The sequence below is a fragment of the Arvicola amphibius genome, chromosome 8, assembly GCF_903992535.2.
Source record: "Arvicola amphibius chromosome 8, mArvAmp1.2, whole genome shotgun sequence".
In the NCBI taxonomy this organism is placed as follows: Eukaryota; Metazoa; Chordata; class Mammalia; order Rodentia; family Cricetidae; genus Arvicola; species Arvicola amphibius.
Window position 1 is genome coordinate 91,450,400 of NC_052054.1, and position 72,089 is coordinate 91,522,488.

The following is a 72,089-nucleotide window of genomic DNA, read 5'->3' on the forward strand; positions in this document are numbered from 1 at the left end:
GTTCCCTCAGGTTTTCCTGCAAATTTCGAGATATAATTTTAATGTCTAAATAATACTAAATTGGGTTAATGTACCATATTTTCATCATCCGCTCATCTATTGAGGGATATTTAGGATGTTTCTAATTTTTGGTTTTCATGAATAGAGTAGCAAAGAACTTGATTGAACGAGTTTTTCTTATGTGATGCAATGCCTTTTGGATTAGATGCCCAAGTGTCCTCCAGCAGGGTCTTGAGTTAGACTGAGTGCCATCTACCCGAGGAACTAGCACGCTTATTTCTAGAGTGGTTATAGAGTTTTGTCATTCCATCAGCAATGTATGAGCACTCCTCTTATGTCACATGTTTACCAGCATGATCTGTCACTTCTTTCCTCAAACTCAGCCATTCTGGTAGGAGGAGAAAGGAAATCTCAAGGCAGTTTTGGTTTGTAGATCTTAACCGGGTTATTTCTTTTCTCAATATATAGTTTCAGGAATTCTTTACATATTTTGGATATTAGGCTTCCATGAGATGTATACCTCGTAATTTTTTTCTCATTCTGTAGACTGCCGTTTTGTCTGAACGATGTGAAGGATGGTATCATCTGCTTACGCAGAGGACTCTGTTTCCTGAGGCTCCATGTATTAATTGCTGATCTTAGTGACTGTGCTAATGGTGTTCTGTTTGAAAGTCTTCTCTGCCAATGAGTTCAAGGTTATTCCCTATTTTCTCTTCAGTCGTGTTCATTATATCTGGTTTTATGTTGATGTCTTTGATCTATTTGGAATTGAGTTTCATATAGAGTGGTAAGTATAGACCTGTTAGGATTCTTCTGCAAGCAGGCTTTATCATTGACCATCACGATTTGTTGAAGATGTTGCCTTTTTTCCCAGTATGTCATTCCAGCCTCTGTTTCCAAAGATCAGCTGTCCAGAGTTCTGTGGCTTTGTTCTATAGCCTCAATCCTAAATCATCTGTTAGTGTATCTGTTTTGGTGCCAAAACCATACTGTTTATGTTACTACAGCTTTCTAGTACAACTTGAAATTGAGGATGATGATACCTCTAGCAGTTCTTTCATTATTCAAGATGGCTATAGCTATCCTGGGATTTTATACATTTCCATATAAAATTGAAAATTGCCCTTTCAAGATCTGTGAAGAATTGTCTTGAAATTATTTAGAATTATTGTGAAAACATGTCTTCATGATTTCTTTCTCAAACCATTTCCCTTTTGTATAGACTACTGAAATTTGTGAGTTCATTTTGGGGCCAGATGCTTTACTGAAAGTCTTTATCAACTGTAGGTGTTTTAAAGTGAAAGTTTTAGGTTATGTTATCACCTCACATGTAAATAAAGGTAATCTGACGTCTTCTTTTTCTATTCATTTACCCTGGATCCACATCAGGCATCTTGTTGTTCTAGCTAAGACTTCAAGTACAATGAAAATGGAAAGAGTTAACAAACATCTCTGGCTTCTGATGTTGCGGAATAACTTTTTTCTATCTATTTATGTTGATGTTGTTTATGGGCTTGCTGTAAACGGTCTTTATTATGTTGAGGTATATCTGATTTTTTAATTAAGTAATTATTTTTTAAAAATTGTCTTTTCTATTTTTACATACCAGCCCCAGATCCAGCACTCCCTCCATCTTCTCCCCTAACACATCCCCCATCCACGCTTCCCATGGAGAGTCCACAAAGACTAGCACATTTATTTGAAGAAAACCAAGACCCTCACCCTCTATATCGAAGTTGAGCAAGGTAACTCTCCAAAGAAAATGGGTTCCAAAAACCTGGTATAAGCAGTAGGGATAAATGCTGGTCTCATTGTCAGTGGCCCACAGCCTGCCCCAGCCATTCAACTGTCACCCACACTCCAAGTGCCTAGTTTGATCATATGCTGGTTCCCTTGCTGTCAGGCTGGAGTTGGTGGGTACCCATTAACTTAAGTAAGCTGTTTCATTGTGTCCTCATCATGCTCTTGACCTCTTTGCTCATATTTTTACTCCTTAAACTCTTAAACTTGACTTTGGATGTTCATCCCAGTGATTCACTGTGGATCACTATCTCTGCTTCAGTCACTTACTGGATGAAGTTTCTATGTTGACATTTAAGATAATTATTAATCTGACTACAGGGCAAGGCCAATTCAGGTACCCTCTCCACTACTGCTTGCGGTCTTAGCTAGGGTCATCCTTGTGGATACCTGGCAAATTCTCTAGTACCAGGTTTCTTGCTAGCCCCATTATGACTCTGCCAATCAACATATCTCTTTTCTTGTTCTCCATTTCTGTCCTTCACCCATCTCGACCATCCTATTCCCTCAGTTTCTCCTCCCCTATCCCCTTCTGTCCTTCTCCTCCCCTTCTGCCCTCCCTTCTCCCCACATGCCTGTGCTCCCAATTTTCTCAGATATTTTTCTATTTCTACTTCCCAAAGGCATCTATATATGCTTCTCTTAGGGTTCTTTTTGTTACTTATCTTCTCTGGGGTCATGGACTATAGGCTTATCATCCTTTGTTTTATAGCTAGTATCTACTTATGAGTAAGTACATACCATGCTCATCTTTCTAGATTACCTCACTCAGGATGTTTTTTCTTCTAGTTCTATCCATTTAGGGGCAAATTTCAAGATGCCATTATTTTTAATTGCTGAGTAGTACTCCATTGTGTATGTGTACCACATTTTCTTTATCCATTCTTCGGTTTTGTGGTATCTAGGGTTGTTTCAAGTTTCTGGCCATTACAAATAATGCACGTATGAACATAGATGAACAAATGTCCTTGTAGTATGATTGAGCATCCTTTGTTTGGATTTATACCCAAGAGTGGTTTTGCCTTGTCTTGAGGTCAGTTGATTTCCAATTTTCTGAGAAACTGCCATAATGATTTTTAAAGTGGTTGTACAAGTTTGCATTCACACCAGCAATGGGGGTATGTTCCCTCCATAAGGTATCCTTGGTGTTTTTTGATCTTTGCTTTTCTTACTGGTATAAAATGGTATCTCAAAGTCATTTTGATTTGTATTTCCCTGATGGCAAGGATATTGAGCATTTAAAGTGTATTTTTAGCCATTTGAAATTCTTCTGTTGAGAATTTTATTTAGATCCGTACTCCATTTTTGATTTGACTGCTTGTCATTTTGATGTTTAATTTCTTAAGTTCTTTATATATTTTGGTGATCAGTTCTCTGTCTGATGTGGGGTTGGTGAAGATCTTTTCCCATTCAGTAGACAGCCTTTTTGTCTTATTTATTTTGTGTGTCCTTTGTTTTAAAGAAACTTCTCAATTTCAGGGGCACCATTTATTTATTGTTCTCAGTGTCCATGCTAGTGGTATTATATTTATGAAGTGGTCTCCTGTGCCCATGAATTGAAGTCTACTTCCCACTTTCATTTCTATCAGGTTCAGTGTAGTTAGATTTATATTGAGGACTTGTGCTTGGGGATAGATATTCATCTATTTTCAATCTTCTACATGCTGGCATCCAGTTATGCCAGCATCATTTATTGAAGATGCTTTCTTTTTATTGTATAATTTTAATTTCTTTGTCAAAAATTGGGTGTTCATACATATGTGGACTTATATCTTGGTCTTCAGTTTGATTCCATTGGTCAACCTGTCTGTTTTTATACCAAATACCAAGATGTTTTTTCTGTTTCTCTAAGAATAGAGCTTGATGTCAGGGATGGTGATGCCTCCAGAAATTCCTTTATCGTACAGGATTGTTTTGGCTATCTTGGGTTTTTTTTGTTGTTGTTTTCCATATGAAGTTGATTATTGTTCTTTCGAGGTCTGTGAAGAATTGTGTTGGGAATTTGATGGTGATTGCATTAAGTATGTAGATTTAATTTAGTAGGATTGCCATTTCTTTTATGTTGATCCTACCTATCCAAGAGCATGGAGATCTTTTTTCTGATACCTTTTTTCAATTTTTTTCTCCAAATACTAAAAGTTCTTGTTGAGCAAGTCTTTTACTTCCTTGATATTTATATATCAAAGATATTTTATATCATTTACTGAAAGATATTTTAAATTATTTGTGGCTATTGTGAATGGTCATGTTTCTCTGATTTCAATCTCATATTCTTTATCACTTGTATATAGGAAGGCTACTGGGTTTTTTTTTTAGTTAGTCTTATATTTTGATATATTACTAAGGGTATTTATCAGCTGTAGGAGTTACCAGATAGAGTTTTTGGGGTCACTTATAAAAACAATCACATCATCTGCAAATAGCAAAAATTTTTCTTCCCTTCCAATTTGTATCTCCTTGGTCTCCTTTTGTCTTACTGCTTTAGCTAAAACTTCAAGAACTATGTTGAATAGATATGGAGAGACTGGACAGCCTTGCCTTGTTCCTGATTTTAATGGAAATACTTTAATGTCTCCATTTAATTTGACATTGGCTGCCAGCTTGCTGTATATTGGTTTTATTATGTTTAGATATGCTCCTTGTATTAAAGATCTCTCCAAGATCATTATCATGAAGAGGTATTGGATTTTGTTGAATGCTTATTCAGCATGTAATGAGATGATCATATGGTTTTTCTTTCAGTTTATTTATGTGATGAATTACATTGATAGATTTTTTTCTCATTTTTTTTATTAAAAATTTACATCTTCTCCCCTCCTCTTCCCTACCCTCCCCTCCCCTCCACCCATACCCCCACTCCCTCCCTCTCTAGGCCAAAGAGCCATCAGGGTTCCCTACACTATGTTAAGTCCAAGGTCCTCCCAACTCCCCCCAGGTCCAGGAAGGTGAGCATCCAAACTGACAAGGCTCACACAGAGCCCGTCCATGCCATAGAATCAAATCCCATCGCCATTGTCCTTGGCTTCTCAGTCAGCCTCCACCGTCACCCACATTCAGAGAGTCCGGTTTGATCGCATGTTCCATCAATCCCATTCCAACTGGTCTTGGTGATCTCCTGTTAGTTCTGTCCCACCGTCTCCATAGGTGAACACACTCCTCACGGTCCTGACATTCTTGCTCATGTTCACCCTCCTTCTGCTCCTCATCACGACCTTGGGAGCTCAGTCTGGTGCTCCAATGTGGGGCTCAGTCATTTTCTTCATCTATCGCCAGGTGGAGGTTCTATGGTGATATGCAAGATATTCATCAGTATGACTATAGGAACTGGCCTTTTCGGGCTCCCTCTCCTCAGGTGCCCAAGGAACTAGCTGGGGGCATCTCCCTGGATACCTGGGAACCCGTCTAGAGTCAAGTCTCTTGACAACCCTAAAATGGCTCCCTTAATTGAGATATGTGCTTCCCTGCTCCCATATCCACCCTTCCTATATCCTAACCATCCCATTTCCCCAAGCTCTCCCCATCCTCCCCTTCACACTTTTCTCTCCCCATCTCCCCTTACCCCCATCCCCCTCCGCCCTCAAGTTCCCAATTTTTGCCCGGCAATCTTGTCTACTTCCAATATCCAGGAGGATAACTATATGTTTTTCTTTGAGTTCACCTTCTTATCATCTTCTCTAGGATCACGAATTATAGGCTCAATGTCTTTTATTTATGGCTAGCCACCGATTATGAGTGAGTACATCAGATTTTCATATGTTGAACCAGCCCTGCATCTTTGGGATGAAGCTGGCTTGATCTGGGTGAACAATTTTTTTGATACGTTCTTGGATTCAGTTTGCTAGTATTTTGCCTCAATGTTCATGAGGGAGATTGGTCTATAATTTTCTTTCTTGGTTGAGTCTTTGTATGGTTTGGGTATGAGGGTAACTGTAGCCTCATGAAAACCATTTGGTAATGTTGCTTCTGTTTCTATTATGTGCAACAATTTGAGGAATATAGCTGTTAGCTCCTCTTTGAAGTTCTGGTAAAATTCTGCCCTGAAACCATTTGTCTCTGGGGCTTTTGGGTTGGGAGGCTTTTGATTATTGCTTCTATTTTCTTTCAGATTATGGGTATATTTAAATTGTTCACCTGCTCTTGATTTAACTTTGGTTTGTGGTACCTCACTAGAAAATTGTTCATTTCCTTTAGATTTCCCAATTTGTGGATTACAGATTTTTGTAGAAAGACCTAATGATTCTCTGGATTCCTCAATGTCTATTGTTATAGCCTCCTTTCAATTTAAGTTTGTTTTATAATTTGGGTGTTCTCTCTCTGCCTTTAGGTTACTTTGGAATAATGTTGTCTATTTTGTTGATATCTCAAAGAACCAGATATTTGTTTCACTGATTTGTTGTATTGTTTTCTTTGTTTTTATTTTGTTGACTTAAGCCCTTAATTTAATTATTTCCTGTTATCTACTCCTCCTTGGTGAGTCTTTCTTGTTTTGTTCTAGAGCTTTCAGTTATGCTGTTTAGTCACTATTGGGAGATTTTCCACTTTCTTTATAGGTACTTTGTGCTATGAACTTTCCGTTTAGCACTGCTTTCATAGTGACCCATAGGTTTGGGCATGTTGTGCCTTCCTTTTGTTGAATTCTAGGATGTCCTTAATTTCTTTCCTTATTTATTTCTTTACGTAGGTGTGATTCAATTGAGCACTGTTTGATTTCCATGAGTTTGTAGGCTTTCCGCAATTATTATTGTTGTTGAATTCTAACTTTAAACCATGGTGAGTATCTGTTGAGGTTTTGTTTGTTACCAACTACGTGGTCACTTTTAGAGAAGGTTGCATGAGGTGCTTAGAAGAAGGTATATTCATTGTCCACCATGTTCAGGGAGTCCGGTTTTATCCCGTGCTTTTTCTGCCCCAGTCCAGTTGGCCTTGGTGAGCTCCGATTAGATCAGCCCCACCATCTCGGTGGGTGGGTGCACCCCTCGTGGTCCTGTCTTCCTTGCTCATGATCTCCCTCCTTTTGCTCCTCATTTTGACCTTGGGAGCTCAGTCCTGAGAAGCCAAGGACAATGGCACTGGATTTGGACCCTGCTACATATACTGGCTTTAGGGGGGCCTAGCCTGTTTGGATGCTCACCTTCCTAGACCTGGATGGAGCGGGGAGGACCTTGTACTTCCCACAGGGCAAGGAACCCTTTCTGCATTTTGGACTGGAGAGGAAAGGGGAGTGGAGGGGGGAGGGGGAGGTAAATGGGAGGCGGGGAGGAGGCAGAAATTTTTAATAAAAAAAGAAGGTATATTCTCTATGTACTTGGGTGAAATGCTCTATAGATGTTTGTTATTTCAAGTCATGACATCTGTTGGCTCTTTTATTTCTCTGTTAAGTTTCTGTCTGGTTAACCTGTTCATTGAGGAGAGTGTGGTGTTGAAGTCTCCTACTATTAGTGAGTGGGGTTTGATGTGCAATTTAAGCTTTAGTAATACTACTTTTACACATGTGAGTGCTCTTACATTTGGGACATAGATGTTCAGGTTTGCAACTTCATCTTGATGGTTTTCGCTGGTGATGAATATAAAGTGTCCTTCTCCATCTCTTCTAATTGACTTTAGTATGAAGTCTATTTTGTTAGATATTAGGATAGCTACACCTGATTAGTTCTTAGATTCTTTTGATTGGAAAATATTTTCCCAACCCTTTACTTTGAAGTAATGTCTGTCTTTGAGGTTAATGTTTCTTGTATACAGCAGAAGTCTGGATCCTGTTTCTGTATTCATCCTCTTAGCCTGTGTTTTTCTATAGGTGAATTGAGTTCATTGATATTAAGTGATATTAATGACCAATGGTTGTTAGTTCCAGTTATTTTTTGGTAGTATAGTTTTTGTGTTTCCCTTCTTTGGGTTATGCTGTTGAGGGGTTATCAGATGCCTGTGTTTTTGTGGGTGTAGTTAGCTTCCTTCAATTGGGGTTTTCCTTCTAGTACTTTCTGTAGGGCTGGGTACATAATGTTTAAATTTGTTTTTGTCACCGAATATCATGTTTTATCCAACAATGGTAATCAAAAGCTTTGCTGGGTACAGTAGTCTGGGCTTGCATCCATGGTCTCTTAGTGTCTTCAGTATGTCCAACCAGGACCTTTTGGCTTTGAGGCTTTACATTGAGAAGTAGAGTGTAATTCTGATAGGTCTGCCTTTGTATAATACTTGGCCTTTTTCTTTTGCAGCTATTAATATTATTTTTCATTCTGTATGTTTTGTGTTTTGGTTATTATATGGCGAGGGGACTTTTGTAGTCCAGTCTATTTGTAGTTTTGTAAGCTTCTTGTACTTTCATAGGCATATCTTTCTTTAGGTTTGTAGAGTTTACGTTTATGATTTTAATGAGTATATTTTCTGTGGATTTGAGCTGGAGCTCTCCTTATTATATCCCTATTATTCTTATTTTTTTTCATGGTGTTCCAAATTTCCTGGATGTTTTGTGTTAAGAATTTTTTGGATTTAACATTTACTTTGGTCGATGAATCAATTTCCTCTATAGTGTCTTCCACACCTGAGATTCTCTCTTCCATCTCTTGTAATCTGTTGGTTATGTTTAAATCTGTAGTTCCTCAATATTTACCCAGATTTTCTATTTCCGAAGCTCCCTTGGCTTGTGTTTTCTTTATTGCCTTTATTAAGTTTTCAAGTCTTCAAATATTTCAACTGTTTGCTTCACCTTTTAATTCTTTTTTTCTTTGTTTTCTTAGAATTATTTTTTGTCTTTCTTTTCTTTCATTTCTTTAAGAGAATTTTTCATTTCCTCTTTAAGGTTCTCTATCATCCTCATGAAATTATATTTAATATCATTTTCTGATGGGGAACCTCCTTCATCCAATAGCCTTTGAGAGGTTGAACCAGGTTGAGTATGGTCTTCTGTACCAAAAAGCATATATGTCTGCCTATTCACTCTCTTGCTTCCCACTTGTCAAACCTGGATGTTGATGTTGGATTCTGTTCCTGATCCCCATTGTGATCTGTGAGTTCCTCTTTAATTAAAAACGAAAAAGTAACTTTTATTATACCCTATTCAGAGCTAGTGTAGGATTGCTTTATTTGTGTTCCCTCCACCTGACTCCTTCTCCTTCATCCCAACATGGGAATGAGTTCACACTTACTGGGATCCTTGCCCCTCTTGCACTCCTGGGTACATCTTTCTCACCCACCCATGGCCCACCAGCCACTGTCTAGAACCCAGACTTTCCTGACCACAGCTTGTCATTCTGCACATAGTGGCTTGTGACTGAGGCGAAGCTTTGGGTGTTTTTCTTATTCTGGTCACCAAAAAAGATCTCTCCATGTACAGAATCACTTTAATTGTTCTTAATAACTGCTCTTAATTTGCTAAACAAAGCATATTTTTCAGTATCTAAGTAGACAACAAGCATGTAACCAAAGCGGGACTGTTTGCAGGTCCTTGGTCTCTTTGCATGGATTCCGGCTGCCCAGAACTGAAATAATCACACAGAAACTGTATTAATTAAATTACTGCTTGGTCCATTAGCTCTATCTTCATATTGGCTAACTCTTATATTAATCCTTTTATACTTAATCCATTTCTATTAATCTGTGTATCTCCTTATGGCAGTGGCTTACTGGCAAAGTTTCAGCCTGTCTGACTCTGGCAGTGGCTCCATTCCATCCCTCTAACTCCACCTTCCTCCTCCCATGCTCTAGGCTGTGTCAGTTTTTTATTCATTAACCAATAAAAGCAACATAGAAAGAAGGACCTCCCACACCATGCATGCCTCTCAGCCAAATGGCTGCAACTGTGACACCTGTTGGCCAATAAAGATTATTACACCAATTCACTGAAATTGTCTAAGGAAGGTAAATGAAGTAATACATTTGAAAGTTATAAGGTTAATGACAACATTAGCATTCATGAATTCAATAAATATTTTGCTTGCACTATGGATGGTATTATACAAGGCTTATGTGATTTTCCTTACACATTCATTCATTTGATTTTGAGAATTAGCTTTGCTTTGCATATTATGTCATAATATGAAATGGTTTGATAACAGAGCCAAAACTGAGGCACTTTTATATGGATACAGTCTTTACAGACTATTGATGAACAGTTAGCTGAAAAAAATAATATAATTTAAAAGAATAACATTAATTTGACAGACAATATTCAATTCATGGCAAAGGTGCTATATATTATCTAAAAGAATTCATACTGTTAAATTTAACAATCAAAATCTGTTAAAAAGTTATGATAAGATTAACAGATATGGTATCTCTCCAGGAAGGCAACATGCATGCCATCCAAATAATGTCCAAGAATGAGATGCTATATTTACTGGACAAAATTCATACCTTGGAATCATATGTGCAGAATAAGAACCAAAAGCTAAATTGATTAGCAAGGTCACTAGAACTGTATACTGAACAGGAGATTCAGACTTTACAAAAGGCAGTGATAAAAATATTTCAAACAATTGAGGATATTATCTAAACTGATGAACTTGAGAGAAGGCACAAAAACAGGATTTAACCTCAATGGTATGTGCCAGAGTCTGGGATGACTTACGCAGAGTTTTAGCTGCTTATTCAGTAATCTGCTCTGAGAAGACATTTGAAACCAAATTACCTATGATATTCAAAGAATATAAATGGCAACCTATAGGTATGAGCAATCTAAGTGAAATAAGCAAACAATAGTATCTTGCACTCACCATTTGTTGAGGAAAGGGAAATGGTGAAAACATGGGCTTCAAGCAATAAGGATACCCCATATGATTGTATTCAATTACTTTCAGTAATCCTCAAAGACAGACCCCAGCTACTGCAGAAGTGTTGTTGCTGAAAAGAGGCAAAATTTTTAAAACAAGAAAAAGCAAAAGAATTTGAGGCTTCCTAAGATCAAATTTTGAAAAGGGCTATTACTCAGACTTGGCTCTATATGACAAACACACCTTATCACTATGCCACAAAGCAGCTTTAAATGTTTGGGACAGAATTCAGGAATTAGGAAAAAGGATTGAATCATATACCATGGTTAAACAGGACCAGAGAGAACACTTTAGTGACATTTTACAAAGATTAGCTAAGACTGAACAAGTAGAAATAATAGACTGAGAATCTAGATGAGTACTGATTGAATCTCTGGTTTTTGAAAATGCCAACTTAAAATGCAAAATTATACTTAGGCCTTTAAAGGTCATATCAGCATCAAGGGATGAATGGATCCTTCATACAATGAATGTTGAGACATTTAAATATAATATTGAGGCTTATGTAGGAGAAGCAATTTCCAGTGGTATGAGGAGACACAAAATGTTTTAATTGTTGTAGAAGAGTACCTCTGAGAATGGATTGCAGGCAAAGAATTCCTAGAAATAGTGTCTTCTCTAGGAATGGCAAAACAGACTGTCTCAATCTTCTGGAATATGTATGAGATGTGGCAAAGACCAACATTTGGCCAATGAATGTAGATCAACAAAAGACAGACAAGGCAACTTGATACCATTGGGAAAATCCTTGAGGTGGGGGGCTCTTGCAGGCCATCATGTCAAATGTGGCCCAGTAATTCCCAGTCACTGTGAAGAACATGTCTCATCATGAAAAATTAAAAATTTCAGTGCCTAGTGTGAAAAAAAACACTGTTCTGGAAGATAAAATAGACATGCAGGATGAATTAAAAACTCTAGTAGAAAATAGGAAACATATATTTTGGCAGACTTCTATAAGTGATCAAAAGCCAAAGCTAAGAGGACATATAAATAACACTGTAATTGAGGGATTACTGGATACAGGTGCAGATGTGACAATCATTACTCAAAAGTCTTGGCATCAGAATTGGCCTCTTCAAGAGGCAGATGTATACTTCTTAGGATTTGATACCTCAAGTAAAACAAAGCATGAGATGGGTTAAATGCATAGGAACAGAAGGACAGAAAGGAAGGCTGAGGTTATATGTAGCTAATATTGTAGTGAATTAATGGGATTATGACCCGTTACAGCAATGGAATACCAAGATTAATATTTCTGCAGTTCCAAAAACTCATGTTTCTGGGAAAGATATTAAAAGATATTATAAACAAAGATCACCAACCATTCATGTTGTACAAGAACACAAAGCACCTAGAAAATCTTCAAAGGTACTAGTGGCCCTACCTTTCAAATGGTTAACTAAGAAAACAATATGAGTTTAAAAATGGCCTTTAACAGAAAAAAAACCTACAGGCTTTTAGAACAGCTGGTACAGGAACAACTAGATGCTCACCATATTGAAGAATCAGCCATCCCTTGAAATTCTCCTTTATTTGTTGTTTAAAACAATCTGAAAAAAATGAAAAATGGTGACAGATCTAAAATATGTCAACAAGGTAATTCAATCTATGGGTCCTCTATCATCTAGAATTCCTTTGCCTTCTCTATTTCCTAAAGGATGGCCTCTTACACTTATTGATTTAAAAGATTGTTTTTTTCACTATACTTTTACCAAAATAGGACAAAGAAAAAATTGTCTTTACAGTACTTATAATAATTCTCAGCCTACTAGGAGATATCAGTGGACCATCCTCCCACAGGGAATGCTCAATAGCCTCACCCTGTCCCAATACTTTCTAAGTATACATTGCCTTGGTTTTGAAGCCATTATACCTAATTGTTTCACACTTGTTTAATAATTTTAATTTTTCTGATGTGAGGTCTTAGTCTTTAAGTTATACAGGTATTAAGTATTATAGATCTGTTGAAGAGAGGTTGCTTGTTGATTCCTAGCTGCCCAGCTATCTTAGACCCAGAATAATCACACAGAAACTATATTATTTAAATAACTGATTGACCCATTAGGTCTAGCTTCTTATTGACTATCTCTTACATATTAATTTCACCCATTTCTATTAATCTGTATATCACATGTGGCTGTGGCTTACCAGGTAAAATTCCCAACATCTGTCTCAGGTGGCTCCATGGCTTCTCTCTGACTCCACCCTACTTTCTCCCAGCATTCTGCCTAGCTTTCCCTGCTTACCTATGTTCTGCCTTGCTAAGGTCCAAAACAGTTTCTTTATTCATTAATGGTAATCACAGCACATAGAGAGATTCTACTTATTTATTTATTTCCTTGTCTCTTCATTTTTTATATATTTATTTTTATTGTTTGAGATGATAGCTTAATTACAACATTTCTCTCTTTCTTTTTTTAATCCAAACCCTCCCATATACTCCTTCCTATGCTCCTTCCAATTCTCAATCTTTCCCCCATTTTTATTTTCTATGTGTTCACATGTGTGTGTGTGTGTATATATATATATATATATATATATATATATATATATATATATGATTATATTATTAAATATTGTCTTTTCAATCCTGAAAATATTAATTTTGTGTGTTTTCAGGGATGACCATTTGGCACTGGCCAGCTAATCAGTACCTTATTCTCTGTGAAAAGTTACCTTCCTCTCTCCCAGATTTCCTCGGTGCTGATAGTCCACTTTGTAGTGTTGAGGCCTCATCAGCTTTCCCCTATCCAATTTGTCATAGTTATTGATGTTATCCTTGTTTAATTCACATTTATGCGATAATCTTGGTTAGAATTTATGGGCATAGTTACTGATATCACAAGGAGATAATCTCACAACACAATCCCTGATCCTGTGGCCATTATAACATTCCTACTCTTCTATAAGTTTCTCTAAGTGTTAGGTTAAGGAGTGCTTGTAGATGTATCCATTGGGACTGGGCTTTGAAACTCTGCATATTGATTGGTTGTTGTTAATTTATAGATCCTCTTGAAGACTCACCACAATAGACCTTGAGGGATATAAAACTAGCACCACATCCAGATCACCAACATTTTTTAAAATTATTTTTTTAGATTATAATTATTACAACATTCTTCCCTTCCTTTTTCCACCTTCCAAACCTACCTATATATCCTACAATATTCATGTCATGTACAATAATGACATTGAAATAATTCAAATGTCTAATACATGCTCTAAACATTGATATGACAGGTTAAATCATAGGTGTAATAGTAATACTTCACTCTCTAAGCATAGGCAGTGACTTTCTATACATAATGATCTGTAACTCAGAAGGAGCAAGAATTGATATGAGATTACATTAAACTTAAAATTTCTGAACACCAAAACAGTCAACAGAGTTTAGAGACAGCCTACAGAACTATAAACCACCTTAGATAGCTATTCATCCTAAAGGAAATTAATACCTGAAATTTTAAGCAAACAAACAAAAACCAATAGAGTATAAAATAACTCAAATAATAAATGGACCGTATAACTCCTATTACTACTTTGACATCGTTTTATTTATTTTTCAGATTTAATTTTTATATCTACTTATTTTGTATTATATGTGTTTTGCCTGTATGTGTTATGTCCATGATGGATGTACTTAGGGCCACAGGGTCAAACGAGGACATCAGTTCCCTTGAACTGGAGGCACAGATGACGTGAGTCAACACTTTGGAACTGGAACTGAACCTAGTTCCTTTGCAAGACTAGGAAGTGCTCTGAATAACTAGGCCATCTCTCCAGCCACACAGACACCTTTTTAATGATCTACTAAATACAAATTAAATATGTGAGGAAACATTCAACATATTTACCTGTTTGGGGAAACGAAAATTAAAACTAAATTGATAGCAATCATACTAGGCTAACTGGTTTTTACTTTGGAAACACTATGAACAAATAATCATGAGAATGTAGGCAGGAAACACTTTTACTCATTACTCTTCAGACTGTAATTCAGTCCATCCATTGTGGAATTGAATTTGGAGGTTACTCAAATTAAATAGTAGATATCTAACATAGACATACAAATTATGCTTGTATGCCTAAATGAACTGGAGAGTTTTCTTTAGGACTGACACTCCTATATATACTTGGGGGTTACTGATATGCCCTTCCCAATAGACAATGATAGAATATGAATAGGCACTCATAAATATATGAATGAACAGAGAATAAGAGACACAGACAAGCACACACACAATGGAATTTTACTCATCTGTAAAGAAGAATTAAGTTATGTATTTTTCTGAAAAGTGGATGGTACTAGAAAGGATTGCGTTATGTAAAATAAGACAGACTATTAATAAATATTAAGAATTTTTTTTCATTTGAAGAATTTAGGGAGAAATAAAAGAAGAACATGGTAGAAGAAGGTAGTGAGTAGGGTAAAAAAAACAAATTTTGATGTTATTGTGCTACAGTTCTAAAAATACTTCTATTATATCCTTCATTTTATTAATATTATATTTGAAATGAGAATATTGTGTTTGTGTATTTGTGATTTATTTTCAATCATTTGTGCAATATACATATTCCATGCACACTCATTTCTCAGCAAACTTTTGAGAAACGGAGAATGACTTCACTAGACGTTTCTTTTCTGTGCTTCCAAAGCAGTGTGAAAAGATCTATGGTTTCACTGAATTTTGCCACTATTTACTTATAGCCTTCATGGCTTTATTGAATTGTAAGCCCCACTAGAAGAGAAAACTTTATTTATCTATCAATGTGTCCCCAGTGAAGCACTGGTGCTCAATAAATATTTGTTGAACAAATCTGTAACTAAGAACAGTGGGGGAGACACATGTAAAATGTTTTCAGGTGAACTCCATCCATCTTCTCTTCTCTATAGCCCTGGGGAAATATCTATTGTATAATTCTTGTATAATTTTCTATTTGGGGGACAATTTATATTTTATTAAAAATGAGAGTGGTTCTGAAATAAATCTCCCCTGAAGTTCTAAGATTCATTTGTAAGTCTTAATTTTGTCTCTTATGTAGCACTATGTGAAGATATAAAAATAATAAGTAGCTCACTGGGTCTAGTGTAAAGTCAGCCCCAAGAATATGAAATGAATCAGAAGGTGTCCCATCTGTCCACAAGGACAATACAATGAATAAATGAGCTGCAATACAAATAATTCTCTGTGAATAAAAACAATGCAGGCATGCATATGCTATTACTTGCATGACTGGTTACACACCAGGACAGAATCAGTGCAGTGAATGGACCAAGAAGTCTTAATTTTACACCTTTTTATGAGTCATATCAAGTGGAAACTTTAGGCAAACTGACATGGTTTTGTAGATTTAATAAAGGTCTACATACTAAAAAGCACCCCGGAAACACACAAAATTGTGAAATAGGGTGAATTATTGGAGGTGTTCCTGTCTAATTCTTTGCTTTTCTTTTGGATTCACAACAAGCCATGAATTCTGTCTAGGAAAGACTTTCTATGCTGAGACAAAGTCATAAAAGTTCCCAATTTGTCAAGTAGTCTAGGCATAGCTTCATTTGTATATTTCATCTTCCCACTATGTTAGTATTGCAAATTGGTAGATTTCCACATCGTTCTGCTTCTGCCTTTTCTTTGATTATGAGCTTTCTGTGCACTCTGATTTATAATACCATTCTTTCGACTGTGCTCCATGAAGAGCAACCTGGCGAACTTATAGTGCTCACTGTTTATATATCTGTTCAATAAGTACTAGTTCACCTCACTTTAGCATCTCCTTTCAAATAATGATATGGATTCCAGTGCTCTGTCTCATGACATCAAGTATTAATGTTAAAAGAAATATTTTTAATAAGCATGGTATATATGTGTATACACATATATACATACAGTATTTTTACATGTGAAAGTAATAATATATGTTCATCATATAGTATAATATGCATTATATGTCATGGAATAATAATCAGAATGTTAATGGTGATTAATTTTAAGGTAGCAGCAATTTTGATAGATTTTCATATCCGAATGTTTCCCAAGAGGCCATTACAAACCACAATCCACATTAAAGCATTCCTAATTCCTTACTTCACTGAGACATTTCATTTACCAGGTTTTCTTGTAAAGCATTATTCTCTACTTGAAGGAATGGTAAACTGACATGTCATAACATTAATCATGTAACTTTATCTTAGTTGAAACCTGGAAACTGTGACTGAAGGTATTGATTATGTATATATCAGTCTATATGAAATAGTTTAAATGAAAGCTATAAGTACAGGCCAGATTAAGAAAGAAAAAAAAAAGAAAGGAAAACAGGGAGAAAGAAAGAAAGGAAAAAGATAGATGAAATGAAGGAATCAAAGAAAGAAAGAAGAGAAAATTCACATCCTGTGCATTCCCATGCCCTTCATTTACCCATAATCTGGATTTTATTCCTTCCTTTTTGTCAGGAGAGGATCAAATCTGGGATTCTTTCTCTGGGACTTTGTTTAACAGGAAGAGACATGTAACATGTGGGGCCTGCTATTGGGATTTCCGTCCTGCCCAGTTCCCAAAGCTGGTAAGCCCCAAAGAAAATCACACAGAGAGTCTGCATTAATTATAAACTGATTAGCCCATTAGTTGAGACTTTGTATTAGCTCTCATAACTTATATTAACCCATATTCTTATCTATGCTAGTCACATGGCTCGGTACCTTTTTCATCAGTGTAGGTCACATCTTGCTTCTTCCATGATCTGGGAAGACTTCAGAAAGAGCTTCCTTCTTCCCAGAATACTCCTGTTCTCATTGCCACACCTCTACTTCCATTCTGGTTTTCCCGCCTATCCTTCCTTCCTGGCTACCAGCCAAAAAGCATTTATTTAAAATATAATTGAGAGAATATAGAATTGTCCCACACCATAGACAGAATGAAGCAACATCCTCTCAGCATTTATTTCTCTCTGTGTCTCTCTCAGTTCTGAACTCCCTTTTGACTGTGAAATTCCAGTTACCACCTACAACTCATAAATAAGTTGTTGTGATAATTAATCATTTTTTGTTTTCTATGCTCAAGTACTACCATGATTTGAATATATTAGAACATGTGTGCAGATAGAATGAGAAAACCTTTCTTATCTTTTTTTTTAGTTGAGCTCCCTGCCCTTCTCCTCCCCTTCACCCCTCTTCCAGGGTCCCCATGCTTACAAAAGCAACATTTAACTATGGAACTCTAAAGCAAGGAGCCACATGCCAATTGTAAAGGCTCTTTCACTCCTTGGATTACTGATTAGAAAAAAAAGGTTGAACAGTATGAGAATAAGTAATTTGAAGGCTAAATGGCTGTTTTAAATAGATTCAGTATTTTGGTCATCAGATTTTAAGAATCAAGTGCTCTGAGAAAGCTGTCTTTCCCATCTTAGCTTCATAAACACATAAACAAAGGGACTGAAATGAGTTACACCTTCCTTGTGACCCTTAACCACCAGTTTGGTGGTGACTCAAAGGCTCTCTAAACTCCCTCAAATGACACAATCATTTAGTGCTAGATATTCAAACACTTGATGTTTAAAGTATGATCAAGGATACTCTGTATTATTGAATCTTTTATGTAAACTGTAGTGTCAGTTTTTGATATTCACACATAATTCTGTGGAATCTCCAGACTATTTGAATTCATGGGTTGACTTCTTGAATTGATACTATGGCCAACACTGAGGCTTCTAAGATGCCAGAACACAAAATATTTCTGTGTTTATTTATTTTTTCTTTACTTTTTTGACTGAGTGTCTATTTTTCCTCGTAGATTTTACAGATATTTTCGAGAAACACAGATAAATAAGTTCTACTACTTTAAGTGCCTTATAAACAATGTGATGTATTTTTACTGTGAATTGTCTTTTAAAATTACTGGTATTTGGGAATGTGGGCTGGGAAGAGAAATCAGTGATAAGGTGCTTGTTTCATAAATATAAGGGATATGAGTTTGCATCCCCAGTCCACACAAAAACTGGAAATTTAAGTATGTATCTATGAACCCTGCCTTAGGTGGAAAACATGGAAGCTCACTGTCCCGAGATCTTAGCCAAATATTGAGCTCCAAGTTCCATGAGACATCCTGTCTCAAAGAATACAGTGGAGGGGTGACTGAAGAAAATGTTCCAACTTCAGTCTCTGGTCACTGCAGGATCTCAGGTGAGCAAGCACACTTATATACATCTAAATAGATTTCCACAGCTCTCTGTCAGTCTGTCTGTCTTTGTGTATGTATGTGTGTATGTATATATGGGATATATTTCTTTTTTCTTTAATTTAAAATAGTTTTTTTTTTCTCACATAATGTATTCTGATTATGGTTTCCCCTCCTTCGGCTCCTCCCAGCTCTTGAATCCTCCTTCTCACACCCAGAAAGAGATTGATTTAAAAAATTTAAATAACTCTTGAACAGTGACTTTGTTCCTCCCCATTTTGCTTCAGAGGTGTTTAGCATGTGTCCCTTATCTCCTAGTTGTACTTTATTCCATAAAGAAGTAATTTGATGTGTTTGTATCCTGATGTTTGAAACAGACATTTTCTTTATCTAACTTTTAAATGACAATTACTGAATAATAGTTCCAGGTGCATCGTATGTTTGCTAACAGTTAAAAACACATGAATCTTCCAGATTCACATTATTCATTTGAAAATTTATGTGTAGTTCTGTAATTTCTCATTTAAAAAGGAAAGTCATCAGTCTAACTAAGCTGGTTTAATCACTTCCCATTTCTGTCCGGGGCCTCTTTTTAGGATTTATGAGCAGATAGAATATGAAACACAATCAGCAGGGTGGAAAAACTGAGAAGGAAAATGTCACAGAAATAATAATTGAATATATTACTGAAGTTATGTTTTATAACCAGAGGTTATATGGATTACATGGAGATAGGAGGGCTAATCCAACTAGTGAGTATATAAATTTAATGCTAGGATTAAGCTCATGATCACTTTACAAATATTACATAAATTAGCAGGAATAATTTTCATTATAACTTCAAATAACTGACAATCAAGTAAATTTTTGATCTTTTCAGATTAGTTTTTGGTTTAGTTATTTATATTCCTCTGTTTGAACATTTGCAACTCCTGTCATATCTACAGAGATTTATGATTTATGACAACACTATCTTAATATTGCTCAGTACCTGTATTTCATGCTCACTGTATTAGCATATGCATTATTTCAAGCCTTTTTTTTTTTAATTCGGTCATGGTCCAAATCACTGACTCACTGACTTCTTCCGGCTCTGATTGTATAATACTTATCTTCATTTTACTTTTATTTGTTTTTAGGATTTGGATATTGTTATAACATCCCTCAATTCTGAAAATATTTGGGCTTGTTGGTATAGGGCTACTGTGAAAGATCTGGACATACGACATAGCAGAACAAACAGAGAAAGAAAGCTACTATTGTTTGGAGTCTGAGATATTTATGTCTTTTTCAGATATTTACTCACTCTTCCAGGAAGTACATACATTAGCATACATCTAAAGACACAAAACCAAAATAAAATCCACACACACAAAAAGATTCAAACTTGACTCCTATCCTCAAGGTCTGGTGGTTTCTTTTGCTTTGAAACAGAGGAGAGATTCAGTAGAGCACAAATTCTTGGAATGGCCTACTATCTCATTTTTCCTAACTTGGATGTATTTAGAGACTCATATCTCTTTAAAAATAATCAGTATCTGATATCTGGAATGTCACATCCCTGTTTGAAACTCTCTATCTTGCGTTATTGTCACGTGACAATCCTCATTTCATTCAATACAACCATGCACACTCGTCTTCCCTACTCCTCTGCCCAGGTATGCCTGGTTACAGTTTTTGACATTTACAGAACGAATAAACAATGCCCCTTTCCCTTTGCTTAGATAATCTACAAACAGTCCACACATGTCCTTATCATGTTTGTGACATTGCCCTCAGTCTTCACTGTGCCATGAAAAGAGGACAGATAGGCAGGCTCACAGCAGTTACTAAGTGACAAGAGGAATGTTATTATTGTTTACCTTTCATTCCTTTTCCCTTGAAAGTATCACAGGCAAAGGACTTATCAATGTGACAGTATAAGGACCCATTCATTATTGTATAAGATTATTTTGGCTATCCTGGGTTTCTTGTTTTTCCGTATAAAGTTTATTATTGTCCTCTCAAGATATGTGAATAATTTTGATGGGACCTTAAAGGGTATTGCATTGAATCTATAGATTGCCTTTGGTAGAACTGCCATTTTTACTATGTTGATCCTCCCAATCCAGGAGCAAGGGAGATCCTTGCATTTTCTGTGAAGCTTATTTGAGAATTCTAGAGTTCCCATTGATTTTATTTTTTTGCTTTAGGAACAAATTTGAGAAATAACATCTACTAGGGTTGAAATCTCTGTTCTTTCTTCATGTATTTGGTGATGTCTCTGATATTCTCCTAATATCCCAAATTTAATTATGTTTATACCCTTTAAATTTTCAAGTTTTATAAGATCAATTCTTTATAACATAAAATCAATGATTTTATCCTTGTGATTTCTGCTCATGCAGATATTTAAAGAGTTTTTGTTGGAATAAATGATTTTCTTGTCTTTTGTAAGCAGTATATTCTTATTTCCTTCAACAGTTAATGATTAATAGAAATAATATTAAGTAAAATATTCCTTTTGTACACTTATATTTCTCCAAAGGAAAAAAATGCATATTTTTCGAATAACTTTATTATTTTATTTTAAAGTAATATCTATGAATTTGTTAGTAGGATTTTTTTGTCACTTTATACTTTAACATGACTTCTGCAGAGGAAAGATTCCCAATGGATCCTATCAAAATACTAAAGTTTCAGTTTAATTAGATAAATTTATTAGAAAAAAATAGGAAAATTCCATAGCTAGACACAAATTAATGTTTAAGAGATTTTTTATTTCTTAATAAAAAACTTAATTGAAATATCTAGACCATAATAACATGAGGAAAATTCATACAAAACACAATTTTACTTCCTAAAAAGGAATACTACATATTGCATTTCATATACAATGTGGTCATTAGAGTTTTACTGGAGTGGTGTGGACAATTCGATTCTAAAGTTGTTTTACTGAGTATCAATGAGTATTCTATTTCTAATTCTTTCTCTCACTGATTATTGTAAAATTTTGGTTTTTCCCTAATAATTATACTTTCCACTTGCTAGAACTTTAACCAATAGATTTTCTTTTCACATGGTTTTAAAAATTAATCTTGAATCCAATAAAAGTCTTGTATAACCAAAAATTCCTAAGGCATGCTTATGTTAAATACAGGGCAACTTTACAATTGATCCTGACTCATGTGATGATTAGAAATTATTTAGACTATCTTAACGATAAACAGACTGTATTTAAATGATGCCATTTTAATAAAAAAGTGTTCTTATATCTTTTGTTTTAAAGTAAATCAGCTAAATTCAGTGTTAATTTAGTCATCATAACAGAGAAGGGTGAGTACAAACAGAAAAATCTTATAAAGGTATTTTTTTTATTAAAGATTTCCATCTCCTCCCCCTTCCCTCCCCTCCCTTCCACCCATACCTCCACCACTCCACCCCTCTCCAAGACAAAGAGCCATCAGGGTTCCCTTCACTATGTTAAGTCCAAGGTCCTCCCAGCTCCCCCTAAGTCCAGGAAGGTGAGCAACCAAACTGACAAGGCTCACAGTGAGCCCGTCCATGCTGTAGAGGTCATGTTCATTGCCGTTGTCCTTGGTTTCTCAGTCCTCCTCTGCCGTCAGCCACATTCAGAGAATCCGGTTTGGTCCCCTGTTCCATCAGTCCCATTCCAAGTTATTATTATTTTGGGAATTGAGTGCAATCTAACTAAGTATGAAAATTTGAAGTATGTGAAAAATCTTATTGCTATGTTATTTTAACTGTCTATATACAACAAAATGTTTCCTTTTATTCTCACTATGAAAGAACCTTAGTAATACAGGTAAGTGAAAATAGTAAATTATGAATTATTGTGAACCTTGTAGCCTTAGATGGAATTGTAATTACCATGAAACACACATTTTGTATCTTGTATCATTCCCAACCCTCTAGAAAACAGCAGACCACTTGTTTCTGATTCTTCCCAACATAATATATTCACTTCTAATGCCCCCTAAGTGGATACGGGAGAATTGTCATAACTATTCAACAAATCAAGTATGTGATTACAAAACACTCACAGGTTCAGCAAAAAATAATCTAATCGAAACTCTGCTATGTCTTAGTTTTATCCTTTTGCAATGAAGTCAATATTAATGTATTGAAAAATACAACTCAGATTAGAAACCCTCATTTACTTATTAAAATAAATAAATTAAATAAAACCCTCATTCATTTAAATGGTGTATAAATAATAGTATCGCAAGACAAACACATGTAGTCGCCAATGTGGAATCTGAATGGAATGTGATACAGGAAGGACTTTATTCATCTACCTTATTATCTACTGATAGAGAAACTAAGGGAAACAATGCTATCTTCATTCTTTACATTCTTCACTCATTTTTAGTTTTCTTTTCTTATAGCTTAAACTATTCACCCCAGGAACACAAAAAATTGTTTTGCTTTTTTTTTTTTTTTTAAAAAAAAATCTTTCCTGCTTAAAATTCCTTTATGATTAAAACATCAACTACTTATACAGACGTTTTGAAAGATCTCTGGACAAGTAACAAACATTTGCTTCTCACTTAATCTTAATGTCTTATTTTTTTTCATGGTTTATTTTTTTATATTTAAAAATTTCCATCTCCTCCCCTCCTCCTCCCCCTTCCCTCCCTTCCCCTCCACCCATATCCCCCTCCTACCCTCTCCAGGCCAAGGAGCCATCGGGGTTCCCTACTCTATGTTAAGACCAAGGTCCTCCCAACTGCCCCCAGGTCCAGGAAGGTGATCAGCCAAGCTGAGAAGGCTCCCACAGAGCCCGTCCATGCAGAAGAATCATAGCCCAGCGCCATTGTCCTTGGCTTCTCAGTCAGCCTCCACCATCGGCCACATTCAGAGAGTTCGGTTTGGTCGCATGTTCCATCAGTCCCATTCCAACTGGAGTTGGTGATCTCCTGTTAGTTCTGTCCCACCATCTCCATGGGTGAACGCACCCCTTCACGGTCCTGACTTTCTTTCTCATGTTCTCCCTCCTTCTGCTCCTCATTAGGACCTTGGGAGCTCAGTCCAGTGCTCCATTGTGGGGCTCAGTCATTTTCTTCATCTATCGCCAGGTGAAGGTTCTATGGTGATATGTATGAAATTCATCAGTATGGCTATAGGAACTGGCCTTTTCGGGCTCCCTCTCCTCAACTGCCCAAGGAACTAGCTGGGGGCATCTCCCTAGAAGTCCGGGAACCCCTCTAGAGTCTATATAGCATAATGAGAACGTGTCGATTTTCTCTTCCATTGCAAGATACAAGAACTCTGCAGTTTTTACAAAACAAGACAAAATAAGAAATATAATTCTGCTCTCGCTACCTGTTTTCTTTCTCCAACTCTAGTAGCTCGAAATGTTATCATCTTACAAATAGAATATAAGAAAAAATAACGCTCCTTGTGACAATGATAAAATAATCAGTTAGTTATAACCATTAAAGAGAATTTTATTTTACCTTAGATTCTTGTTAAAAAGGAGTGAGTTAACATTTTAGCATAGGTAGAATGTATTCTGATGCTCTGTACTTACTTATTCTGATCTGTATTACTTTCTACAGTGACCTTTTGTGTTGTCTAATAAGAAGGTATCGTGTGCTATATTCAGCCTCTTGTCCATAGCTAACACCCAAGAAAGCAGAGACCTAGGGTTGTGAGCTCAGTAACTTTTCGTTTGTTTGTCTGTTTAGTTTAGCTTTTGTGGAGATTTTGCTTTCTTCCTCTACTCCTAAAGTTCAGGAGGGACAGGAAGGATGAAAAAAGCAATGCTCGAGCAATACTCCACCATCTCAAAATTCGGGCAAATACAAACTCAGTCTTAGAGTTTTCAGAACGTATTGAACTGAATTATGATATGGTCCAGATTTTATTCTGTTTTCATCATCCAATACTTGCTCTGCATAGAGAATTAATTATGCATTTGTTGAATGAATAAATAAAAGAACTTATAAAAATTAGTAAAATTCTCCAAGTCACACATTTTTATTTGGAAACTAAAAAAAATATTATCTGACATATGAAGAAAATACCAAACTATGTGGTTTTGTTGTGTTATTTATCAAATGTATAAAGAGAGTGGAGAGATTCCTATGTGTTTATGAGCACATGTTCTAACAGAGGAAACAGTCAGTTTCCACACCCATGCCTAAGGCAGCCTGTAACAAAAATGCCTGTAACTCTAGCCCAAGGGGATCCATATCTCTCCTCTCACTCTACTCTTGTGCACATATTCTGGAGATGCACAAACACTAACTGAAAAATAAATGAGAAACATAATGGAAAATTGAAATTTGAATTATTCTTAATATTAGAAAATTCATGGTGTTGAAGGATCTCACAGACTAAGCATTGGTGACTTGGACATTTATTGTTCCTCTGCAGAGAGTTTGGAAACAAAACACAGAAAATAAAAATATGCTTTTTGTTAGCACTTCAAGAGAGGAATAAGTTTTCTCCTAGAAATTAAACCTATTTTTCTAAGTACTAAATAATTACAGTGATTCTTAAGAGTAAATAATATTTATGTAAGGTTCAATTTAGCCTATGTTAGTAAAGATTGCACGCCTCGTGGAATTGAGTTTAACCTCTTATACAGATGGACCATGACACGTGCCTTTGTTGCCAAATAAGTTGAAACAGACTGGACACAACAATACCAGAGCAGTGGCAACATCAATGAACATAATTATGATGAAAGGGGAGGTTTCCAGGTTCCCAGTCCCAGAGGAATTAGCCCAAAAAATAACAGTTACTGATTGAAAGATCACAGCATTTTTCCCAATGTGATACCCATGATTAGTTGTTCAATACAGAGTGGTCATCCCTGAAACCATATACAGATAATAACAGAAACAGACTTGATAATTTTTATATTCATATCATGTATGTTTGTGCATTCACAAACATGAATATTAATATATGTAACAATAATAAAAGGAAAAGTCGCTGCTAACTTGAGAATGGAGTAGTCAAAAGCGGGAAGAAAGAGAGGATAGCTGGGAGGGGTGAAGCAAGGAAAAGGAAAGTGATGTGAATCGGTTTAAATTAAAAGCAGGAAAAAAATACAAAATATAACACTGGGTTTATATAAAATTCTTCCAGCCAGTGTTAATAATAGATCCCTGCAAATACCCAGATAGAAATCAAGAGTAGTATTTTTTTAATTATAAAATGAAGAAACCAATTTGACTGGTCTAATTAAATCATTATATGTGATCACTTAGAAGGTTTTCTGAGCTTGTGTTTAAAATATTTATGTCATGTGATCTTGAAATAAAGACATGAATTAATATTATACTTCTGTATTTTATCAGACCACAACTTTATTTACAGTTTTCTCAAGACTTCTGATGTTTTGTTTGTTTGTTTGTTGAATTTTCAAGGCAGGGTTTCTCTGTATCTTTGCAGACTGTCCTGAAACTTGCTCTTGTAGACCAGGCTGTCCTTGAACTCACAGAGATCTGCCTGTCTCTGTTTCCTGAGTGCTGGGATTAAAGAAGTGTGCCATCCTGCCCAGCTAACTTCTGAGATTTTATAAACCATGCATATAACACTTAAAGAAAATGTTTTTATTTATGTTTGAAATTATAGTATAAACATTCCTTTCTTCCCTCTTATCCCTCCAAACCCTTCCATATTTTTTCAAATTCTGGCCTTTTTTCACTATTTTTCACTTTTTTTCACTATTATTTTTACTATTCACTAATATTTTTTCACTATTTTCACTATGTATTGTTATTACATATAAATTTGGATGTTTGTATATTGTCAGAAATACAACTGACACAGTCTGTGCATGAGATATAGTTTTAAAGTAGAATTACTGAAGTATGTCAATAAACTATTGAGCAACAAAAGATTCACACTGGATTATAGGATCTGAGTATTAATAAGGGTAATTCTGACAAGTTATCTTATGAGTTTTCAGATTAAATGTTAAAACATAAAGTTAAAGGTCTTCTAATTCATTACAGCCACAGACAAACATGGATAAAATTTCCTGTTTTTTAAAATGATATGATAATATAATTTAAACTAAAAATCTTGATCCTTGATGTGTAGCTCCTTGGGTAGAGTCGTTCTTTTACCTGCACTAGGCACTGAGCTTCATCTCACTACCACACAAATCCAAGCATCGTGGTGTACTACTATAATCTAAGCAATGTAGAAGAGACAAAAATAAGACATTCAATGAAGCCCTGCACTCCAAAACAGTAACAATCTGCAGGCATAAAGAATCCAAGTTTATAATCCATAATTGCTTGGCAATTGTAAACTGAAATTTCAGTAAAATAAAGCTGCTACTTTTCATATTCCTCTTTCTGGCCATTATTACTGTGTTTTTCATTTCATGGCACCATTGATAAGACATTTAGCATTAAAGTAAATGCTGTCAATTTATTTCTTCATTTTTGCTGTATGGGGAGTTGCATCTCAGGATTCATGTGTGTTATGCCAGTAATCTATCTCTACATTCCAGCACTAGTTTTTTTAAAATTTATTTATTATGTATACAATATTCTGTCTATGTGTATTCCTGCCCAGCACTAGTTCTATAATTAACAGTGTGATCTGATTATAAATTGTCATAAGAAATTGAGAATGATAAAATTGAATTTGTCTTTTTAGTTTATGTGTGAGCAAAAAAAAAACTTTAAGCAGAATGACCGAGAGCACAGGTAGCATCAGATGGCATAAAGATATGTAAACAAACTCTGGCACTATTTAAAAAAATTCAACAGTTCAGATGAGTAATATGTTTGCATTTTATATAAACAAAAAGGACTGACTTTTGTTGTTGTTACTGTTGAGAATTAAATATAAATCTAAAATATAGATAAGTCTATGGACATCACAAGAAGTGCAATAAAATATGTGAAGGAAAACTTTGGACAGGATATTCATGTGGCTTTCAATATATAAAAAATATTAAATTTAAATAAAGAAGTACAGGTGAAAGCCATGCATGATTCTATTTCACACTCAAGAGCAGGTTAAAAGAAAATAAAAGATACTGAATACTTGACATTTTGAAACTTCAGCAAAACTATGATATTTATATAATTTGGGAATATATATCTGTGAGTTTGTATGAAACTTTTTAAAATAGGTTTTCATTTTTTATAAAAGTTGATAATGTGCTGTGCTGTTTATCTTTTTTTGACACAAGCTAGACACAACCTCCAGTCATCTAGAAAGAGGAACCCTCAAAAAATGAAAAAAAATTAGATGGGAATATATGCAAGTCTATGGGGAATTTTATTGCCTAATTATTGATATAGAGTGCCCAGCCCACTATGGGTTGTGTCACCCCTGGACAAATGGCCCTCTGATATATAAAGGATATGTAAAAGGGAAGAGAAAACGAATCACGTAGAGAAAGTTGCAAGTAGTGTGCTCCATGGTCTTTGCTCCATGTATTCCTCCAGATTTCCTGCTTGAGTTCCTGCCTTGACTTCCACCACTGAATAAAACCTTGCCTCTCTAAGTTGCTTTTGGGCAAGATGTTTTTTTTTATTAATTTTTATTAAAAATTTCCGCCTCCTCCACGCCTCCCATATACCCCCCTCCCCCCTCCACTCCCCTTCCCTAGGAGCAGAAGGAGGGAGAACATGAGCAAGGAAGTCTGAAAAAGCATGGGATAAAACTGGGCAAGATGTTTATCAAAGCAACAGAAAGCACATGAGTAGAAAGACTAGTATACGTGTCTACGTTGTGAACAGAAATTCCTGATTAAGCTAAAATGACACGTTAGCTTACTATCAATCAGACCGTCAGCATTCCAGTAACTTCACATAATAATAAATATATTGACTTTTCAATATAAACAAGTAGAAACGAATATACTACTTCATGCATTAGGACCCATGTCTTCCACAAGTCAGTGCAATGTATGAAGAATGCAAGATAAATAATTCTTAGGTAATTTTCATTAGACTGAAAATAGCTCAAATTAATATAAATTAATAGAAATCAGAACCGTGTTTAGTTGGGGGAATACGCTGCTGATTGAAAGAGGTTTCAAGGCAGATAAAAATAATGTTTGAGTATAACATTCATTAAGAATAGTTTAGTAGGAACTGTCTTTAAGATTAAGAAAAAATTGCAATCCATATTTATTTCTTGAATGATAATTTAAATGTTATTCATAGCATAACCATTATCTGACACAGATTTACTAGAGTACCTAATGGAAATACCCGTGAATAAGGTTAGCGTACAAGTGTTACATTACTGTTAGCAATGACTTGAAATGTGTAAGAGAGAGAGAGATAACTTTGCCAGCCATGTACTAATGTTTTAAAGCAACGATCCGTTTAAAGCTCATTCTGCACCATTATGCAGCTACTTGTCCTTTTCTGATTAGATATACTTGTTGGCGGGAGCCATCATATACTGTTACTTAGCCTTTTTGAAGTCTAGTTTGATTCCAGGAATACACAACTTGGCAAAATCCCAGGACTCAATATCTGACTCTTTTGAAGGACTGAAGGCAATGAGTGATGATGACAGTATAAGGCAGAAGTAGCAACATCTTTACTTTTGAATCACTCGGTTTCACACAACATTTAAACATAAAGCAAAGAAAGCCAGCCTACAAGCCACAATCCCAGAGAACTTAGACAACAATGTGGACACTATGAGAGCCTTACATAGATCTAATCTACATGGGAAGTAGAAAGTAGAAAAAGACAAGATCTCCTGAGTAAATTGGGGGCATGGGGACCTTGGGGGAGGATTGAAGAAGGAGAGGAGATGCAGGGAGGGGAGCAGAGAAAAATGTCAAGCTAAAAAATATTATTAAAAAATGCATAAAATCATAAAATTCCTAGACGTTAAGATTATTTTATCTCTTAAAATGACTGAAATTGCACCAAATTTTAAATTGTTGTAAATTATTTATTATTTAAGCATAAAATTCCATGCTGGTGCTTGAATGTATTTACTCACATTTAGGTAAAAGTTAAACATGGAAACTTAAATTTACTATTCAGATGAATTGACAGTTTTAATGATTCAAAAGACTATTTAGTCATGAGATTTATAATATATCCTCTTAGAAAAGGGAATTCTCAAAACTATATTTGTAGTATATCAGTAATTTTTAAATTCTTCTCTAACAATAGTTCTATATACATACACATATATATTGTAGAGCCAAATATACGAATATTTATATGATATAAACATATAACTCTCATATATATGAAATTTTTAAAGTCAGATAATGGTCATTATTGATCTAACTGAAATTTATGGAATTTTGTATATTTCTCAAATCTAAAAATAAATCTAAAAGCAAAACCATGAGTTTTAGAAATAGAAACAAAAGTGTAAAATTTTCACAGTCTTAGTGAGTTAATACATTATGTTTTCCTTTATGAAATAGCTAGCATTTGTTTATTCATTAAAAATAGAGGAATAACTGAGAGGTTATTATTTTAGGGTTTCTATTGCTGTGAAGAGACAACATGTCCACAGCAACTCTTACAAAGAAAATGTTTGGTTGAGTTGTTTGCTTAAAGTTTCAGAGGCTCAGTCCATTGTCATGTTTGTTCTTGTTTTGCTCTGCTTTCAGTGCATGCTGAAGACATCATTTTCTTTTGGAAGTTCATGGCGTGTTTACATGAGTGTGTCTATAACTCAAATCCATCTGTTGGATCTTATGAAACCAATAAAGGCAGAGCAGTGTAGGATTTATGTCTTTACTCCATGATACAGTATACATTTCCGGCACTGTGATAAATGAACACGAAACGAAATGAATTTCTGGCTTCCTAGAAAGGTGTTTTTGAGCAGCACTATGCCAACCTATCCCCCCAAAAGAGTAGAACTTCCCCTGAGCAAATAATCTTTTCTCTTTTAGTGCTCCATAGTCAATGGTGAGCTGCACATGACACCAGACATTGGAGTTTTGTTTTCTTATAAGAACAGTTAAAGAAAAACGAGAACAAAAGGAAGAAGGAAATTAAATATTTTTAAGGGTTTCCCTTTAAGGGAAGTTCTTGACACTTGTTTTGATAAGTATAGTTTCCACCTAAACTTTCTCCCAGATGGCCGTGTGTAAGGTATTATAATCTCTTTTATTATGCATAAACCTGTCATCAGAAGTTTTGATACTGGCTCTGGAAACATTTTGAAAACTTTAGACCAATACTGTTTGAGCTAGTACATTGAAGACAAATTTATCCTTCACTTGTTTTTGTTCTTATAAGTTGAAAATTCCTTAAATCAACACCAAATATTAATACATAACCATGTGACATTCTCATATAGACTTTCACACCCAAATTATCAATCATATTTCATTTCTTCTACATAGCAAATAAAGCAGTTCCAAAAATCAATAGGACAGTGAAGGTGTTTGAAAGGAGAAGAAAAATAAGATTACAGATTTTCATTGAGTATCACTTAATAAGTAATGCAGATTGTCCACCTTTTTATATGAGATTTCACATCTGTAATGAAATAAATACTTAAAAACTAAAATGTATTCAGATATTTGTACAGGAAGAGCACTTACATTCTTGATCAAAATCTAGTTTATCTTTAATCTATATGTGTGTCAAACACAATAATTTTACTATTTTCACATATATAGACAAATATTTTATATATAATATATGAAATTTGAAAAATAATGAGTGGTAAAAAATTCAATAAACTTCTTTAGTTCTGAAGGCAGGCAAAGAGCAAAGCATTTTGCACAAATTTGAGATTCTAGCTAGTGACAATAGTTATCTAACTGGACTAGAAAAAATAATTGATAGAATTTGTAGTTTAAAAAAGATAATTCATTTCTGCAATTTTTCATCTTTTGTTAATTCATTCATTCATTCATTTTTTTTTTTACTTTTCCTGAGAGTTTCAAAGGCTTCTAAGCAATAAATAGCTTCTTAGGGATTCATGTAAAGGATGGCATTCATTATATCATCTCTGGAAATTTATAAGGGGAAAATTGAGATATCATCACAAATTATAAAAACTGAGTAAGAAGACTATGACATAGTAGTAAAGTAATAATAATTATCCTAATGTAATTATTCTTGATTACAGTTATTTCCAGCTAATACATAGTAGCAATGTTATTATTATCTAAGACCTCAGAATAAAGCCACCATCTTCCTCCTCCATCTGATCATGATATTGCTTGATCACATGTGCTATGTCAGCTGCAGAACACATTATCTATTAATATCAAATATATGTTTGCTTATGGCCTAATACACCTGTAAACTAGTTGATCTCTTTTAATGTATTTTGTCCAGAGAACACAGGTTTAACAAATGTCATTATTTTATTCTATGGATTTTATGGTTATGTAGAAGGGCCTTAAGCAGGACAAATGCAATGCTGTCCTCAAATGCCAGAATTAATGTTCACACCAGAGGATATCTAATTTCCTGATACATAAAGAATAAATAATGATACATTTCACTTATGATAAATTAAGTATTAATAACATTAGTGTTACTCATTCCTCCTGTAGGAAACTTGACAGGAAAAACAATATATAGTAATAGAAAGGAACATGCATTTGCAAGTGCTAATATAGCACTCCTCATAAATTAAATTAGCTACATTATCAGAGGAATCAGCTACATTATAAGGTCTTCCTAGGTACCACCATTAGAAATTGATGGGACTATGACGTCACCCAGATATCAAGAGTTTGACTGCTTGGTTTACTGCCAGGTCCAGAGGTACCAAAAAGGGAAGAAGAGACAGGGTCATCAGAAAGAGCTCAGGATGGATTCTTTTTTTTTTTCTTCCTTTTATTTTCTTATTTGTCCTCAAGTTATCTCATCCAGATCTGGGATTATGTTTATCACTTCAATTCTTTTTAAAGACGTTTAGTTGCTCATCTGCTTGCCATTGTCTTTCCCCCATAATGGATTCATGTCTCTCACAATGTATGTCCTCTGAATGATGAATCTTGTGAGCATGGCGGTTTCATGCTCATTTGTATTGTCTAAGCAAAAATCACCATTGTTTGCTTTCCATTGTATTACCCCTGCCATCTGCCTCTGTAGTCCCTCTTTCTCATTTACTAGCAAAAATTATGATCTTCAAGGTAAAGTATCTTTAATGATTTTCACATGCACACTTTTGCTGACGCAAAGGACATTTCTCCTCTGTGCAGGGGAAGCTGTGTTTTAAATCTCTTCAGCTCCTGCTCACACACAATTCCTTGTTTGTGAACACAGCCAGACTTCTGTTAAATCCATGTTTACAATACAAACCATTGGTTTACCGGCTGTATTAACAGCAATATCAGCTGAATAGTTTTTTATGTGCAAAAACCCAGAGAGGTAATATATATATATAAACCTTCCCAGCTCGCAGCATTTTTCAAAATTTTGTGACTAAACTTTTGTTAGGATACAGCAAATTTAGCATTCACTTTTCCATTTACTCTGCAAAGTCCTGGTGAGGGCCGCAGGTAGCGTTGATTTTTGCCTGCATGGCCACTCATCTCTGAACACTTTTTGGAGTACAGCTCTGTTCTCTGTTAAGAAGCAGCATAAGTGTCTGCTTTCAAATATTGACCACTTGCTATGTTTTCAGGCTGAAAGCCCTTCAGAGAAAATCTTTGAAGAAGGATTTTGCTCTAAATAATTTAAGAAGAAGAAATAAACTATTGTGAATATAATAAATGATTAACATTCAGACACTTCTGCATTAATATTTTATAAGAAAATGTGTTGTAACATGAAAGATAAATTTCCCTAAATATATAAAAACATGAAGCATGAATCATTCAGATCATTTTTCTTCTCAGTCTGCAAGTTAGGTTTAAGTACATGTACATGGCATATCTCTAAGATGACATAATTACCTTTTCTTTTGTTCAACCTCAGAAAGCATTTCATATTCTTTTCCTCTTTGCCATGTGAACTTTCACCATGACCTATGTATACATAATAATATCTTTAAAAGAAACAGGAAATTGGGCCTTTGTTATTAATATGAAAATGATTTCATTTTAGAAACACAGAATCTTGTTTAAGTGTGTTTGGATATAATTATGTAAACCATAAATAAATCCCAAACACATCACTCATTCTAAAATAACAGTTTCATATTTAAGATTCTTTAAATAATTTCAGAATTCTAAATCTACATAAAAAATATGAGTATTGTTATCAAGTAGGATTACACTATATGTGCACTTGACGGATAATAATAAATTCTATCTATACAGAGAAAATGCACCTTTTGCTTTAATAGAAAAATACAAAAATAATGGGAAAATTCCAATGTCAAAATTTAGCTTCATTTATTTTTATTATTTGGTAAGGAAGATGGCTCAATTACTTTAAAACTTATCAGTCTTGAAATAATAGTCAAAGATTAAGATTGCCTTGATTTAGAATCCTATCTGTCACCATACTTTTTATCAGAAACTATTTTTATAATAGATAGATACCTTTTCCCCCCTCAGTGTCCTTGAAGCATTTTTAATTTCTCATAGTTTGGCTTGCCTAAAAGACGAGACACAGAAAGGTAAATGTGATGGTAGGACAGGGATTAATACAGATTTTACTTCCCAGTGGTGTGAAAATAAATCCAGTTGCTGAAAAAAAAAAAAAAAAAAAAAAACCACAAAACCTGTTTCTGAATTTTGCAAGCAGTGATGCTTGCAAAGCAAGATTTCACAGCAACAGCCTCGGTTTCTGTATGGTGCTTTCAGTTTGACTTGTGGGGGAGAAAAGGCTCTCTGACTGCAGTTGTGTTACTCCAAACGATTCCTTGTTATTATTTATCCATTAGGTTATTGTGTTTTATTGTACAGCTTAAGTGTACCTGAAATAAAAGCAGCTGAGAAATTCGTGCTCCAGTTCTTCCAGAGAGGAAAAATAGCCTTAATGGAAGTGTGGAAACCATTCCAAAGAATGTACAAACCTGACTTAACTTGGCAGGTTCGGACTTACCGACTAAACGGGCTGTTCAACTGGATAGTGAAGTTCGGGAAAGACAATCATTGCTGGAATTGCATTGTTGCCTCTCGGGAACTGGTTGTTTAAATGGATTCGGTGCAAAGTATCTACAGAACATTAATGTAACAAACATCTTTCCTTACTGTTTGGGCATGGTAGGGTCGGGACTCCTAGTTACACATTACTGAGTGCCCATCACATGCCTCCCTTTTATTTCGAAGAATGTGAAGCTTTGGGAGTTCAGTTGCACATTTATGCAAAACCCCAACAGCTTTCCCCACAGCTGCGGCCTATCCAGATCAATCCATTATGCCCAGAGGCAAGCAAGCTCAGCTAACTGTGTGCCGAAAAGGAAAATCCACAGCAAGATAGAGCCCAAAAATTACCCCGAGGAAAACACTCATTCATTTTCATGCACCTTGGAATTTCAGAGCAACAAGTAATTGGTGCATAACTATGATTACTTGCCTAGAGGTTTTAAAGAGAATAGGATATTCTGTCATATCCAGTAAGGGACAAACAACAAAAAACACAAAACCACAAACATTGGCAATGTGACTTTGACTTTGGTGCTTGTTAAGTGTTGTATCAAAGTCTGTTCTGTTCTGTGGAGATCCCTACCTTTAGTGCCCTGCTTTGATTTTCCACAAGTAGCAGACATTCTGTTAAAAAGCCAAGTACAAAATCAATCAATAAAATATACCAAATATCATGTATTAATAATAATGGATACTTTCTATTTTGTTTGACATTTGTTTTCTACAAAGCAAAAATTGGATAAAACATTTGAATTTGTTTTAATCTGATACATAAAAATGTAAAAAGTAGGGTGTCATGTAGCAATTTGAGGCATGTATTTATATGAATACATTTAAAATAGACAAGAACATACCTCTGTCTTCAAATATATATCATTTCTTTACATCAAAATATTTAAAATTTCTTTCTTTGAACTTTTTGAAGCATATGCATTAGTGAATTATCGTTATCTACAGACACGCAACAGTACAGCAGGTTCTTGCTACTACCTTATTGTAAATTTCTTGATTCAGTGAGTAACCTTTCTCCCCAGTATCTGAAAATAATTTAATTCTTTTATCTTATTAAAACAAGCAGTTATTTATCACATATATGGATGATAATATTAACCTTGGATATTTCTCTTAATGTAATGACCCCTAGCCCGTCTATGTTTTTATAGATGAATCTATCTATCTATCTATCTATCTGATGAATATATATTATGAACATAAATACATACATAGGTATCTTCTTTAATCATTTCTGAATTAGTTAGCACTTAGTTTGACCTTCTTGGTCATTATAAATAGTGATGCAATGAATTTGAGAGTATAAGTGCATTGTTTCTTAGATAAATGTCAATTTCTAATGATTTGGATTTCTCACAGTTTTCCTAATAATAATTCTTAAAAGTTTTCTCTCTGTATATCTTTTTTCTGTCTTTATAAAGAACCCTTTGCATTGTCATTCAAATTTATTGACAGAAAGTGTTGCCTAAATATTGAATTGCATCTGTCTTGGGGAATGGAATATATCATTTATGAAATGGATTAAATTTTTTCCTTTAGAACATTTGTTTCAATGAAGGAAAATGTATAAAATATATTATCCATTAATGATGAGCACTGTCAGACAATGAAGATGACTCAAGGTATGAGACATACAATAGGGATTGAAGTTTAGCCTAAAACACTCTCCTTCATCCAGGAGTGAAAAATAGTAAAGGTACTAGGTTTAGGGTAAGGAACTAAATTTCTCTGTTGAAATCATTGATTGTTATATGTATATTAAAATTAGATATTGAGAATTGAAGTATGAATGTCAAGTAGTTGCAGCATCCATGAGTTAGGAATCATATATAGAGGGTGGAATTGGATGTATGAAGGAATCTTCTGCACATACATTGCATCTATGCATTCAGACCCGGCTCCACTGGGTTTATCCATGATCACCTCTAGGATAAAGAGATGATACTAAATACACAAACACAAAGCATGTGTACCTCTTCCCCTAAGCTTGATGTTTATAGGGTGTTCTTGAGTTACAGATTATAAAACAGATGACTAAAATGACGTTGTCAGATTGCTGCCGGTTCTTTACTATAGAGCATACATGTTTTAGCCAAGGAATTAGCTGTGCTCTTTCACTGGCACATGTGGCAGGGATCTTAGAGAGTGTTCCCAGGAGAAAACAGGGAAAAGATCATCTTTCAATTTAGCCTCAGAATGTATTTACAGAATTAATCATTGTTGTCTTCTCTGAAAAGGACACATTTTATTAAAAATATGGTCCTTCCCGTACTTTAATCAGACAGTTTTATAAATCAGTGACACCAGGAAAACAAATGAGTAGAGGAAGCTATTTTTTAATTTTAAGATTATAATATAATTACATTTTTTGTTTCATTTCTTTCCACCAAAATCTACATATAGCCCTCCTCTCCTTTCTATTTTTTTTCAAATTCAGAGCCACTTTTTTATTAATTTTTATTACATACATAAATGTAAATATATACATATATTCCTAAATATCACCTTTTCAGTCTGTAATGCCACTTGTATGTATGTTTTGCAGGGTATGCTGCTTGGTGGTTCCAGCTGCTCAGCTGCTCAGACCCGAAATAATCACACAGAAACCGTATTAGTTAAATCACTGCTTGGCTCATTAGCTCTAACTCCTTATTGGCTGACTCTTAATTTAACCCATTTCTAGTCATCTGTGTATCAACACTTGGCTGTGGCTTACCAGGTAAAGTTCCAGCATCTATGACATGTGGGGCTACATGGCTTCTTTCTGACTCAGCCTTTCTTTCTCCCAGCATTCAGTTTAGTTTTCCCCAACTAGTTCTGTTCTATCCTATCAAGCCAAGCCAGTTTCTTTTTTCAATAATCGTAATCACAGTATACAGCGGGGAATCCCACATCATGTACATGTTAAGGGATGACAATTAGATTTGATAACTGGTTGGTGTGTTTTTCACTGGGGAAGAGTATTTCTCCAATTCTAAGTATTATTTAATTAGATGTCACATTTTTTCTTAGATGACAAAACCAGCTCAACTAATCATAATAAAGGCTGCCCAGCATTCACATCCTCTTGTTGAGTGAGTGGAATCCAGCCTTGCAATTTTAGAATTACCCCCTCTGTGCCCTACTTAAGGGTAGGGTGCATCTTTCATCTTAGGATCTTGGCTTTTGCATTAGCAGAGAAGTGAATTTGTTGGTATACCTCAATCAGAAGACATTTATTTTTGTACTTTGCCCTTAGAAATGAAAAAGTAATAATGTAGTTACATTTCTTCCAAGTGTACTGTCTTGATAAAAGTCTTGAATAATCTCAAGAAATATATCCTAGCCTTCCAAGCAAGCCATGATTCATACATTACTTTTCTTGTGTATCTTTGTGTCCTTAATATAAAGTCTGTAAATTAATTACTCAGATTTACAGATAGATAATAAGAACACATTATTTTAGAAAGGGAAGCTTGTTCTTGTGCAAGCACTCTGTTACTATTCTTTCAAGAAACAAACAAAACAAATAAACAAAAAAAACCCCAGCTTAAGCTGTGAAGTTGAGGAAATGGGGATTCTGCGCAAAAAAATTTCAGAGCAGTCACTTCTCATCATGCAACAAAGAGTGACCACAAAATACTTAGAGAAGTGGGTGCCTGTGAAAATGCAATTAAAAGTTTATACTGTATAAATCAATACACTATAATAGACTAAATGCACTGTAATTTTTTTAAAAAATCATTTATGAGCATGTTTTCAAGAGTATTAAGGCAAATTTTCATAACTGAAATTAAGAAAAACACTTAAAATAGCAAATGACTCAATAATACTTGAGTTTGAGGTATTGGTAGCAGGGATTCAAGGTTTGGCATCATTCTTCATCTGCAAGCTGCCTCTCGTTAATTAGTTCTCTACTGTATCCATATACTTCAATGCAACAGTTTCATAATTTCTTTGGCCAGAGAGGATCCATCCTGAGAGCATAGGTCCTTGATCCATAGGTTCATAGGTCCCTAATTATTATTACAGAAAACATTTTCATTTAATCATTTAGTACATTGACATAAAGTGTATCTAAATATTCTGTACCTATTTCAGAAACAATAATATAAAAACTCCACAATCTATGATACCATTTTGAATGTACTCCTTGCTCATATCTTGAATCCTCAGAAATTTCACTCACAACAGTTCAGTTGGGAAAACTCTTGCCTTGCAGACATGATAACCCATGAGTCCCAGGATCCATATGAAAAATCCAGGCATGATGACACACTTGTAATCCCATTGCAGGCAAGGTGCAGATAGGCAACCCCCCTGGTGCTTCCTGGCCAGTCAGCTTAACCTATTCTGCAAACTGCAGGTGAGTGATAGGCCCTGTCTGAAAAAAATAGAACTTTACACATGAAGAATGACACCAGGGGTGGTTATTCTTACATATCAACACAAAGGCACACACACACACACAAACACACACACATGCTCCCACGCATACGCACACATGTACACATGCACAAACACACAACATATACATGCCCTGCCACACACAATGTGAGCATGTACACACACACACACACACACACACACACACTCACACACATCTACTTTCAAGGTGTTTCTCTGTTTTGTTATGTGATTTGCTTTAAAATGTAATGAATTATCTCTACATTGAAATTTGAGTAATAATAAATTGACAATGTATTTCCTATTAGGAAGTTAAAGTATTTTAAATGCTACAATGTATATGTAAATTTCAGAGAGAGAGAGAGAGAGAGAGAGAGAGAGAGAGAGAGAAATACATTTAAAAGCATTGTTTCTTTTCTTTTCTTTCTTTCTTTTTTTAAGAAAATTGACTTTATCTTCACCAATAGAAACTGTCAAAAGGGCCAAAAAGATACCATGGCATTTTTCAGGTACACTATGTTCTGGGGAAAGAAATCTAAACCATTACAATATGCTGGCATATTTTTTTTTTGATTTTTATTGAGCTCTACATTTTTCTTTGCTCCTCTTCTAACTCTCCCCTTCCCCGAACCTTCCCACAAGGTCCATGCTCCCAATTTACTCAGGAGATCCTGTCTTTCTACTCCCTGTGTAGATTAGATCTATGTAAGTCGCTGTTAGTGTCCTCATTGTTGTCTAAGTTCTCTGGGATTGTGGTTTGTAGGCTGGTTTTCTTTGCTTTATGTTTAAAAAACACCTAAGAGTGAGTACATGGGATAATTGTATTTCTGATTCTGGGTTACCTCATTAAAAATAATGTTTTCTAGTTCCATCCATTTTCTTGCAAAATTCAAGATGTTGATGTCATTTTTTTCTACTGTCTAGTACTTCATTGTGTAAATGTACCACATTTTCCTTATCCATACTTCAGTCGAGGGGCATTTAGGTTGATTCCAGGTTCTGACTATGACAAACAATGCCACTATGAACATAGTTTAGCACATGTCCTTGTGGCACGATTGAGCATCTTTTGAATATATACCCAAAAGTGGTAGTGGTATTACTGGGTCTTGACCTCAACATAAAGCCAGCCACACTGAACCTTATAGAAGAGAAAGTGGAAAATATACTTGAACTCATTGGTACAGATGACCACTTCTTAAAAACAACCCCAGCAGCACAGACACTGAGAGAAACAATTAATAAATGTGACCTCCTGAAACTGAAAAGCTTCTGTTAAGCAAAGGACACGGTCAACAAGACAAAATGACAGCCTACAGAATGGGACAAGATCTTCACTAACCCCACATCAGACAGAGGTCTGATCTCCAAAATATACAAAGAACTCAAGAAATTGGTAATCAAAAGAACACATAATCCAATAAAAAAAATGGAGTACAGACCTAAACAGAGAACTCTCAACAGAGGAATCTAAAATGGATGAAAGACGCTTAAGGAAATGTACAAACACCATAATCATCAGAGAAATGCAAATCAAAACAACTCTGAGATTTTATCTTAGACCTGTAAGAATGGCCAAGATCAAAAACACTGATGACAACTTATACTGCAAAGGTTGTGGCCGGGCGGTGGTGGCGCAGCCGGGCGGTGGTGGAGCACGCCTTTAATCCCAGCACTCGGGAGGCAGAGGCAGGCAGATCTCTGTGAGTTCGAGTCCAGCCTGGTCTACAAGAGCTAGTTCCAGGACAGGCTCTAAAAAAGCTGCAGAGAAACCCTGTCTCGAAAAGCCAAAAAAAGAAAAAAGAAAAAAGAAAAAAAAAAAAAGGTTGTGGGGAAAAGGGAACACTTCTGCATTGCTGGTGGGAATGCAAGCTGGTAAAGCCCATTTGGATGTCAGTGTGGCGATTTCTCAGAAAATTAGGAAACAACCTTTCTCAAGACCCAGTAATACCACTTTTGGGTATATATCCAAAGGTATAAAAATTTTAATGAAGCCGGGAGGTGGTGGCGCACGCCTTTAATCCCAGCACTCGGGAGGCAGAGGCAGATGGATCTCTGTGAGTTCGAGACCAGCCTGGTCTACAAGAGCTAGTTCCAGGACAGGATCCAAAGCCACAGAGAAACTCTGTCTCGGAAAAAAAAAAAAAAAAAATTTAAGGAAAAAAAATCCATGGAAGTTGAAGAAAATATTTACTTACCAGTGATTACATAATCCCAGCTATGGCATAATTGTACATGATATGTAATAAATATTTTCAGTTAAACTATTTTATTTTAAGAGGATTATACATTCACATACCAATATAAAAAGGAGTCAGAGAGGGAGTGGTGGCTCACTGGATACTGCCTGAGGGCATTTGCCACCAAACTGATGATCTGAACTCTCATGGAATTAGGGTTCTGATGACAGAGAGTTGTTCTTTGAACTCCATGCACACCTCACACCACTTTCAAACAAAAAATTAAAAAAATTAAAAACAACACAGAATATGTCATATAATCTTTACAGCATTTTGTCAGATGATAATGTTCTGAAAAATCGTACTATAATACCACAGCCAAATGTTGATATTGATAGAGTTTAGACTGAAAAGATTTTGATCATCATACAATTTCTTCACATTGCTCTTCTATAGCTACTCCTGACTTCCCCCTAGAAATTCCTAATCAATTTTCCATACCTATAACTTTCTCAAATCAAAAATTTTATAGAAATGGATCTGTTTTGTATGATGTTTCAAATTGACGTTTTCCATAATCAAACCCTTGCATTTCAGCTAGGTTCCTGATAGCGAGTGTGTACCACTATTCTCCTTCAAAATGAACAGGGTTGCCTTATGTGGGTGGTCTTTAGGCTTCTTAGAAATGCAGGTGCTAAATATGTTTGGTTTGTTTGAAACCTTCCTTGTCACAAAAGAAGTTTCCCTCAAAATCAGTTGTAAGTTTAAAAATAAAATAATAGTAATAGTAATAATAATTAATAATAAATAACTGGCTTTCCGTTTCTCTGGGATAAAGCCCAACTGTTCACTGCTGTGAACTACATTAACTCTATATTTAGTTTGAGACAGATATCAGATTGTATTCCACCGTCACTGCATCACTTTGCATTGCTGTGATGCTTTCTTAATTAACTGCCCCCACATTCTTGCCAGCATTTGATGTCTCTGATTTAAAATGGCATTTAGTATGATTTCAATTGCCATCTTTCACAATGGTAATCTTTTAACAAAACAATGGGAATGTTAAATTAAGTTTCTTTTCACATGTCTGTGATTGATATAACTTATTCATAGAAATAGCTGTTCTTAGCTTTTGTCCACTTTCTAACCTGAGTGATTGTAAATGGTATTATATATTTTTGTAGTGGTATCTGTATAAGCACTTCTAATACAATTAATACAATTAATTCGAGTGTGTGCCGTATAGACTGTCACTATACTGCGTTTAATTACTAGGTTGTAAGTCATGTGTTTTCAATAAAATCCCTAAGAATATTATTAGGAAAATTGGGTCTTCTGTTACAGATGATAGCACTTTTTTCTTTCTGTCTGTCTTGCATACCTTTTCTTTCTGATTTGTTTTCTTTGTCTTCTTTTGTATTGCAATGCCTGATAGCATTGTCAGCACTGTGCTGAATGAATCCTACAAGACAGGAATTCATTGCACCTAAGATCAGAGTGGAACCAGTCTTCCAACATCCAGTGTAGCGTCAGCTGCATGGGTTTTATGACTGTTTTGAAATTATTAGCAAGTTCTTAGCACTTTTATTCTGAATCTTATTGCTAATCTTTATTGATTTTTTTCTAATATTTTTTGTAATAATTGTTCCTTATTTTTAGTTTTTTTTTCTTTCTTTTTTTCTTTCTTTGCTGAACTGCATTTACTGCTTTGGAACTCTGAACCTGTCTCACAATTAAAAATGTACAATTAATTTAATTTAATTTTGCTTGCTGATATTTTGTTAAAGTTTACCGAAAGTATATTCTGAGGAAATCAGCTCTTCTTGTCTTCTTTGGGGTAGAGTTTTTGTCTAGTTCTGAGATGGCAGTAACATTAGCTTTGTAAAATTATTTGGAACATTTGTCTTTTTATTTTCACAAAAGTTTGTGCATAACCTTATGAATTATTTTTAAACATATGATGAAATAATCCAATATAGCTCTTCAAAACTGGAGATTTTTAAAGTGTTTGAAATCATGAATTCAGTACTCTTAATAATAATAGTGATAACTGAATAAAGTCTTATGACACGTCTGTGATTACTGGACTTAACTAGAAAACTTCCCTGTCTCATGTACTCTGTATCTATAGAGTTCTTTGCTTTCCTTCCTCATTCTTTAGATGTCTTGAATGTCCACAGTAATTTCTGCCTTCTTACAGGTATTAATGAATATCGTTATTTGTCATATTCTTCTGTTTTCACCTTCATTCACTTCTGTTCTTTTTTATTTTTACTGGGTTTATCATTGTGTTGGTTTTGTATTGTGTTGTTATTCTTTTTCTAGGTTCTGAGAATTTCTGTTTTGTTTGCTTGTTTGTTTATTTTGTTTTGGTCTTTCAAGGTTTAATGAGAGCATAGTTTAACACTCAATAGTACCTATCACATTTTCTATGTTTGTTACAGTCATTAAAAAACTTTAGTCAGTGCCAGTTTCATATATATGATGGTCAATGTATAAAATGATACCATATAGACTTGTGTTCTAATCCTGATTCTGCCTTTCATCCTGTGGATAAATTTGATCCTTTGCTTCTGATTTTGTGTAACAAGGACAGTAGTGCACTCCTTGCTTTTTGCCATAAAAGGAACATTTTGTTACTTTGGATTACACAAAATAAAATATTGTATTTTTTTATTGCTTTCAAAATTATTAAATTTTTCTTTCAATTGACTTGCTTGATACTCAGATAACGTAAAGGTACTTTCAATAATTTGTCATCATTTGGTTATTTTTCAGGTTACCTCCTTTTTAAATTTAAGTTTTAGGTCTACTTATTTTATGTGTATAAGTATTTCTGCCTGCATGAATCTAAGTGCAGTATCTGCATGTCAGGAACCTATATAAGTCAAAAGAGGGCATTGAATCTTGAACGGGATTTTTTTTTTAGCTGTAGCATTTTTTTTAATTTATTAGATTTTAAAAAATACCAATCCAACTTCCCACCCCTCCCCTCTTCCCATATTCTCCGCATACCCTCCCACCCCACTGCCATCCAGTGTTCAGAAAGGGTAAGACACATTGACTTGTGGAAGGCCCTCCCTACTACTCTAGGATGAGCAAGGTATCCATTCAAAGAGAATAGGATCCCAACAATCCAGTACATGCAGTAGGGATAAATTCTGGTGCCACTGCCAGTGGCTCCTCAGTCTGCCCCAGCCATGCAACTGTCAACCACATTCAGAGGGAATAGTTTTTTCCTATGCTTGTTTCTTCCCAGTCCAGGTGGAGTTGGTGAGCTCCTATTGGCTGAGGTATACTGTTTCAGTGGGTAAACCCATTATGGTCTTGACCTCTTTGCTCATATTCTCATTCCTTCTGCTCTTCAACTAAACTTTGGGAGCTAGTCCAGTGATCTGATGAGGATCTCTGCCTTTGTTTCCATCAGTTGCTGAATGAAGTTTCTATGGTGATATTTAAGATATTCATCAGTCTGACCACAGGGCAAGTCAAGATTGGGCCCCCTCTCCTCTATTGCTTAGGGTCTTAGCTGGGGACATTCTTGTGGATTCCTGAGAATTTCTCTAGAGCCAGGTTTCTTCTAACACTATAATGGCTCCCTCAATTAAAATATCTCTTTCCTTGCTCTCATCTCTGTCCCTCCTCCTTCTCGACTATCCCATTCCCTCAAGTTCTCTTCTCCTCTCCTCTGCCCCTTCTACCCCCTATTCTCTCCCCATCCCCATACTCCCAATTATATCAGGAGATCTCGTCTGTTTCCAATTTCCAGGTGGATATATACATGTTTTTCTTTGGGTTACTTAGCTTCTCTAGGATCATGAACTATGGGCTCAATGTCCTTTGTTTACAGCTAGTATTCACTCATTGGTTGAGGGGCATCGAGGTTGTTTCCAGGTTCTCGCTATTACAAATTATGCTGCTATGAGCATACTTGAACGAATGCTTTTGTAGTAAGATTGAGCATCTTTTGGATATATGCCCAAGAGTGCTATTGCTGGATCCTGAAATAGGTTGATTCCCAATTTTCTGAGAAGCCTCCATACTAATTTCCAAATGGTTGTACAAGTTTGCATTCCCACCAGCAATAGATTAGTGTTCCCCTTACTCCACATCCTCTCCAGCATAAGCTATTATTGGTGTTTTTGATCTTAGCCATTTTGACAGGTGTAAGATGGTATCTCAGAGTTTTGATTTGCATTTCTGATGGCTTCACCAACCCCACATTAGACAAAGGACTGATCTCCATAATATATAAAGAACTCAAGAAATTAGACATTAAAATTCTAAATAATCCAATTAAAAAATGGGGTCTGAACTAAACAGAATTCTCAACAGAAGAATCTCAAATGGCCAAAAGATACTTAAGGAAATGGAACAGGATATTTGAATGAAATTTAGATATCATAATGATGCTGGCGATTGAACCCAAGTGGTCTGTAAGACCAGTAAGTGCTCATAAACACACTGCCATCTTTCTTGAGATGCTATTGATTTATTTTTGATACATACTTTAATAATTTCCCACCTTCACATGGCATCTGCCTCAAACTTTATAATATATACCACTAACTAGTTTGAGATTAGTTTATGACTTTTAAATAAAACTCACAAAAATTAAAATTAAAATCTCTAAGTGCACATGCACAGACTTTTTATGTATACTCATATAAAATTTTCAAAATGTCTAATACGTTTATCCTAAAAAACGTTTTCAATTCTTCAATTATTATACCCAATAAGAGAACCTATGATGTTTTTTCTCCATATTTTTTCTCACTAATTTGTAGAACCTCATAGAATTTCAGGCACGACCTGTGTTCCTTGTGTGTGGCGATTTTCAAGATTTCATCAGTGTTTATAATTTTTACCACTGTGGTTTTTGTCATTTGCGACTATCATATAGCTAGCTATAATTTTTTGGATGATTGAAAAATTATGACTTTTTTCTAGTTGAGTTCAATTTTAATTCAGCCAAATTTGAATAATATTTTGGGAGATGGGGAGAGAGAAGTGAGAATGGGAGGATGGGGAGAGCCTGGGGGAATTTGTCTCTTTGATTTTAGGGAAAGTCTACATCAATCTGTTTGCTTTAAGCCGTTTCCAGTACATTTGTGTGGCTGTCTTTTATAGGTGTGCAAAATCTTTTGAAAAAAATTGCTATTAAATGAACTTATTTTCCATTATGAGGAGCAACAGAATTATGGGTGTGAGCATCAGCAAATGCTCCATTTCATCTAGCTTAAATTTTATAGTGCAAATTGGTGCATAAGTCTCAGGTTACCAAATGTCTTGTCTATGGTAATACCTTCTTCACTTCTAAACTAGAAAGCCCTGGCTTTTCATTTTCTCTTTAACCTATCTGCCTTGCTAGAGGCGTATTGATTTAATTAGTGTGCACAGTGGTCTGTGTTTGCTTTTATTCTCCTCTATGCTGCATTTCCTGCCCCTTTCATTAGTTCCTGCTCTTAAAGTGACTTTTTCATTTCTCTTCCAAATAAGTGATATCTTACTCAGTTATTTTTTTAGACAACTTACATGTAAGTACACTAAATATTCCTACTATATACATTTAAAATCATATACTAATTAAAATATTCCACTCTATATGTCAGTGTTCTATCAATTAGATTGTTTGTATATCTTCTCTTTGATAAGTTTCTTTGTCTTTTTTCACAAATTTTATCAACTATTAGAAAATTACTGAAATAAGGTGTTACTTTTTTATTATTTTTTAATCCAGTCAATATTTTCCTTTTTATTAGTTTGCTTAGTGTATTTCTTTTAATGCTTTTGTTGAAAATTCTTTCATAGTTTAGGTTTCATATATCTCTTCTAAAATGCAGCCAATTGTTTTTTAATTCTGTTCGTTTTATCCCAGTTATCCGATGATTTCTCTTTATTTCTTACGTGATGTCTTTGAACTAAGTTACTTTAAATTTTATGGTACAGTTTTTGAAAAATTGTGAATTATTTAGTAGTTTCCTGTTATCTTTAAAATGGGGATGCATTACTGCTTTGTTAACTAATGTCAGTTACTAGTCAGTATTTTAAATATTCCTTCTTGTTTATAAAACTTAGAACTCTCTGCAAGCACTGACTTCTTTCTTCTCTGTTGTGGTTTTCTGCCTTACATTTCTGTGTTTCTTTTGATTTTGTAAAATGATCATTGTAATTTGGTTTTATCTGAATCTGTGGTAAAATGTGTGTAGCATCTGCAACTGGGTATCTTTCAGCAGTTGTACATGATATTGACAATAATCACTTAAATGTTGTACTGCTACGTTGCATGCTCAGAGCATGTCACAGTCTTTACCTCCAAGTGGAAACAGGAATTTAAAGCAAACAGAGAGGCCAAAGGTGGGAACTTTACTAATTTCACTCTAAGAGACGGTCTCTACAATTTTGTCTACTTTCTCAGAGGCACCAATTTTTATGAGATGACTTAATGTTACCCAGTGTAGATAAGCTAGGCATCAATGTCTTATGTGTCCGGTGTAATAAGGCATCCAATAAGTCATTATAGAGTAAAGCAGAAGAGTCATGATTAGAATTCAGTCCTTGAAAACCCTATGACCTTCTTAGTTTATGTGACACCGTAACTTAAACCAAAGCTCAACAAATATTCTTTAAGTAATTTTAAATACATTTTAAAAATTTAACCTTGCTCTTTCATTTGTGTGGCTCTGACAGCCACACTGTTTCTGTCAGCTGCTTTATTCTGCAACCTTAAGACAAAGAAAAATAAAACAGAAATCGATGAGGATTGGTTACAGCTAGGCTTCAATAAAACTGCCTTTGCAAAAATAAGCAATGGATCAAATTTAGCTCACTCAATGTACTAAATTCTTCCCAGAGATATACAGGTATGACTGACAAGAATCTTTTTGATATTATCTTTTCTATTTGTCCTTATTCTAGTTTTTTAGAGGCAAAGTTATATCAAATGAGATCTTTAAGGTGCTATTTCTTTTCATAACTTCTACATTTGAATTATCTTCAACTGGTGAAATTTTCACTGTCCATAAATCATAGGAGTGCAAACTGGTTATAAACTTGTCCAGTGGCCAAACCACAGAATAGGTTTCTTTCACCTGTGAGCTCCAGGAAGAAAGGGCCTAACCTACATTTTATAGGGGCAACTGTTTTGCAACACAGTTTTGACCCCAGGAGACACTCACACAGTAGAGTTTGGGTAGTGTTGAGCTCAATAATCTGGGCAGTTCTGTGGATCAGGCCCTATCAGGGCCTCTGAGAAGGCACCTGGTTGAAACCCAAGCAAAATCGACTGATTTGACAGTCCCAACAGTATCTTGCACACTCCTGCCCTAAGCCCCTGTGGCTTATATTTGGAAGCAATTGCATGTTCTGTTTTTGTCTTTGTCTTTTTGCTGTTGTTGTTGTTGTATTAAGAAAAATGTGATAAAAATGGCATCATTCCTCTCATGTCTATTTTTTCATGTTTTCTTTTGAAAACTCTTTTATCCTAAAACAGCAAATACTTTTTTCTGTAATGCTGCTTTTATTCAAAATATTGACCAGCTCCTGATGGTCTCCATTTGCCTCCCCTTCTCCCCTCCTCTTCCCTTTTGCCCTCATGAGGAAACCTGATAGAGATGGAGGAAGGGCAGAGAGGAGAGTAAGTTAAGAGATATTTTGCTCGAGGGAGCCATTATGGGGTTAGTCAGAAACCTGTCACTAGAGAAATTTCCAGGAATCCACAACGATGACCCCAGCTAAGACCCTAAGCAATAGTGGACAGGGTGTCTGAACTGTCCTTGCCCTGTAATCAGATTGATGACTACCTTCAATGTCATCATAGAACCTTCATCCAGCAACTGAATAAAGTAGATGCAGAGATCCACAGCGGAGCACTGGGCTGTACTCCCGAAGTTCAGTTGAAGAAAAGAAGAAGGAATAATATGAGCAAAGGGGTTAAGACCATGATGGGGAAATAGCTTACCTGAGCTAATGGAAGCTAACTGACTCTGAACTGACAGCGGTGGAGCCAGCATAGGACCAAACTAGGCCCTCTCAATGTGGGTGACAATTGTATGGCTGGGGCAGTCTGTCGGACCACTAGCAATGGGACCAGGATTGATCCCTACTGCTTGAACTGGTTTTCTGGAGACCATTTTTTGGAGGGATACCATGCTCAGCCTAGATATAGTAGGGAGATTCTTGGTCATGCCTCTAAGTGATGTGCCAGACTTTGTTGACTCCCTGTGAACAGCCTTACCCTCTCTGAGGAGTGGATGGGAGGCGGTGGGCTGGGAGGAAATTGGAGGGAGTGGGAGGAGTAAATGAAATGGGAACTGGGTTTGTTATGTAAAAAGAAAAAAGACTATTTTTAAAATAAATTAATTAAAAAATATTGACTGGTATTTGTCATGACAAGAAGGGAGATATATTTGTGGTTTTTGTTTGTTTTTGTTTGGTTTATTATTTTATATTTTGTGGTGCTGTTTAAACTGGGGAGCCATTTATTTACTCTAAAAAGTTCCTAAATAAATTATCTTCAAAGCCTATGAGTATTTTTCTACTCTGTAATTTATTTATTTAATCTAGGCAGACTTGAGGATATGTCTTTGTATCTTGAGTTATAATATATTGTGACCTTTTTTCCCAATTGTATAATTGATCCAGTGACAATGAAAGATTTTTTATGCCTCTGTATATATGTGCGCAAATGTATTCATGGTGTGTGTGTGTGTGTGTGTGTGTGTGTGTGTATGTGTGCGCACACACACATTTTGTACATGTGTATGAAGACTTGAAGAAAACCTTTGGTGACATCTTCACAAATGCCAGCAATCTCATTTGAGACAGGTTCCCTCATGGCATGGGAGCATCAGTTAGTCTAGACTAGCTGGCCAGGCAGCCTTAGAAATCTGCTTTTCTTTACGCATCTTGCCCTGAAATTATGAGCCTGCTTTACCAGTCAGCAGCTTTCCACTTGTTCTGGAGGTCAAACTTAGGTCTTCCTGCTTTCAAGGCAGACTATTTCTAGGCTGAGCTACTTATCAGGCAAAGAAAACTTGTAAAGTTGTTTACTTTCCTAATTATTATTATTATCACCATTATCACCATCATCACATTTATCACTGTATACTGTACTGTCTGTCTAGGGTTATATCCCTGTCTCTGTCTCTGTTTAAATGCGGGTGTTGAGGTGTCAAGTGCTATGCAGCACAATCATTGTAATATGGCAGTCTAATCTGTTCCTGTATTGCTGTGCAAGAGGTACAAGATACATAATCCTCTTGCTCAGTCCTGGAAACGACATTTCCCAATGGGGCTCTAGTTATTTGGATTTGAGAACTATATAAATATCAATGTCTAAAATCTAGAACTACACGTTATTAAATATTGCTTTTGAAACAACCTTAGAGAAAACTATAAGCCAAATGGTCCTAGTCTCTTTAAATTTCTCCTTAATTTTCTTTAGGAAAATCTGCCAGCATTTGCAAGATTTGAATATAGTCACAACATATCTTCTTACCTATAATAAGCTGACCAACAGAAAGGATGTTCTTTGAATTACTGAGAAACACCTAACCAAATGCTAGCAGTTCACCAGGATAGACTAGAATCTTGGCACTACGCCTCACCTCATACTTGAGTGCCCTGTGTAATCAAGCAGATTTCAATCAGGAGGCTATTCCATGGACAAAAAAGAGTGGATAAAAGCCTTGGCAACACTTAAAGCAAAGAAGTGGAGAGCTTATCACAATTTGCAAGTATTCTACTGTCCAGGTGCTGTGTTCTGAGGAGGGATGTGTCAATATATCTTATTAAGGCCGATCTAGGAAGTGACATGAGCTGCCTGGGAGCTGAGCTGCAGCACTATAAACTGCAGAAGAAAACTCTACCTGAGCAGCTTCAAGGAAAGTCTTGCACCCAAAAATGCCTCATAAGCTCAGCTTGGAAAACAATGTTCTATCTTTAGGAAGAAAGATGTTGTATAAGATACAAGATTTTCAAAGGAAGTAAGATACCTTGGGGAAATTTTTTTTTGGTATAAGAGTTATGGTGATTAAAGAGAAAATAGCTTGCAGTTCAAAGTCTGATCTCTGGGCTTTTCTTATTCAAATATATGATAATATAAAGCCGTATTATAAGTGTCACACTAAGAGGGGAAGAGAATGTGGGGGAGCACAGTCGTTGATTTCAAACTCTAAGGATTCTCACATATAATGGCATTACTCAGAAGTTGTTTTTCAACATAAATAAACACAAGATTTCAAATTCCCATTCTTAAGAACTTAGCTAAGGTGCTTTAATTAAATTGAAAAGGAAAAGTATTTCATATCAGAGGATTTTGTGATATTTATACCATTTATTGCTCTGAATTCTTCCTTGTTCAGTGTAGATCCTAGATAATTATTTTGGCATAGAATTTATGTTCATAATTTATATTTGCTACTAATATTTCAGTGATTATAAAATTTAGCAAATTAAAATTCTCCATTCCCTCTTCATTCATTTCCTGTAGTTGTCTATTATTCTTACATGTTTATATGCTTCAAATATACAGACATAATGATTGTAGTGATAATGCCATATGAACCCTCACTGAGTATATCCAGGTACTGGAGTAAGTGCTCTCTCTATGTATTCATACAGAGTTTTTACCATACCCCCATTTTGTTCTTACTATTACCGTTACAGATAATAATATGTAAGGGAACAAATTGAGCAAAATTTGCCACATTCTTAACAAGATATTATCCCTGCAACTTTTAGGTTTGCTACAATTTTCTTTGAGCTCCAAGGTTCATCCTCTTTCTGTAGGGGAGTAGACCATTTTTCTAACTTTGTTGAAAGTCTACGTAGTAGTAAGTGTAACAGCAACAATGTCATTATATAATACAGAGATGAAGCCTAAATGTAACTTGCTCAGTGTATATAATGTTATTGCTTGTTTGTTTTCAGGACTGACCATTTGGTATCGAGTAGCCAATAGTTGTGTTTTTCCCCGAGGAAGATGATATTACTTGAGTTTCTGGCTGGATATTCATAATCTGTTACCTATTTCATTGTTATTTCATGTGGCAGGAACAATCAAATTTACTAGATAAAAATTGCTTAAGTTGTGATAAATGTCTTAGTTCCTTGATTATTCTTTGTGATGTGGTTATCATGTTAAAGATTTCCACACTGGAACTCACAACAGTACTTACTATTCATTGTTCTTAATGTAATTCAACAAAAAAGGGGATAATCTTGAGAATACATTTGCAGTGTTTGAATGTTCAACATAAATGGTTGGAGAACTGGACAACGAAGTATGTCTCACTCCGTACTGCTATATCAGTGGTGTAGGCAGGAATTGTTACTTTCCTAAACAGATAAAAAATATTCTAACCTCTAAAGTTTATATGGTTTTCTTGGGCCGCATAGGAACTAAACCCTAATTCTTGAGTTCATGCCATGTGTACATGCCCACATCCATCAGTGCTTGTGTTTACTGGCATACGTGGTAGGCTTATTTATTTTTAGATGTAGTACGCCTTTGAGTGTGAATGTGTTTAAACATGAATCAGAAATAAAGGAGTATGGCAGAATTCTAGAAGGCAATATTTAATTTTGCTTTTAAAATGAGTTCTCACCATTTTTCATTTGTTGAAAATGATTCATATAATTTCCCAAAGGTAAGTAGTGAGAAATAGATAATATTGAAAAGTTTATTCTGTGTTTTTCTCCTTTGATGAGAATTATGAACCTGAAATGGAAAGTTGTTTCAGCTAGTTATAGCAACATTTAGCAATGTATGAAGAAAGGTCCAGAGTGAAAAATAAACAAATATACTATTAAAAATTCAGGAAGCACATTTCTCTTTCAGCTTCTAGCCTGACAGAAATAGGAAAGCACATTTATAATTGGATCAGAGGGACTGTGGCTGCTCTTTCTCTTTCACCTCCAAGCATTGTAGCCTCAGTCTCATTCCACAAGAGAAGAAAAGGGAAGCAGGATATAAGAATGAAGAAATAAAAACAAATAACAGTGACTTTGGGAGGAACTCTGATCAGATATCTTCTCCTTTGCGAGAAAATGTGTCTTTACTTATTTATTTGTTGAGAAAGTTCTGTCTAGATGAAAGGACATTTATTATTTACCAGTGCATTTTCACTGGGCTTAATAACTATAGTAGAAAGTATCATCAAAAATAGAAAAATGGATTAGATAAATATTATTTAATATAGCACTCGTGGTTTGTTTTTCTTTGGATATTAACAAAAGATCAATTGTAGTGCTGTTCTATCTCCCTTTTAGCTAGGATCCATACCTTTATTTTCTTTCTCTTTATATTTTTATTCAATAATAATTTATCTAATTTAATTACCGTTTACCATCTCATTTTGTAGAGAAGCTTGTGTTCTTTCTTATGTCTGAAAATTTTAAATTGTTTGTTTTATAGTTATGAATAATGGCTAAACATTTAAAAGACAAAAATCTAACTTTTTTATTTATCATTTGATGTAATAAATGTTGTACTGAGCCTATGAAGACTGGCATTTTGCTGTCTGGCAAAATGAGGGAGAAAGGTAGAAAGCAAGGCCACAGAAGATGCTCCTTAAAATATTGCAGCATTTCAACCAAGTTCTCTCATCCCCATTAACTCCTCTGACACCTGGCTAGACTGTGGTCCAAACCTTAGCTCCTTCTTTCCACATGAGGACTAGATATATTCAGTGAGCCGAGAATACACATGCAGGGTGGCAGAACACAGACTGGAAGCTTGAAGAACTTCATCTCATCAGGAAATGACATGGAGATTATGTTTTAGAGAAAGTCATTCTCTACAAATGACTGGGAATCCATGTTATTGGTGAAATTAGTTCAAGGGCACTGTGATAGCAACCAGTTAGACTATATCTTATTTTCTTTTAGCTAAAACTTTTTTTCTTATTTAATTTTCAAGATACAATTATTTTTCTCTAGGTAACCACGATTATCTTCGTGTCTTAGGGATTTTATTATTGTGAAGAGATACTATGAGCACAGCAACTCTTACAGAGAAAACGTTTAATGGAGGGAGGTGGCTTACAGTCAGTTTATTATCATCATCATGGCGTGGACATGGTAGCATGCAGGCAGACATGGTGCTGGAGCTAAGAGTGCTGCATCTTGTAGACAACATCATGTGGAAGCCGAATGACACTCTCGGAGATATCCTGAGCATAGTAAACCTCAAAGCCCACTCCCACAGTGACAGGCTTCCTCCAACAGAGCCACACCCACTCTAACAAAGCCTCATCTGTCAATAGTGTCACTCCTTCTAAGATTATGGGGGCCAATTACAATTAAATTACCACACTTAGAAAATCTGTTTTATGATAAACTTCAAGGTATTTTATTTTAACAGAAAAATTATTCTTATAAAATCTAAAAACTAAAAAGCAGATATAATTCCCTTCTATCATAAGACAAACTGAATCTAGGATGAGTCACAAATGTGCACCCACATAGCAGGTTTTTCTGTGCAGTAGAAACCACTGTTACCTCATCTTGACGAAGAAGAAGCTGATTCAGTTCTGCAATTATTTCTTCTTTTATGATTTCCAACTCACTGATGTACATTCTATAGTTCACTCTAGAAAGAAATTGGATTGCTACTACATATTTAATGAGAAATATAAGTGCAACAAATAAAAAAGTGTATTTCTTACATGTTTTTTATCAGTTCCCTCCATGTAAAATACTCATTATACAATGATGTCATATAATGAAGTAGTCTTTTGCACAACCTATCAACAGTGATGCCAATTGAACAATATAAGTGGTTGCTATGTATTTCCCCCCACTCAACAGTTAAACATTGGGGGGAAAGCATCTTCAAATAATGGTGCTAAGGTAACTAGGTGTTCATAAACAGAAGGAAAAATTAGACCTGTACCTATCACTTTGCATAAACCAGATCCAAATAGACCAAAGATCTTAACATGAGACATAGAAACCTCTAGAAGAAAACATAGGAACTATCCTATATGATAAAAATGTAGACAAGAACTTCCTGTATAGGCTCCCTTTGCCCAAGAATTAAGGTCCACAATTCACAAATAGAAACTACATAAAACTAAAAAGCTTCTACACATCTGCAAAAGCAACTAACTGGGTAAAGAGGAATACCATAGAACGGGAGAGAAACTTTGAAAATTATACATTTGACAGAGTGATATTATCAGGACTATGCAAGTGACTAAAAAAAAAAACCTAAAAGTCAAAAACAAAACAAAACAAAAAATTACTATTCAAAAACTGACTCAGGAGAGAGTTATAGAAGGTGGATTAAAAAATATCTCATATATGTACATCATTAATTTTACTTAGGGAAATGAAAATCAGAACAACTTTAAGATTTTAAGTTACTCAAGTCATAATGGGAAAGATCAACGGAACAACTGACACTTTATGACGGAGGGGCGTGGGAAAAGGGAACGTCATTTACCGTCTGTGGTTCTACAAACTGTGACAATCACTACAGAAATCAGTGTTGGGCATTCTCAGAAATTTAAATCTCTCTACTATATGACTTTGCTATGGAGATCTGTGGCATAAGCCCAGTGAATGGACAAACTACCCCAGGGTCATTTGCTCAGCCGTATCCATTGCTCCTCTAGTCACCATAACTGGGAAATGGAAAGAACCTTTACGTCTACAATCGGTGAATGAATAATGAATGTGGTGCATATACACTATGGAGATTTTCAGATGTAAAGAAAAGTGGAATCATGACTTTTGCACATAAATGGATGGAACTAGAAAAGATCATGTCGAGTGAGATGATCTAGATCCCAAAAGACAAAGAGCATGTATTCTAACTCATCGGAGGATCCTAGCTCCAAACTCATGTGGATGAGTACATAGCCTGTTGTAAATATTCACAAGAGGGAAACAAAAGTGACCATTGCCGTGAAAAGAGTGATGGAGAGCAACAGACAATGAAGAACAAAATATAGGTGATCTTCTAAAGGAAGCAGAAAGTGGGGTGGGGTTGTCTTTTGAGAGGAAAAAGGAGGTGGATATAGAAAAAGATGAGAAGAACATAAAGAATAGCAGGATATATGTGATCTTATCAGGGAAATGGAAAAGGGGCCCTCTTGAAAGAGTCGGTATTGAAGTAAATACAAAAGAAGGATGTAGGTAGTTAAAATAACAACAACAAGGATTTCTGAAAAAGTCACAAGAAATGATACTATTAATTATTTAAAATTAAAGTTAGCCTAAAACACCTAAAATAGGTATAGGTATATAAATATACATGTTTAGTTTTAATGAGTTTTTCTCATCTGATTTGAAGGAGCTTCTTGCAGTATCCAAAGACCACCTAAAAAAGCCCAAATACTAGACATGATCAGTCCTACTTTGAATTGTTGGCTAGGGCTGTCCAAGAGAATCCTGAAACTAATAGCCTATCACTATTACCCTTGGTTACTCCTAGAGGTGACAGGTAGGTCGTTATTACTAAAGCAACTGTGCACTTCAGAAAAACATGACACGAAACTAACCTAAATGTCCCCTTCTTAAGGACTGGGTTTGATGCTGTCAAAAGGCAACATGCTTATAAGCTTCCAAAGGAGGGAGGCAGCCAACAGTCCAATTCAGCTAGGTCTATGAACCTCATCAATGAGCAGCATGGCATGACTGTTGTCATGAACAGATTTCACATCAGAAATTTAGAAATACTTTAGAAACCTCTGGAGCAAGGATAGGAAGTAAAACCTAAAAATAAACTTGGAGTTAAACATACATACATACATACATATGCATACACACACAGAATTGATGAAACTCTTTTTTCAGAAATACTAACTAGATTAACAAATATTAACCAATTGAACAGACGATAGATAGCAAAGGTCCTAATTAACAGACAATAGAGAGCAAAGATCCTAATTAACAAACATAGAGGAAAGAGTGATATTACAATAAACATTGAGGAAATTCAAAGAACCTTAGAGACATACTTCACCACACTAAAAATCAAGTTATTTATTATTATTATTATTATTATTATTATTATTATTATTATTATTATTATTATTATAAATATATTTCTCTCGTGGAATACATCCTGACCCCAATTTCCTATCCCCAAACTTTCCCAGCTTTCTCCTACCCCACCTCTTCCCCAGATTCACACCACTCCATTATTTCTTCAGTAAATGAACAGGACTACAGGAAATGACAGCCAAACAGGACAAAACAGATACAATAAGACAAGTGAAAGCCACCATATCAAGGCTGGACAAGGCAATCCACTAGGAGGAAAAGAGTCCCAAGACAACAAAAAAGAGTTAGATACACACCCTGTTCCACCTTCAGGAGTCCCACAAAAACACTCATACCAATATTAAGTGAAGGTCAAGTGGAAAATTTAAAAAGACCCTAAAGTTCTAAGGAATAGATGCAGTATATAAGTCTCTCAACCAATGAAAGAACGTGGCCTGATAGCTTCAGTCCAGAATTCTACCAGTCTTTACAAAATGAATTAACAGCAAAACTCCTCAAATTATTATGCAAAAACTGAAGAGACATTTCTCAGTTCTTTTTGCAAAACCAATATTATGCTGAAACAAAAAACTACAAAAGATACAAGAAAGAAAAAACTTATAGACCAGTATGAATCTAGAAATAAAATATATCTCTATGAATATAGGTACAAATATTCTCAATAAAATACTTGGAATTTATATAAATTGAAAACATTTCAACTTCATATGGAAATTCAAATATCCAGAAAGTTAAAACAATCCTGAAAATAGAAGAACCAATTTATGGTATTGCCATCCCATATTTCAAGTTGTAATACATTGCATTTGATATAAAAATAGTATGTATTAGAATAAAAATAGACATATTGATCAATGGAATTGAATTACAGTTATGTTTGAATATAACTCTATACACCTATGGACATCCTTTTTTTAAAAAAGTAAAACTACACACTAGATAAAGGACAATATTTTCAAAAATGGCATTGGTCAAACTGGATTTTCGAAGGTAGAAGAATGCAAAATGACCAATATTTACCACCCTGAGAAAAATTAATGCATCAAGGACCTCAGCATAGAGCCAGATTTCTTGAATCTGATAAAAGAGAACCTGGCAATAAGCTTGAAACTGAAATAAACTGAAATTGAAAAGGACTTTCTGAATGAGACACCAAAAGCACAGGCACTAAAATAATAAATGGGACCCAGTGAACCTCAAAGCTTTGGTATGGAAAAGGGCAGAGTCACTCAGGCCAAGCAACAGCCTACAGAATGGGAAAAGATCTGTAACAAGCTTATATGTCTGATGGATGTTTAGTATCTGAAGTATATAAAGAATTAGGAAAATAGCTGAAGAACAAGAAAAGAGCCCAATTTAAAAAAACAAGGAATGGAGCAGTGTTGAAGGTTCTCAAAAGAAATGCAAATAATTAAGAAACCAATAAATGTTCAACATCCTTAGCCATCAGAGAAATGCAGATTCAAAGTACTTTAAGATGTGATCTTACAATTGTCAAAATGCCCAAGATCAATAAAACAAATGAGCACACATCCTGGCAAGAATGCAGATGTTGGCTCATTTATTCATTGCTGGTAGGAGTGCACACTTGTACAATGACTTTGGAAATCAGTGTGGCGGTTCATTCAGAACTTGGGAATAGATATACCTCAGATCTAACTGTGGCACTATTGGGCATAGAACCAGAGCACTCTATAAACTAATACAGAAACACTTGCTCATCCATGTTCACTGCAGCTCTACTCATATCAGTCAGGTATTAGAAACAACCTTTATGTGCATCAGTTGATGAATAAATAATAAAAACAAAGTGCATTACAAAATGTATATTATTCAACTCCTAGGAATAATGAAATTATGAAAGTTGCAGTTATGTAAATGAAGTTCAAAACAATCAACCTGAGTGATTATCTCAGTGAGGTATCTCAGACCAACAATGACAAATATTGTATGTTTCCTCTTATATGTGAATGTACCATTTATGACTTTCATATGTGTGCTGTAATCCAAATAAACACAGAAGTTAAGTACCTAAAAGAGGACTAAAAAAAAAAGAAAGGATTTCTCAAGGAAGGGAAAAGAGATTAATTATATTGTTACAGAGAGATAGGATGGTTAAAAAGGAGAGAGATGGGAGAGAGAGTTAAAGGAGAATAGTAGAAGTGACAACTTACCTTATAGGCCATTGAAAATCCATTTGGAAGCCTATTACTCTAGAAGTTTCTTAAAATATATTCATATATGAAAGTAATATGAATTGAGTTGCCAAATATGGGAAGACAATGGCCCAACTTAACTCCAGTGTGAGGAATGGATTGCATCTTATTGAGTTGTTAACCAAACATACTTCAGTGAAACCACTAAACATCAGAGACTATTGAAATTGATGGGAAACCCACAACTGGACAATATGCGGAGAGTGAGAGATTTTAGAGCACTCTATCATCATAAACAGAGGTCTTCATCAGCTCCTTCCCCCGGGACTCAGAGATCTATACAGAAAATGAGGTGGAAAGACTGCAGTATCCAAAAGGAATTGACCTGACACTAATACTCAGAGTAACAGTATCTTAAGACACAACAGAATTGATGCACTATGAACTTTTAGGATTGTCATAGCAGGCTCAAGACCTGCACAGGTTCAAGCCAGATGTTGTCTCTGAACTGAGACTAGAAAGTAAACAAGTTCCCACTCCAACTTAAGATGTTATTGCAATTGGTACCTGTTAGCAAAAGAAAACTCAGTTTTCTCCAAAGCACTGCCCAGGGAAGTCTCCATGTTCAGGAGTAGCTGGCCAAAACAAAATACACTCTGTTATTTTTGTAGACTCATTTACTTTTGCTTTGTTTCTGCATTTTTTTTGTCTTATTGATCTAACCGTAAACCTAACTATAATCTGATTTTGGTTTCCATTTATTTTTAGTTTTGTAGTCTTTATGCACTTCTTTTGGGTTATATTTTGTTTCTGTTTATACTAAAGAGAGAAAGGAAATAAAGAACATAAAGTTGGGTATGTAGCAGGTGGGGAAGCTCTAGGAGGATTTGGAGGAGGAGAAACATAACCAAAATGTATTGTATGCAAACATTTTTGTTCTATTAAAAAACAAACGAAAAGTGTAATTCTAAAAAAAAAGTAAAACTCTGGTTTGAGTTGTGTTGTTCAAAGCTATACAACAATACATCTAGTTATAATATATAGCACTTCCCATTTATAAACATATACTTAATATCAGTTATTGTTTTCAATGCTGGAGTACAAAGATGCAAATGAGAGCTCTATGTCTTAGCAGAGACTGTAGTTTACAAAAAACTTAAGGTCTTCCTCCTAACGGTGCTGCACTAAGATGCTATCATCTAAATGATACAGTGGCTAATGACTTATGAACAAGACATGCCTAACAAGTGAATCTACATTTGTATATGCTTTGTGTATTTTAATAACATTTCAGAAATTTAGTTTAAAGGATTTCTCATAGACATATTAATTATATGCTAACGTTTTCTTTTAGTTGGGAGTTCCATGTTTCTGGTAGATTTTTTAATATTTATTATTTAATGAGCATACAAGGTCTCAGACTTAGTTAGTAAATTTTCATAGTTTTATAGTTTCAGCTGAATTTGCTGTCCATTTTAGTTTTCCTCTATGCTATTATGGTATCTGCCTCACAGGTATTAAATGGCTCTTTGCTCTCACTAAGAAACAAAAGCAGCAGACTTTGATTTCCTTGGGTAATTATGCTACCTTCCTTTCACTGAGGCAGTGTAGGCTTGATCTGTGTGCTTTGAATTAGAAGTAGGTATTTAAGAAAGAGCTATTAACTTCTAAGGAATAGAACATTCCATGGATAATAGACTGCTACACCCATTATAATCGCATGTTTGTCAACTGCACTAATTAAATTCACTTATAACATCATTGTTTATATCTCTTGTAATCATGCAGACATAAAGAGAAAGAATAGCGTAACATGAATTATTTGCATTTTAGAAATATGTACATCAGGGCCTAATTAATAACAGGATAAATTATTTCTATTTTTCAAATCTTCATCTGTGTAATATATAAAACTTTCATGAATTTGTTAAGTACATCTTTAAAACTGTAATCAATTGAAGCTTTTAAAAGCAAACATACAGACATGCACAGATATTTGTGCATAAATTTGTAAGCTTCGACTGTTTCTATGTAATATTATTTCTTTATCCTTTGTCCTTTCATCACTGCCTTATTACTCTCTCTGTGTTAGCAAGTGCATGAAAAACATAGTAGCAATAGGGCTATTGCTTTCCTGATTAGAGTCATTCAGTTCTTTTCCATGATGCATTTGAAACACATAAACAAGCCAAACAAGGTTTGTAATCTATGTATTTCCAAAAGACGTTATGAGTTTTCAAATTCACTCCTGAATAGTATACAGTTTCTATAGCAACTGTGTCAGAAAATCTAGCAGTAGTTTTAAGTAGCTGAACAAGAACGAGGTACTCCATAGATAGTCAAATGCATTTTTAAAACTAGATAATAACGTTTCCTGCAGTAAGAAGTTACCATATACTATAAAATCAACAGATCTTCAGGAATACATCCAATAGAATGATTATATCACATCCACTCAATGTATACTTTTACATGTCAGCTCATTTACAAAAAAAATAGATACAGAATTTATTGCTATTATTTGAGATAATGGCTTTTATTATACCTAGAATTTATTGATTTTTTAAGAGTGTATCATATATTACATGTTAAGGACTATAAAGTCTTGATATTTTGGGAAATACCTGTAGTATCTATATAAACTCTATTATCATCTCAGTTTAATAGGAATCTGTTCTATAATATGAAATACACAATTGAAAAGTTAGATGGTTGAGAATAAATTAGTGGCAAGTCCTCAGCTACAAATAGGGCATTGCTGTCATAAGTTTCAGGCTCAAGGAACACTACAGAGAAAAAATTTAAAAAATGCTAAGAGCTGGAAGATACTGAAGGGTACTATGAAACACTGCTTTCTGGATATGAACAATGTAATTGTGTTAGTTCGCAAATATGCGCGCGAGCGAGCACACACACACACACACACACACACACACAAAGAGGCTACAGGTTGTTCAGAAGAAAGTTGGTCAGTAGAAAATGAATATAATGTAAGAGGGTAATGGGAGACGAATGATCACACAATTGTTACATAATCATCAAACAATCATAAAAGAAAGAAAAGAAGCAACATTTTATGTAATATTCAAGTTTTCTTCCTTGTCTCAAGGAAAAGTATAAATGATCCAGGATTCTTCATTGGCATGGTAGGAAAGGAAGAAATAAATATAGTAATTCAATAAGCAAAACATGTGCCCATATGAACATCCTAGAATCTTGTGCAGTCAATAAGTATCTATTGGACCACCTTGAAATAAACAGTACATACTTAATTATAATTTCTTCCTACCCCTACCAGGTTATGAAGATCCATAATGACATGTAATGAAACCACTTGTAACTTAAATTTAGATGAAAACTGTGTAGAGAAAAACCATAAACCTCAACTTATATTTAACTAGAATACAAGTAAAGATTGTGTGAAAAGGAGTAATTGAAGTATAAATGGCAATATTCTTTCAAGGTAAATATGGTTCTACTGTGAGGTATTTGGTCTGTTGGATCAGAATGACAGCTATTGGGGAACTTCAGGAGGGGAGGGGTTTGGACACTCCAAGGTCAGATGCATCTGCCTTGAAGAGGTGTTGCTGAGAAGGGGAAAAACCTAGAATAAGTATATATCCCTGGGAGCCTTATTAGTGAACAGATAGAGGGGAAAAGGCAATGAAGAATGAGGATCTAACAAGAAATTCAAAAAGTCACAATAAATGGCACAACTATTCCAGAAAGGGTCACCATTCCTAAAAAACATTTCTTCTCTGTAGCAATAAAAAGTTCACTTGAACTAAGAAACCCAGTGAATCAATCCCTCCAAAAGACCATTTGCAGTTCCTGGTCAAGGAAAATCCAAGACACTTTAGAATGAACAGAAAGTCACATATCCTCCTTATATAAAGCTGCTTTTAAATTTGTAAAACTTTCTAAACAGTAAATATTTAATTTTTCATTAAGTGATTTATAGCCTATTTTTGGTTTAATCTAACTTATTAAGATGTAATTATAGACATTAAATAAATAATTGCCACTGTGTTTCCACTGTCACCATAGCCATGGGACATTTCTTAGATCTGAATCCTTCTTAAAATCATTTTTATTATCAAGAAAATAATATCCTGCTTCAACCCTTTCACATTTTTGCCACTATCAATATTTTTCACGGTGCATCAAAATATGTGTGTTCTGTAGACTTTGTGACAAATTGTACTTTTCATATTTGATCATTATTCATGTAGCAACATTGAGAGTAATTTATTATTATTTGTTTCTTTATTGTAATGGTGTTGAATTGGACAAGAGCTTCCCAATTTGTTTACCCCATTACCAGTGACAGGCATTTGGATCAATACCAATTTGGAGTTATGAACCCATCATGCATATTAGTGTGCAAGTATTGAGTAGTTATTTAGTTTAGCTTAAGGAAACCCTTGTGAGGTGAATTGCTAGACTATTTGGCAAGTATGTGCTTAATTCAAGAGAAACTTTTAAACTACCTTCCAAATTGATTGTGAAACACTACATATTCTCAGCAATAACATCTAGGATTGTCCGTTCTAACAGGATTTTTATAAAGTATGTATTTGACTTCTTAATGGTTAATATGTGCATCATTTATACTTGAACTTGATTCATCTAGTGATGATATGATCCATGTTTAGGAGCACTGGACAGGTCTTGACTTTCTTCTCATATGTTGGTAACTTTCTATATCTGTGATTGATAGATAGATTTGCATAGAAATCTTTTACTGGGTTGAGGATAATTCCTCCCAACCTTTTTGAAAGATTTAAAAATAATAAATGGTTGTAGTATGTAGGGTTTTGCTAAGTAATTTTTCTTCCACTATACCGATACAGCTTTAGTTCCTCTTAATTGCTGTCATATTGCTAAATTTATTCAACTTCCATGCTTCAATATAAGTGATTATGTAGTAGCATTAAAGCACATATATCCATACATTTGCTTACTTGCTATGATTTCTGAAGGACTCATGACCGTGTTCTGAAAACTGGTAGATGTATGCATTTAAGAATTCATTGTGATGTGTTGTTATGTGAGGTCAGTGTTTCTAGGATCTAAGCATTTCTTCCCACAGTGTTTAGTTAAGGAGAGAGGTCCTGATTTTCTTAAAGTAGAACTATGGCTTCATGCTGCTTAGTTTCAAACTAAAGTTCCTGGAAAGATAGGCCACTATCAGTTAAGGAATTGCCTCTAGAGATTGCCCTATGGGTGTTTCTGGAGGACAGTTCCTTGGCTAATAATTATGTGGGAAATCCAGGACCACAGTAGGTGTGGGTACCTCTGGTCAGCTGGTTATGGCTGTATACAAATGAAAGCTATTATGCTTTGTGGGACAAACCGGTATGCATCATACCCCCTTATTCTCTTCTTCAGTCCCTGCATTCAGATTTATAATTGAGCACATGTTCTATGTTTCCTCAGGGGTTGACATATACAAGCCAAATAAACCCTTTCTTCTATATGTTGGTTTTGATCCCTGAGGTTTTTGTTTGTTTGTTTGTTTTCCCACAGCAACAAAAAAGCAAATAGCTAAAATAGAAATTGATACCAGAGAATTGGTTATTGATGTGAGAGACCTTACAACATTGCTTTGGTAAAGACTGTTGATGTTTAAATTTGGGGGCTGGAAAAGTGATTGAGTGCTCTATTATAGAGGGATGTTTACTGTGATATAATATGTAATATAGACTGTGATATATACAATGTTTTAATATATACCATGGCATAATATGATATCTAATGTATGTACTGTGGGAACTTGGACTATAAGAGCACTGATAGAAATGAAGACAGCAGAATTTTGGCATGTGAGATTTCAGATGAAATAAAAGGCTCTATTAGGGATGCTATCATGCAATATTTAAATTAAGATTTTGTGGTTTTCTCTTGGCAAGGGCTAGAGGAGAATCTGAAACTAACAATATCACGAAAGTGAAACCTTTACATTACTGGGATGGTTGATGCCGGTGTTGAAAATTCAGCTATGATTAAGATGAAACCAGCATTGTTGAAACAAAATCTTGTGAGAAGTGTTTCCTTGGGATCAGTGTATGGAAGCTGTGACCTAACCGGTGTGATTTAAGCTGAGAGTCAAACTTGGTGTTGCTTAATAGTTCCCCATGTGGGACTTGATTTGGCAAAAATAAAACCTCAAGTTTAAAAGGGTTATGGACAAAAGTTGTGACTTGGTATTGTGAGCCAGAGTCAGTGGCCCTAAAGAAATTTCATGGCAATCTATTGATAAAGATACGGCCTCCAGATTCAGGAAAGACTCTAGGATTGAAGAGTTCCTAGAGAGAAGCTCAGGCTTGCAAGTGAGAATCCAGGAGGGCACTGCTGAGGGTTCAGTTGCGGTTCCAGTTGAGTCCAGCATATTGGTGACAGCAGGACTGTGCGATATCCACTAAGGACAGGAGCATATGTGAATTGGAGCTGTACTGAGCCTTCACGAGAAGAAGTATATGTTAGGGATGGCTGAGATAAAGCAGTTTTCTGAAAGCTCTTGGGAGCCCAGAAGATTATGTGTCTCCAAGGTCATATTGTGAACTGTTTAGCCTTTTGTAGTTTGGTTTTCTTTGATCTGATTACAATTATGCCCCGAATCCTTCCTCTTAGAATAAGAGAGTGTAATTTATTTTGGGTTTACAGAGGCCCATAGTTGAGTGAAATTGGATATTTTAAAAAGACATTGCACATTTAGGGATTAAAATTTTGAAGCCTGTGGGACTTTCAAAAGCTGAACCATGTTTTTATTATGATATTCATATTAACCTGGGATCTTGGGAACAAACAAGAGACAAAAGGTTATGACTTAAGAGTAATGTACTTGTGTGTCAAGGTGACAAGGAGTCGGTGGTGCTTGTTAGCTTTTGGTCAATTTTATACAAACTAGAGCAATCATGGTGTGAGATCCTCAACAGAGAAATTATCTTATGAGACAGGCATGTAGACATGTGGGAGGGGGTCTTTTCTTAATTAGTAATTAGTATGAGAGTTTGGAACACTGTGAGTGATGGCAGCCCTGGTGCAATATTCCTGACTTATGTAAGTCAGGAAGCTGATCAAGCCACGTAAAGGAAACAGTAAAGAGTGTTGCGACATGATCTTTGCTTTAGTGTCTGACTCTAGGTTTCTGTTTGAGTTCCTGTCCTGACTTCCCTCAATGATAGACTATAACAAGTCATATGTATTAAAAACGTTCCTTCACAATTTGGGTTTAATCACTGTTTTATCGCAGCTACAGGCAATCAACTCTATCAGCTTACAAATATTTCTCATATTTATATATAGTGTCAGTCATTTTAACAACCATCTCTACAGTTTCCTCCTGTCCTGAACTACTTAAATATAAATATAGACTCTTTTTTTTCATCCTATTCTTTGCTCAGTAGCTTGCTTCCTCACAGCTCTGCTTTAATATATTATTGTATTACTTAATGAGAATTTAACTTTGCACACAGTAAACACTATGTTTGAAGCTCATGATCTTTATATTTAAAAATATATCTTTGAAAATATAAGTGTACCATTTGTAAAGCCTATGACTATTCTCCAGTTTTAAAATGAGTACCAGATTTGTGTGAGAGGTCCTTCTGTGTATGTGTTGCTTTTTATTGGTTAATGAATAAAAGAATCTGCCTTGGCCTGTGATAGGGTAGAAAAGAGCTAGGCAGGAAAAACTACATTGAATCCTGGGAGAAGGAAGGCAGAAGAGGAGACACTGTGTAGCGAGAACATTGCAGATAAGCCACAAGCACATGGCAATATACAGATTAATAGAAATGTGTTAAATTAAGATGTAAGTATGAGCTAGAAATATACTTAAGCTATTGGCCAAGCAGTGACTTAAATAATATAGTTTCTGAGAGATTATTTTGGGTCTGGGCAGCTGAGAACAAATGAATGGCCTCCTACTCACCTGATTATAGTAATCTATTAAATAAGGGCAACTTTGTGAAGGTCTATGCAAACCCAGAGGATGGTGTGAGACAAGAAGGAAATCTGGTTTAACCCAACTCAGTAGAAAGTGTTGGTTCAATTGCTAAAGTCCAACTCCAGGCACTTTATTTTCAGCATATTTAAGTACAGTACAATTTTCGGGAAAAAAAAAAGTTCCTGGCAACAATTATTTCAGTCCCTTGTGCCCAATGAAGCTTAAGGCATAACTACATTAAAACTTTTTCTGCAAAGTGCTTATTATCTCTTCCAAAAAGATGGGTTCTATAGCTTAAGGGCCTCGGGGAGTTTCTGGTGTAGTCTCAGTCATACAGATAGCACAGAGGGTCATCCATCTGTAAATACGGGTGACATATCCCATAAGGATAGGTTTTATTGACTAAGACACAATGCTCAAGATAAAGGACTGTGAAGGAAAACTCAGGAGCCTCAGTGAGGCCTGGTCTTACTGATAGTGCTGGTCCCCCGGCTATTAACTACATTCAATCCTAACCTTCTAGGCAGAGAACATGTATATATATATATATATATATATATATATATATATATATATATATATATATCCTTTGTTGAAGAAACAACACCGTGTGTTTTACATTCTTAGATTTTTCCAATTTTTTTCTGTGAATACTAGTACCATGTGCCTGCTGCACATCTTAAATAAAACCTATATCTTAGTTTTCCTTACAGTAATTTGGTGTTATTCTGAACCCAAACTTTGACACGGATCCTACGTCTTATCCTATGTGTTTGCTTTGTGATTTGCACCCACAGCCATATATTGGCTTTTATGAGTGGTACTTGTCAGAGTCAATCTCCAAGGAGGTAAGAGCAAGTTGTCACAGGAAAAAATGACAGAGACGAATGCACCAAACTCACATAATAACTAGCCAACCATTAGACTGAGAAAACATTAGTTTGTTCACAAGGGTTCCAGCTCCATGACCCAAATACCTCCCCATGTCATCACCTCTCATAACAAGGTGCAGAGAAAGTGAAGTACTGAATTCTGAATTTAAGGCACATAGTGAAATGTTAGTCTGTGCTAATATGAATCTCAAAGTTGTTATTATTACCAATTGTTAGTTCATGTCTACACAATGATATATTGTCTGCTGGCCTCTTGCATACTTTTCAGCCCCAACCACTTACATACAATTGCATGTGTGTACACACATTATATAAAATGTATATGTATACACACAAAAAACATATTCTTTGTGTATCAACAACAAATAATGTGAATAATGTTGGTACTTGATGGCAATCTAAAGATTTCCGACTCAAGTCAATTTTTTTTTAGGATTTCAATATATATTCCTTACCCATGTTTAGGTGCTCTTTATTTTAGAGAGAGTGTTTTCACTACTAAAAAGCACATAATTCAGTGCAGTGGGATAATGCCATTCGATTTCTGCACCTGGCCATCTTCCTTTCCAATCAATCAGCTCACCTTTTGGGAAATGGAAATTTTCAGTATGCCAACAGCAAAATCCTTTCTCCAAAAAAGTGACGCTGGGCAAAAAAATTCAAACTTTCTAACTTAGCTACAAAACTATTTTGACTGGTTTGAAAGCTTATAAAATATACTGAAACTGAGCTACCTAAATCAAATTTTCATTAATACACATTATTCAGTTTTGATCATGTGTAAACCACAGTGGGAGAAAGGTCTAATCTTTTTCTAGGCTGTAACCTTGAACACTTGTAAACACCTCATAAACACATAGCCAGAACTCCTCTTAGATTATATTCATAACATTGCAAATATTTACATATGGGCTGCCTGTTTTCCTCATGTCCTTCCATTCATTTAGGAACTATTGTGAAATTTTACAAAGTCCATGAACATTGGATTTGCCCATGAAAATCATTAAAAATCTTTTCTTCTTATTGTTTTCTAATTTTATTAAGTCTGTTGTTCTTTCTTTCACAATTTTAATTTTTTTCTTTAGTACCACAGTCATTAACATTATAGGACCATTAGCAAATGCCCCTGATATAAATGATATTCATGATTAAATTTTCAAGTTCCATTCTCAATTCTGATGTTTCCACTGAAGTTTCTTTGTTGTTCTCACCTCTCAAATCATGTTCATAGGTTTTTCAATGAATTTGCTTATATTATTATCCATAGAATTCTTCATAAAGCAATATATATGAACATGTTTACATATACATTTAGTGATAAGAACTGTATGAGAGTACACACTTAGCAGTCCATATATATGCATATCTCAGTAAAACCTTTTTAAAATCATTTCTGTCAACAAGTTTTCAGGTAATTTTCCAATTTGTTTATTCTAATTAATTAGTTTCATCTCTAATTTTCAATGAAATGGAGTTCCAATAATTCTGTACACTAAACATTAGACATAGTGCATGAACTAATAAAAGTAGTGCTATAACTCAAGAACAAACTACAGGAGTTCAGTCTCCCACACTCTGTAGCACTGACAACAGGAAAACAAATGGAAAGGAAAAAAAACAAGGGAAAGAGGGAAGAAGTAAAATGAAAGGTTTAAAGGAAGAAGGAAAAATGGAGAAAAGGAAAGAATGTTGACTGAGTTTTCGTCCCACCGGGTCCCAAAACCATTTAGTCCCAAATAAACACAAGGAGGTCTACATTAATTATAAACTGATTGGCCTAGTATCTCTGGCTTCTTATTAACTCTTATTACTTATAATAGCCCATAATTCTTGTCTATGTTAGCCACGTGGCTTGATACTATTTTCGGTGAGACAGTCACATCTTGCTTGCTCTGTGTCTGCCTTCCTCTCTGTCTGGATGATGACTGCAGACTGAAACTTACATCTTCCCATAATTCTCATTGCCATGCCTCTACTTCCTGCCTGCTCATTGTTTCCCTGCCTATACTTCCTGCCTGAGTAGTCGCCAATTAACATTTTATTAAAAATAATATAAGTGAACGCACCCCTCTCGTTCCTGACTTTCTCCCTCATGTTCTCGCTCCTTCTGCTCCTCATCAGGACCTTGGGAGCTCAGTCCAGTGCTCCAATGTGGGGCTCAGTCACCTTCCTCATCTGTCGCCAGCTGGAGGTTCCCTCACAGTCCTGACTTTCTTTCTCATGTTCTCTCTCCTTCTGCTCCTCATCAGGACCTTGGGAGCTCAGTCTGGTGCTCCAATGTGGGGCTCTGTCATTTTCTTCATCTATCGTCAGGTGGAGGAGGTTCTATGGTGATATGCAAGAAATTCATCAGTATGGCTATAGGAACTGGCCTTTTCAGGCTCCCTCTCCTCAGCTGCCCAAGGAACTAACTGGGGGCGTCTCCCTGGAAACCTGGGAACCCCTCTAGGGTCAAGTCTCTTGACAACCCTCAGGTAGCTCCTTAAATTAAGATATATGCTTCCCTGCTCCCATATCCACCCTTCCTATATCCCAAGCACCTCATTCCTCCGAGCTCCCCCCGTTCTCCCCTTCACACTTTTCTCTCCCCATCTTCCCTTGGCCCAGTCTTGCCCAACCCTCAAGTTCCCAATTTTGCCTGGCGATCGTGTCTACTTCCAATATCCAGGAGGATTACTATATCTTTTTTTGGGAGTTCACCTTCTTATTATCTTCTCAAGGATCCCAAATTTATAGGCTCGATGTCCTTTAATTATGGCTAGAAACCGATTATGAGTGAGTACATCCCATGTTCATCTTTTTGGGTCTGGGTTACCTCACTCAGAATAGTGTTTTCTATTTCCATCCATTTGCCTGCAAAATTCAAGATGTCATTGTTTTTTACCGCTGAGTAGTATTCTAGCATGTATATACTCCACAGTTTCTTCATCCATTCTTCAGGAACGAGAGGGGTGCGTTCACTCATGGAGACGGTGGGACAGAACTAATGGGAGATCACCAACTCCAGTTGGAATGGGACTGATGGATCATGCGACCAAACCCGTCCCTCTGAATGTGGCCAACAGCAGGGGCTGACTGAGAAGCAAAGGACAATGGCTCTGGGCTCTGATTGTTCTTCATGGACGGGCTCTGTGGGAGCCTTCTCAGCTTGGTCGATCACCTTCCTGGACCTGGGGGGAGTTGGGAGGACCTTGGTCTTAGCATAGAGTGGGGAACCCTGATGGCTCCTTGGCCTTGAGAGGGAGGGAGGGGAGGTATGGGTGGAGGGGAGGGGAGGGAAGGGGGAGAAGGAGGGGAGGGAAGGGGGAGGAGGAGGGGAGGGAGGGGGGAGGAGGAGGGAAGGAGATGGAAATTTTTAAATATAAAAAAAATAAACCATGAGAAAAAAAATAAAGAAAAAGTTCACAAAAAAAGAAAAAAAAATAAAAAAAAACAACAAAAAAAATAATATAAGTGACAGGATAAAAGACCAATGTCTCACAGCACTTTCCCCCTTTATTTAAAACAAGAACTCTGAATCTAGTATCTTTTGTTTAGCTTTTCTCCTGACCATTATCCATAACAACTTGTAACCAACATTCTAAACAAAAAAAAATATTCATAGTTCATTTTTGAGAATGTGGGTGTAGTTTTCTAGGCTACTTCCTGCTGATTGGGGGCACTGATAATCTTATAGAGACCTAAAGAAAATTATGATCAAGTAGTGACTGGAGTTTCCTGTGAGGCTTGATCATCTCAGGCAACAGTCTTGAATCTGTTCTGGATGTAGAACTATT